The 72089-nt window shown below is 46.1% G+C and overlaps 1 pseudogene; it reads right to left on the reverse strand.

Annotated features, from left to right (window-relative positions):
• Positions 1-8283: 8283 nt before the first annotated feature.
• On the reverse strand, positions 8284-53667 carry LOC142427461 (ribosome biogenesis protein NSA2 homolog pseudogene; annotated as a pseudogene).
• Between the last annotated feature and the right edge of the window lie 18422 nt (positions 53668-72089).

Here is a 72089-nt window from a genome sequence, read left to right on the forward strand (position 1 = left end):
CTTAAGCCTCCTGCTAGCATTCCTAATGATATCAAGGATTTGGGTTGGCGTTCAAGTGACATTGCCTTTTCCCTAAACCTTCTTCTCTCAACATAAAACCCATATTGCTCCAGTAGTGGAGACACCCCCCAGACACCCCAGCAGCATTTTCTTCCTGTATCTGCTCCTTCCACCATAAATCTCCTCTTGGCTACTTCACATCCCAATCAGGCAGTCCCATCCCTCCCTTGCTTCCAGCTGCAAGTCACCATGCAGACTGGGTTGGCAGAGCCTCCTGGCTTCATCCCCAGTGGTCACTGAGTGACTGACGACCACAGCTGCCAGATCTCATGCATAGAAGGAACCCACAAAGCCTGGAGATCCCAAAGGCCCCAACTCAGCAAGATTTATTCCAGCCCACTGCTTCCAATTTTTTCCCCCAGGAAATCCAGAAAAGAAAGGAGCTAATAGAAAATCAAAGCATTAAAGTTCAACATAATTGGTTATTTCAGGGAATATTACAAAATGGGTGCAGGTGATGGAAACCCCCATCAAGTTCCACACAAACTAGGGGTCTGTGTGACAAAACTCTGCTTTGCATTTATATGTGTATGCATATAATCCGAAGGGCTTTTATGAAAAATGGATTTTAAAAATGGATTCCCTCCCCCCCATGAACATTTTGAAGCCCCCTGGCAAATGGTTACTCTTTGGGATGTTAACCGCAAGATCAGCAGTTCAAAACTACCAGCCACTCTGTGGGGAAAAGACGGGCTTTCTACTCTGGTTGACAGTTACTATCCTGGAAAGTCACAGGGCAGTTCTACCCTGCCCTATAGGGTTGCTATGAGTCCACATCGCCACAATAGTTTGGTTTTTGGATTTGTATGTACGTAGAGATGAGCATATATTTCTAATGATACGAAAGATGTTTACTTGTCTACCTCATTTCAATAGCATGAAAGCTCACTGAAGACAAGAGAAAGCCTACACAACAGTTGTCAGTGTGGGTAAGAATGTACGGGGGGAGCCTGCTGCTTTCACTATGAGCACACTCCCTGGACTTCTTCCCGGGAGTATTTCCTTGGGAGCCCACACTCTACTTATACTACTGATTAAACTGGTCGACTCTGACACTTTTGCTTCCCTCTAGCAATCAGTCCTGCTGAGAATCTCACTCCATTTCATAATTAATTTCAGCTATGAACGTAAGAGTGAATAATAGAGATTGTTGATGGTGAGCCACGGCTGTCTCACGAGTAGGAGCTGAGTGTTGTCAATTCAGCAGAAAAGGGAGTCGAGCCTTTGCTCCTCCCCTCCAAGAAAGAAAAACCTCTGGAGTAACATGCTAGTCCGCTGCTGGCTGCCTTTTAGGGGACGTCGTTTCTAGTGGGCTATGTGCATGGCAGGGTAGAGTGAGAAAAACAGAGAAAACACAAGTAAAAAGCAGAAAATACATGGAAATAATCCATATGTCTATCAGCAGATGACTTGAGAGACAAAATATGGAATACCCATGGTGGTGCGAAGGTTAAGCACTCATTACTAACCAGAAGTCCTGTACAGTAGGTCTAGCCTGTCCTGCAGGATCACTACGAGTCAACAGCAACTCAATGGCAGTGAGTTTGGTTTGGATTTTATATGATTTTATATATGCGAGGGAGAACTACCCCCCCCCCAAAAAAAACCAGACAAACAGAAAAACGCTCCACTGGGCAGAACTTTTGTAGTATGCATTTTTCCCAGCAAGGTAAGCATAGAGCAATTCGCGCTGAGTTAGTGCACCCAGTGGCGTCGCCTGGGAAAGTTCTCTCTGGTCACAGTGGATTTTTTCATGAAAGCACTTTCACTTGAACCACATTCTTTGTGACGGCTGGTTTTAAGAGAACGGCAATGGGCTCTGAAATTTTGTTTCCTGCTTGGGAAAAAATGCTGCAGAAACTGCTGTGGTGTTGAACACCGCTTACAAGGATAGTGCTATGGGAAAAACTCAAGTGTATGAATGGTTTTCTTATTTCAAAACTGGTGAAATGTCAGTTGGTGACAAACGTTGTTCTGAACGTCCATCAACTTCTCAAACAAATGACAATGTCGACTCTTCATGCATTTGGAGTTTGTTCCACCAGGTCAGACTGTTAATCAAGCTTTCTATTTAGAGGTTCTGAAAAGATTGCATAACAGAGTGTGACCAAAAGGCCTGATTTGTTGCTGACAGGGGACTGGCTTTGCCAACACGACAGTTCACCTGCTCACACAGCCATCTCAGAGGGACCAGTTTTTTGCAAAAAAAAAAAAATGCCTCTCTTGCCCCATGCACCTGACCTTGCTCTGTGATACTTCTTTTTGGTTCTGCGAATGAGGAGCAACATGAAAGGACAGTGACGGATGATGTAGAAGAGGTGAAGAAAAAACCGAGGGAAGTGCTGTCAGCCATCCAAACAGGTGAGTTTGAAAATGTTTCCAAGAATGGAATCACAGATTTGACAAATGTATTAAGTGTAATGGAGAATACTTTGAAGGTAATAAGGTTGTTTTGTTGCCCGCTGCATACAGCAGAGAAATTCAGTTGGACTCGCCGACGGGGCTTTGCAAGTCAGGCCAAAGAGTGTGGCCCTTACACAATAGGGAACAAAAGTCGCTAGGTGGCCTGTCTGTCCTGGAAGCAGGGCGGGATGTTCCTTAGAATCGAGCGAGGATGGTGAGATTTCGACTCACCACCATTTTGGACATGTTATCAGGAGAGAAGAGAAGCCCAGGGGGACAGTCATACCTTGTCCTATTGGGTGGCTATGGGTCAGAATTGACTCAACACAATGAGTTTCAGGGGCCAACTTCATAGAGGTGGCAGGTAGGAGTAGTAAGTAGTAAAGGGGGAGTCTGCAGTCAAAATCGGCACTGCTTCCTGGCTTCCCCCTTACAAATGGCAGTTTCAAATCATGGGGACCCCGTGTGCTTCACAGTGAAATGATGCTCTGTGGAAATTCCAATGGCTGAATTTTGGGGAGTGGATGAGCAGGCCTTTGTGAGGCACCTCTGGGTAGACGCAACCCTCCAACCTTTTGGTTAGCAGCCACACACATTGACCATTTACACCACACAGGGTCAGTGGTCTCACTACTTATTCGGTAAAAATCGGGAATACTCACAGCCAGGTCAGCCTTAGTCGCTTTTATCTGCAAGTTGGGCACAATAAATTATTTCTCCTAGTATGTTTTACTATAAGTTATAGCCCAAAATAATCGCAATAATAACCCAGACAACTTGAAACAAAGGCTAATGGCTCACGGAGAGTGGAGCCGGCTCTGACATGCAGATGATCAACCACTTCAGGGCTGACATCCTAGTCCCACAGCTGTCAGGGGAACCTGGCTGGCAGCAGCCCTCTGTCCAGCACCCCTCCAGAGGAGAGGGAATAGTCCAGAGCTTTAATGCACTTCCCAGTGACAAATACACTTGTCTCGGGGCTTTTCTGGGGTCCTGCCTGGTGTTGGCGGACAAAGCGCCATGCTGAGGACAGAGCGGTGTGGCAAGGACACTTGGTCCTGCTCCCTGACCAAGGACTTCCAGAGAGGCCCTACAGGCACAAGGTTGGACAGAAGACCCAGCCACCACCAGCAGGGCACTTCTTTGTGGGCCATGAGCCAGGGGTTCAAATGAAGGATATTCGGTTTGCCTTTTTGCTAAGAGATTAGATGAACAAATAGTACAAGACTTCTCAGAACAATAGGCCCTCAAAGGGCTGGGCCAGGGAAACACATGCAGCCCACGTTCCTGCCTCCCGAGCCCGCCCAGGTGGAAAGGTCTATGGCTGGGCTGGGAGGGACCTGCTGAGGTTGGGGCTGCCCACGCCTTCCGGGGTAGATTGGAAGGCTGTGCCTGGCATGTGGGCTCACAGGACTATGTGGCCTCAGTGATTAATTACTCAGTGAGAATTCAGATTCTATTTGGAAAATAAACATTTCCTGCATATCCATCCAAGTGGGGCACTTTTGCATAATTATATAATTTATCATTCACAGCAATCCTGTCATGTAGGTATTCTTGAATGCCCATTTTACAAATGAAGGCATTAAGGACTTCTAATTCTAGAACTGGTCAATCACATCCCTCAATCCTCCTGCCCACCCCATACCGTCCCATCCTATCTCCCAAGAGATCCCAATAGTTCCCATGCACAAGCCTGGCCTGGGATTTCACCATTTGTAAATCCAAGCTTTTTGGTTTCCACTTTCCATTAAACTAAGGCTATTTGGGGACATCCAACTACCAAATTTCCTCTGCTCTTGTTGGTCCTTTAGTGCACACTTCTGTCCAGAGCGGTCTCCAGGGAGAAACATTAATGGTCAAGAAGGGTACGGTGGCAGTTTTCAGGGAGACCAAATGAGAACGCATTTACCCAGCGAGCCTCCTCTTCAGTCTCCAGAGCTGCTCTCCCAGAGATACCACAAGTGGAGAGTTTTAACGTACACGTTTACTTCTCATGAACGTTGAGGCTAGAAGTCCAAACTCAGGGTGCCAGTCCTAGGGGAAGCCGCCTTCTCTCTGTGGGCTCTGGAGGAAAGTCTCTTCCGCTTCTGTTTCCAGGTCCTGGGAGATCCCCGGGTGGCTTGGCATCAGTGGCCTCCATCTCTGCTTCTCTCGTTCATTGATTCATCTTTTTTTATGTCTCAAAAGAGATGGACTCCAGATACATCCTATGCTAATCCTGTCTCATGAACATAGCAAACACAGCTAAACTGCAGTCCCTTATTTAATTTGGCCCTTCTCACAGTAATCCTTTTTGTGCTGTGTTGTCAATTCCTGCCTCTGTGCCTCTGGTTGTAATCCCATTTTGGAGGGAGCTCTCTGTTACAGGATTAAGGTGGGGGTGTATCCCTTTAGTCTCTATTTACACCCTAGTAGAGGATGTAATTGAAGCTTTCTTTGGGGGAGGCTGCCGAAAGATCAAGACCACACCTTCATCAAAGCCTTCCTCTTGGTCACCTCCTGTTTTCCTGACAGAGCCTGCTTTGGCTTTCAGATAGACCTGGCTTCTGCCTCTGGACTCTGTGGTTAGCTTGCCTCTGCTTGACCTTCAGCTCTTGGGACTTGTCTGATGGAGTGTCACCTGGCCTGGTTTCACCAGCTTCCACAGCTTTATGGGTGGGAGGATCCTCCCCACAGATGTCTGAGCTTCAGATTCAGGACTTAACAGGCCCCACAACCCCATGTACCATTTCCTTGAAGTTCCCTGTGAATTACAGAACTCATGGGCATGAGAGAATATACAAAGGGGTGAAGTGGGGAGATTACGGAATGGTACAAAATCTTGGAAAAGTTAATCATCTGGGATATCCTTAAACTCCAACTAGTCCTTGGGACTAGTCTGATATTGTTCTGAAAGAAATGGTCACAACACCCCTTCCTGAATGTGACCATCACCGCAGGCATGCAGGCTAGGGCTGATAACACAGATCTTGGGAGGGGGATACACTTCCATCCATAATCCGTAGACTTGAGATTGGACAATGAGGTTGACATGAGTCCGAGCTGACAGTGTCAACTAACAACACTAATAAAAGTGGCTTTTGTTCATTGAGCACCTACTGTGTGCTCAGCACATGAGTTTCCATACAAAGGGGCTGCAAAAAAGTTTATGCAAAAGTTGAATGGAAAAACTATGGGTTTCCCCCTAACGTTCTGAAGCGGCCTCTCGTACGATCTTTCCTATAGCAATGCCTATTTTATGTCCTCAGACACAGAAACAAGGAGAACCCTACTCACCCAAGACCACACAGAGTAAGTGGTGACACTGGCATTTGAACCCCAACATTTGCTTCCAGAGCACGTAGTTCTGAGTCCAACCTGACGCTGTCTTTGGGAAAGATTAACACAGAAACTAAACTTGGGACAAATAGACTTGTTCTTGGGTCGTTCTGGGGGAAAGAGCCTTAGCACCTACCCTGCTGCTCTACCCAGATATCTAAGAGCCATCTGGACTCTCAAAGCAGGTCAGTCGTCTTAGAACTAACACATGCAACAGAATTCAATTTTAAAACAATGGTGATTATTCTTTCTAAACTGTAGACATTCATCTTTAGTCAGTCTTCAACTGTGACGTGGGCTGTCCACATGAAGGGACATCTAGCTCCACCGCCAAACTCTGCACCTCATCAGACGAACGAACTCTCCAGCCTAAAATACATAGAAGCCTTTAAGACAAGCCCCATTGTTTTGAACTTCTAGACCAGCGTTCTCAACCTTCCTTGTGCAGCGATCCTTTAATACAGCTCCTCACGTTGTGGTGACCCCCCCAACCATAACATTTTCATTGTTACTTAATCACTGTCATTTTACTACTATTATGAATCGGGTGACCCCTGTGAAAGGGTCGTTTGACCCCCAAAGAGGTGGCGACCCACAGGTTGAGAACCACTGCTCTAAGCAAACCTGCAGGAAACACCGATGACCAACACACTTGCCTATTGCCAATCGCCATCATGCAAACCAAGTTTAAACCTTTCCGTGTTTGGAGTCTGGGTAGGGGCTTGGGGAGGAAGTAGTACTCTTGAATAAGGTATGAAAGGAACCTACATTTAATCTGACTTTTGACAACTTGAGTGTATCTTAGAACACCACGATGCAAAAAGTTATTCCAGAATGCATCAGTATAACATTTTCATGGGGTGGGAACGAAATAGTAACTCTGGGCTCAGCCAGCAGGCTCTCACAACCCCACCCTGTGTGGCCCATGGGGGCCTCCGCTGGTGATCTCTGGGTACAGATGGTGGCCAGCAGCGCTGCAGGTCACAGCTCCTCTGGGCCCCCAGAAACACACACCCCCCACCCCCACCCCCCACCCCCAGGAAGGGCACGGACTGATACAAAGACAGGGTCTGTGTCTGGCTGCCCAGGCCCTTGCCAGCCGCCATCCCCTGTTTGCTTTTACACACACTGCAAATATTCCCTCTACTTCAGTGAAACGGGTCCTTTTCAAGTGCGTGGAGACAGGCGGCCTTCCGGTGTCAGAAGAGCCAGAGTGCTAGCAGAAGCTCCTGGCTGCCGTGAAATACGTGTGTCATGGTCTGCTCTTGAAACGCGCTTTGACTCCTGCCTTCCAAGCCTCCGAGCCCAGGGCAAGGGCGCTGCCAGGAGGCAGACACCGCGTGGCTCTGGTTCATGGCCACCAAAAAGCGGGCTTTCTGGAAGCACACCAAGGTCCTTCCAGAGCCGCCGTGGTGCTAGCAAGCAGTGGCATGGACCTAGGGGTGTGCAAACCTTCCCTCGGTGTTTGAAGAGATGCTCCTGTTCGCCATGAAGGAGACGGGCTCCCTGTGAGTTCCACTAGCCCAGGGCAGAATGTTTGACCAGAAACAATTTATTTTAACTGAGAAGAAGGGGAAATCTCGAAGAAATGTAATCCGCTTTTAAAATGAGGACGGCGAGCACTCTGTCCACAAATCACGCAGAATCACCGGCACCAATGACTAAGCACTGGGCCATGAGCAGAAAGGAGGGCAGTCGGAAACCACCCAGAGGCACCTCAGAAGCAAGGCCCGGTGATCTGCTTCCAAAGATGACAGCCAGGACAGCCCTGTGGAGCACTGTTCGTTCTACTCAAAAGGGGGCTGAGTTACATCCTGCGCTGCTAACCACAAGGTCAGTAGTTCAAACTCACCAGCCTCTGTGAGGGAGGAAGAGGAGGCTTCCTGCTCCCTGAAAGAGTTATAGCCTCTGAAACCCACAGGGGTCACGATGCATGGGGAGGGACTCAGGTGGTGAGTCCTCTGGGACCACTTGGCTCTGCACACTTGTGGTTGCTAAGAGTCAGCTTGGAGGTAGCTATCACAGCAACAGACCCAGTGAGAAAGCCAGTGAGCGTGCAGTGTTCTCTCAGCTTCTCTGCCCTTCCTTCCAGGAGCACTGGGGGCACGACAGGTGAGTGCTCGCTGCTAGCCGAAAGGCAGGCAGTTCAAACCCACTGGAGGCGCCTCAGAAGAAATACCTGGGGATGCGCTCCCAGAAGGAGGCCCCCCTCCGAAGCCTAAGGGGCTGTTCTACTTGATCCCATGGTGCTCTCAGAGTGCGGGCCGCTCTGCGGCACACAGCCCTCGCGTCCTTCCCAGGCCCAATTACTTATTTAGCTGAGGACCTAGATGTGATGTGTCATTAGCAAATCCAAAAAAGATGCTTGCTTGGTTGGTTTAAACCTGCATGGGGATGACCTTTACATTTTTATTCTTTTTGGAGGTTAGTTTTCCTATAGTGCAAAGAAAGGGTTTCTGAAATCAAAAGGCTCTTAATTCAAATTCAGATTCAACCGGTTTACCCTTTGTGGTCTGACCCAGTGCTCGAACTCTCTGAGACACAGGCTTGGCCTGCGGGGAACTCCTGTACCTTGTGTTCGCTCATCTTCTCCAGCAGCATGTTGTCTGTGGGACGCATCCTTCGGCAGATGACCACTCTGGGGGGTATCTCCTTGCTCCCGGGGTGTCCTGATGACCAGGGGCCAGCGCACTTGGGTCAGGCCCAGCATGACGGGGCTTCCTTCAATTAGTCCCAAATTCTTCTAATTTTTTTTAACTCTCTCTGTCCTTTTCTCTGAGTTTATAACAAAAAACAAAGGTTCCCCCCCCCCCCCCCCGCCCTCTAGGCTGTGGAACACACCCTCATGGAAACGCTGTCTCCGGAGAAGTGACGGAACCACTTGGACAGAGTTCTCCACTCTGCATGCTTACCTCTTTAACCGAAGCCTGGACAGGTCATTACAATGATTGGTGTGGCTTTTTTTTTTCTTTTTTAAGTAAGATCTGGAAAGCAAGTGTCGAGATGTTTGTGTTGTTCGTAATTGCTATCATTTAAACATAGAGGATTGGTTTTCAGTTAGATATTCTCACCAACCCCTGAAGTTTTAGCTTTACGGTTTTGTAGCCTACATGGTCCGACCCAAGCTGGGAAGGACCATCCTTCCCACTGGCTTCGCCACAGTCAGGATGCTGACAACCCCCCAGCCAGCCACCCATCAAAGTCCCTGGTGGGGACTCCGACCCGCCCCCCCCAACCCAGCAAGTCGCCTCCCTTCCCCCACTTTCCCAAACATCTCAGGCAACCTAAACAATCCCAATTACACTCAGGCTGTTTAAACAAACAGCAACACAATTCCCTCGCCCAAAGCCCCAGCTGAGGGATTCCCACAGGCTGGCTCCCGCCCACCCTCTACCTTGTATCACAAGACCCTTTCAGGGTTGAGCAGGCCTGAAAGAGACAATGGGCTGTGGGTTAGCGGTGGGCAGTTCACCACATCGCAGTGTTTGCAGACACTTGGTAAAGTGTCCCAAGCCAGGTTTCCCAAGACAATAGCTCCACACGGCTGCGTTTGTTTAAGTCCGCAATCCCAGCTAAGAGAGGGGTTTGCCTCTCCTCTTCAAAAGCCAAGAATGCAAGACAGGGGCAGGAGGCAATGCCTAGGGAAGTTGGGGCAAATTCCACTAGCACAGAAAAGACTCACATGTCTACCTAACCCACCTTAAAAGAAGAGAGTTAACCCCAAAGCAGAGTCCCTGGGTGGTGACAACGATTAATGAGCCCAGTTGCTAACTAAAAGGTTGGAGGTCTGAGTCTAGTCAAAGGTACCTCGGAAGAAAAGCCTGGCAAATCTTCTGAAAGGTGACAGTCATGGAACACTCTGTGGCCCACAGTTCCACCCTGACCCACTCGGGGTCACCCTCAACAGCATGGGTTTGGTGTTGCTGTTTTACTGGGTTTGTTTTTTATCACCGTGAAGAGAATAGAAAATCAAGGTATTGTAGGATTTTTAAAGTTATTTCCTGGGTGAAGCAACTGGGAAAAGCAAGGGTGAAATTTTCAATTCCATGACTCAGCTGGGTCTAGGAGAGCTAAGGGCCATTCACTGTGTCTTATGCATGGGTGTTCAGAAGGAATGCCCGTGTCTTCTCCACTGGGCAGCTTGTATCACGTGAAAGCCTATTCAATGCCCAACAGCTTCCACTTTCTCTCAGCATATTGAATAGATACATTAAAAAACCAAACTCACTGCCATTGAGTCCATTCCAACCCCTAGTGACCCTGTAGGACAAGGTAGAACTGCCCCTATGGATTTCCAAGACTGAGAGAAAGCCCCTTCTTTCTCTCTCAGGGTCACTGGTGGTTTCCAACTGCTGACCTTGCCATTTATAGCATAGCTTCTAGCCCACGGCAACCCACTGCGCTTCCGGGACTCCTTACTGAAAAGGTAAGTCACCTAGAATTCCCATTGCCAAGTGCGCCGGGTCATTTTTGCAACAGCAGCCACCAAATCTTTAAGGACCTACTGACAATTTGAATGGTAAGGTGTATAATTCATTCACTCACCCAGCAAATATTCAAACATGGTCTACTTCGACCAAATCCATGAGAGTTTGGAGCTGGGGGAACGAAGGTGCAGCCTAGATTCTAAGACACTGTAAAGGGTGAGAAGTGTCTTCTAAGAGACGCAAATAAAGATGTTGGGGTTTCTGAGAAAGATGGTTTTGAAGTTGGGGCTGGGGCTGGGGCTGAGCAGAGAAAGCCTGGCTGAGTGGGAGGTATTTGAGGCAGACTTTGAAAGGCTGGGAGCACACTCCCTAACACAATTATGTATATGCTCTTCCCCACCTCGTTCTAGTTCTTTCTACTTCTTGATCTATGGGATTCATTAAAATAGGGCTTCTTATACTTTCTGGAATTTGGAAAATCCCTCGAAAGCTACAGGGTCTCTCTCCAAAAAAGCTTTACATATATACCAAAATATGGCATACAATTTCCAAGGGTATCTAGATCTACCCATGTACTCAAGAAGAAGAATCCTGGAGTTTGTTTGCAGACTCATTTTTTATAGAGGAATTGAGGAAAAACCAAAATCATCTATCCATCCACTTTCATTGGCAGCAAGCTGAAGATGATTCACAGTGACCCCATAGGACAGCATAGAACTGCCTCTATAGGTTTCTGAGACTAGGTTTTATAGAAGCAGAAAACTTTCTCTCAGCAGCTGGTGGTTTCAAACTATTGACCTTGTGGTTAGAAGCCCAATACATAACCTGTTAGACCATGAGAGCTCCTGAATTGATGCATTTGAAGAAGACTGAAAGTATCATGGGCTGCTAAAAGGACAAACCCATCTTGGAAGAAGTAAGTCCAGAGTGCTCCTTAGAGGCAAGGATGGCGAGTCCTTGTGGTATGTACTTTGGACATGTAGAGGACATCGTGCTTGGTAAGGTAGAGGGGCAGGGAAAAGAGGAAGGGCCTTGACAGGATGGACTGACCTAACGGCTGCAACAACAGCTCGAGCATAAGAGCCCTGGTGGGGATGGCACAGGACCGAGCATGTGTTCGGGTATAAGAGGGTCCCTGTGGGCCAGAAACCGACTTGATGGCACCTAAAAGATTCATCCCTTACATTTGTTTTGTTTTAAAGTTAAGTAAAATCTCTAATCTCTCAAAATACAAACTAAACTCACTGTCACCTAGTCTAACGCATAGCAACCCCATAGGACAGAGCAGAACTGTCCCTGTGAGCTGCTGAGACTGGAAATCTTTACAGGAGTTGAAAGCCTGTTTTGTTATTGTTTAATCATTTTATTGGGGGCTCATACAACTCTTATCACCATCCATCCATCGATCCATCGATCCATCGATCCATCGTGTCAAGCCCATTTGTACATTTGTTGCCATCATAGTTCTCAAAACACGTTCTTTCTACTTGAGCCCTTGGAAAGCCTTGTTTTACTGCCTTTGAGTGGCTGTTGGTTTTGAACTGCTGGTCTTGTGGTTAGCAGCCCACCACACAATCTATGCCACCAGGGCACCCACATGGGGCTACAAAACCCCAAATGAGAAAATAAAGGGCATTTTGCATGTGTCATGCTGTGGAAAATCCCATTGATTTGAAAAGCAAGTTGGGAGCAACCTGAGAACCCTCAGGGATATGGCTGTCATATTTCACCCATGGAAACGCATCAGACGTTCTGTATCTACCTTCATTGGGTTGCGAATAGTCAAACTATTTTAAATAGGATCTTTCACAACCAGACAGTCTTGCATTTTCTTTCATGAATAAATCCCAATCAGAAGTCAGCATTTCTTTTCTCTACAATGAGAAGGCTTCCATTAAAAAGTTCCAGGCAAAAAAAATAGATGATGGAATTTATTGGGAACTTTTTGAAGCCCCCTAGTGTCTAAGAAAAGGAGCCTTGGTCTTGTGGTGGGTTATCCTTTGGGTTGCTACTTGCAAGGTCATCGGTTCAAAACCCTCAGCCCCTCTGTGAGAGAAAGACGAGGCTTTCTACTCAGGAAGAGGCATAGCCTCACAAACTCACGGGGGTCGTTCTACCCTCTCCTATATGGTTGCTATTAATTGGCATACATTCGATGGCAGTGATATTTTACTCTCTGAGAAGGAGCCCTAGTGGAATGGTGGTGACACATTGGGCTGCGAACTGTGAGCTCACATGTTCAGAACCAACAGCCACACCCCAAGAGAAAGATGAGGTTTTCCATTCTCATAAAGAGTTACATTCTCTGATGAAGGCAACGTATGTACAAATGCGCTTGACACAGTGGATGTATATATGGATTGTGATAAGAGCTGCACAAGTCCCCAATAAAATGAATTTTTTAAAAATCATCTGCACAAAGTATATGAAATAAATTTGTATTTGCTTTTGGGTTTAAAAATAAATAGAAAAAGTTACATTCTCAGAAATCCACAGAGGCAGTTCTGGCCTGCCCTACCCTACAGGGTAAAATCATATGAATTAAAATCAACTCCATGACAGGGATTGGTTTCATTTTTGTTTTGAGGATTTGAGAACTGAATCCAGAAAAGATGCAAATAAAAGGTGGGGTAGAAAGGAGGACCGGATCACAAGGATCTACATATAACCTCCTCTCTGGGGGATGGACAACAGAAAAGTGGATGAAGGGAGACATCGGACAGTGTAAGTAGGATATGACAAAATAATGAATTATGACGGGTTCATGAGGGAGGGAAGAGCGGGGAGGGAGGGGGAAAGAAGCTGATATTAAGGGCTCAAGTAGAAAGCAAATGTTTTGAGAATGATGATGGCAACAAATGTACAAACGTGCTTGACACAATGGATATATGTATGGATTGTGATAAAAGTTGTACGAGCCCCCAATAAAATGATTAAATAAAAACTACAAAATGATGAGAAATTAAAAAGTTTTAAATAGAAAAAAACCCCACCAAAATTGACAAAGAGATTCCCTCCCACCCCAACAGCACTGATGACTGAAGAACAAAGTTCGTGAGGATGTGGAGAGTGTGGCACATTGGCTCATTACTGGCGGGACTGTACCACGGCAACTACTGGGGGAAATGTGCTTCTTCAAAAAACTAGAGATTTTAGGAATATCTTATGACTCAGCCCAAGGGCCCTGTTGGTGTAGTGGGTTACACTTTGGGCTGCTAGTTACAAGGTTAGTAGTTCAAACCCACCATCTACTCAAAATGAAAAAGAGAAGACTTTCTACTGTAAAGATTCACAATCTCTGAAATCTCCGTTCTATACTTTTTGGGCATTAGGAATCAGAATCGATCTGTAACAGTGAGTTGGGTTTTGGGCATATGATCCAGTAACTGCCACACCTAGGTACATATCCTAGCCAGACTCACTGCTGTTGAGTCAATTCCCACCATAGTGATCCTATTTAAGTTATGCCTACAAAAACTTCTAATTAGAGACAATAAATGAACCTTGCTAGAATGGGGGGCGGGAGAGACATAGATTATCATTCAAAGTCTTTTAAAAAAATCAAGCTGCCCGAAACTGTCACCCTAATATATTCTTGAGCTGAAAATATCCCCGAGTTCACCTTTTAGAAAAATAACAGACTGGCACACAAAATAAGGAACATTACCCCTTAGGACTCACTTCTAAGGAGCATTCTGGCTGTACTACTCCCAACACAAATGTGTTCTTTCTCTGGCAGTTCATGGTATTATTTAATATTCATTATAAACACTAATTCAAAGGCATGAATTCTTCTTTAGTCTTTCTTAATCATTGTTCAGTTAATCATGAATCTGAGTTGACTGAAAATACCATAGCTTGAGTCGGACAACCTTAGTCTTCAAAGTTACTTCTTTGATATTAAGGATCTTCCTAGGACTTTTATAGGAATTGCATTAAAATTATATCAATTCTGGGAGAATTAGCATCTTTACTATGTTGAGTCTTCCAATTCATGAACAAATCTTACAGAATTTCTTTCTTGCATATTTTTCAGTTATCAGTATATCAGTTCCATATATGTGTGTCAGATATGAATTGAGCTGCTAACTGTGAGGTTAGCAGTTAGAAACCAACTCCTCCATGGGAGCAAAAATAAAGCAATCCTACTTTCACAAACATTTACAGCCCCAGAAACTACCATGACTCAGAGTTGACTCGATGCCAGTGAGTTTGATGGAGTGTTTTGGTTTTATATGTTTTTCTAGATATACACGTAAGAATTTCTCTTTGGGGAGGAAGACAAGACTTTCTACTCTTTTAAAGTGTTAGAGTTTCAGAAACCACACGGCAGTTCTACCAATCCTGCAGAACCACTCTGAGTCACTATCAACTCTTTTATCTCTCTTTTTTAAAATGAGCGTAAATAATATTGTATTTTTTATGTTTGTTGCATGTATTCATTGTTAGGACATAGAAATATGCATGATTTTTGTCTGCTTATCTTGTGATGTCATATGCATGCACAAGCAAACAGCTACTACTAACAACTGGAGCAGAAGTGATGCGTTTGAAGGACAGTATCAGGGAAGAATATTGAAAGTATCATGGATTTCCAGAAGAACAAACAAATCTTTTTGGAAGGACAGTCAGAAAGGAGACTGGAGAGACTTTGCTGAGGAACTGTGGCCATATTATCAGGAGGGACCTCGTCCCTGAAAAGGACATCATGCTTGGCAAAGCTGAGGGTCAGTGAAACAAGAAGAGCCCGCCAAGGACAGTGGCAGCAGCAAGGCTCCCAGCATAACAATCGTAAGGCTGGCACAGAACCAGACCGTGTTTCAATCCTTTGTACACAGGGTCACTACGAATTGGCACTCAACAACTAACAACATCGTGTGACATTCCTGAACTCCTTTACTCTTATAGGAGGATTTTGTTGTTGTTGTTTTGATTCCTTGGGATTTCTTATGTAGTTAATCATGTCATCTGCAAATAGGAATCACGTTATTTCTTCAAGGTCAGCCGTTCGAGACCATCACCCTGCTCTGACGGAGGGAAATTGGGCTTTCTATTCCCGTAAAGAGTTACAGGCTCGGAACCCCCCAGGAGCAGTTCTTCCTCAGTCCTATGGGGTCGTTATGGGTCAGCATCGACACAATGGCGGTGAGAGTTTTTAGTTTAATGTTAGCTAGATGTTCTCTACATGTTACTAGGGGTTAGATAGTGTTTCGTGGATGTTCGGTGTCAAATTAAGGAAGTTCTCTTCTATTCTTTTAAGTCTTTATCAAGAATGGTACAGAGTGTTGTCAGATGTCTGTTTTGTATTGATGGATAGGAACATATAATTGATCCGTGGGTTACCTTGATTGATCTTCAAATGCTGAAACAGTCTTGTATTCCCAGAAAGCAAACCCCACTCCATCATGGTGGATCATGCTCTTCATATGTAGCATTTTGCAGCTCAGGTGAGCTGACCCATGTAACCTTCAGTCTGTATTTCCACAGCCACTCCAGTAAACCCAGCACCCTTTCTGCTGGTGCAGAACAGGATGGGCATTGGCTCCCTCGCAGAGACACTGATGAGCCAGCCAGAGATGTTTTCCCAGCAGAGAGACCCAGCCCTCGGCTCTGGCCCCTCCTGCTTCTCTGCCCAGGATAAACACAAAGCAGAACTGAGCTCCCAGCAGGATGACCTAGAAGTGACCCTCGGACTGACCTAACACTCTGGTCACTCTCACCGACAGATTTGTTTATCTTGGAACCTCGGAGCGTCTGCCCCCAAAAGCTCCGGCTCGAGACGCTAAGTCTTCCCAGGCGAGCTGTCAGTCACAGGTTAAGTGCATGTAGAACAGTTGCATGATAGCCTGAGTTTATTTACCAAAACCCGGTGTTTATGCGCTCCAGCACCACGGAGGGGCCACAGGCTGCTGAATGTAGCAAGCGGGAAGCCAATTAAATGTCTCCATCAAGTATTTGCCCTTACACTACACAATTATCAGGGGGCCTTGATAGCGAGGCTCTCTGCCTGGGCTCCAGCAGATGAAAGATCCCCTGGTGATCCAAATGTGACATCTCCAAAGGAGGGGTGTCTGGTCAGGCCATTTCCCTGAGAGTTTATTTTAATGGAACGTGAGATGCATGGCTCCATGTGTGGTAAGGGGGCACCTTGGGTATTCTTCCCCAGGTGCATTTTATTGGAAGGCATCCCGTACTATGGGCTGGGGGACCAGCTCTTAGTAACTCCTGTGTTAGCCTGGATACGTTATAGAAACAAATCCACAGAAACTCATGTACAAGGGAGAGTTTTATATAAAGGTTAAGTGTGCATCGAGAAAACATCCCAATCCAATGCTGCCCAAGCCCACAAGTCCAACATTAACCCATATGTCCAGCACCAATCCACAAAGTCCTCCTCCAACTCACAAAACATACACTGTGATGCCGACTACAGGAGGAAAGCCAAATCAGTGAGCATGGAAGTATCTCAGTGCTGACAGGGGTCTCCACACGGCTGCTCCAGCATCCAGGGCTGCATCGAGGTACATCCATGTGGCTGCTCCTCCAGGATGTCTTACAGGAAGTGAGCCTTGCCAGCTGAAGCAGGGAACTGGCTAAGGCAGCTGCACCCTGGTCTGACCATCAGAAAGCAAGAGACCCGAGAACTAGAAAGGCGAGGCTTACTGAGCCATTTCTCTCTCCACCCTTCAATTAACTTCACATGTGTTTATCATCCAGGTTGGCACAATAAACTAACTTACTCCCATCCCAGAAAACCTCTTCAAGCGAAAGAAAAAGTTTTATTACTGAGTAAGCATTACCAGCGGGTGATACATGATAGACAGTCCACTAAAGAGATGGCAAAAGCAGGAGAAAACCTGAACCATTATATGGATAACCCATGGTTGTGGGGTTGAGTCTGAGAGGCCCTGGAGAGCAGGGCAGAACTGCTCCACTGGGCTTCCAAGGTTGTAATCTCTACAGAAGAGACCCTAGTGGTGCTGTGGGCTAAGTCCTCAAAGTTGGTGGTTCAAACCCACCCACCCTCTGTGGGGAGCAGGATGAGGCGTTCTGCTCCCATAAAGCTTTACTGGCCTGAAACCCTGTATAGGGTCTGCAGCAGTGGTTTGGGGAATCCTCACACCGAAGCAGGCAGCCAGATCTTTGTCTAGGAGCTGCTAGTACATTCAAACTTCAGATATTTCAGTTAGCCGCCAAGCACTTAACTAATGGCGCTCCTTATTCTATAGGTAGGGGGCACAATTATTGCATCGTATTTTACAGATAATAGGTAATTTTCTCACCTTTCTGGCTCAGAGACAGGGCTGGGCTTCCTGAGTTTATGCTAATCTTTCAGAAGGCAGGAAAAGTCATCATGCATCCACTCAATGACTTAAAGTTATATTTACATACTGCTTAGAAAGACAAAGATTCTACAATGACAAGTTATCTCACATGAATTCGAAAGAGAGCAACGGAGGAGGGGCGCTCCTTCCACCCTTTTCACTAAGAGAATTGACTATTGCTTCTCTTGTTGGTCCTTAAGAAAACTTGGTGACTTGGTTGGTTACACACTGGGCTGGTAAGGGCAAGGTCAGCAGTTCAAAACCCCATGTGCTCCTCAGGAAGTTGAGGCTTTCCACCACTGTAAAGAGTTAGTCTTGGCAACCCACAGGGGCAGTTCTCCTCTGTCCGACAGTCACTAGGAGTCGACATCAACTCCATCGCAGTGAGTTTTGATTCACTTGTCCTTACTGGGCAGAGTTTACACCCAGAAGTGGTAATCTTGATATTTTCCTAAACACGTTATCTATTGTCCCAAATTTCTGCACTGGACAATGACCAACATATCAGATGCAAAGATAGGGTTTCAACTTCTTTTGAAATGATTGTTAAGGTCATCTTATCTTCCCAAATCCAGTCCCTTAGCCAGCCTCCACAGAGGTGGGGGAGTCTGCTGCGATTCTCGTTCCAGGGTTAACTCGCAGGGGCTCCGGAGATGATGGCTCGTATAGAGGCGGACTCACACCCCACTTTCCATGGAGGTTGTTTTCGCCTGTCTAAGGCAGGCAAACATGAGCCTCCAGGGAGAGGAAGCTAAAGGAACAAAGATGATAGGGTGGTTTTGGTTCCAGAAATAGGCTCCCCGCCCTTCCCTGGCAGGAGATGTAAAATCCATCTGAGTCTTCCAGGAATGCTCTTATTTGGTCGACAAGACAAGGAGGGTGAGCAGTAGCCCTTCTGAGGGCTCCGCAGACAGGGGAGCCCGTTCCTTCTCCTTATCCCATTACAGTCCTGCTGACCAGTGATGGAGGGGCCACTTGGAGCCGAGCAGGGCTATTATCAGCCCTGGCTTAAGTAAACCTCCTGCCCCTGCACGGACCCATCTCCCTCCACAGCGCTGCAAGCCCATCCATCACTGTCACCTTTCCAGGGGGCCTGCCATGACAGTTCATGATCATTAACCAGCTGGGGGTGTGCTCTGTGTTAAAGTGAAGACACATCAAACCCAGAAACGCCAGGTTCCTTGAAGTCACAGGCGACGTGGGTACCCCAAACTCGACACTTAAGCTCTGACAGAGAAAATGAGATTCTGGGTAAATTGCCTCAATATTGTCCAAACCCAGACCCCTGTTCTATTTGCAGGGGCAGAAGCCAGGAGGAAGGGGACTATATGAGAATGGCTACCAGGAAGGATGCAGCCGCCAGGGCTACAATTGCAGGTGAGAGGCCTCCTGGTCTGTCTTCCCCCCTCCCCTGGGCCCCCTCTCCATACACCTCGCATGCGGAGGGAACGCTGGTAGGCAGCTCTCTGGATACACTTAGGCACCCTAGTCTTCTGATCATTTTACAGGCCTTAAGCAGGGGCTCAAGCCCCTGAAAGAAATTCAGGCCGACCCATTTCTCTTCTGTGTCACGAAGGCTTACAGTGCAGAAGAAACCGCGTGCATTGGGGGTCTCGTGTGTGTTGGGGTGAGCTTGAGTTTTGTGGTTCCTCTCTGTGCCCACTGTTTAAACAAGACATTTCCTTTTCTTATTCATTTCCTGCCCAACCTGGAAGATGAGACAGAGCTTGAAAAGGAAGAGGGAGTTTCTTTGGGGCAGATCTTTAAAAAGTAACAAAAGAAGAGTGAGACACGGGAGCCAGCGGCCCTAACCAGCCCATCGGCACAGCAAAGAAGTTTGCAAACTTTCCCTCGATTGCTTTTTCATTCCGATACCCTTTATTCAGTCCCTCCCGTGTGCTAGGATAATGCCCCAGGATTCTAAAGGACAAAAAGAGGGTCTAATTATCCAACTGGGTCATCACGCTTTCTCCACAATCTCAAATTCACTGCCACCGAGTCAATGCCAACTCATAGTGACCCTATAGGTCAGGGAAGAACTGCCCCTGTGAGTTTCTGAGACTGTAACTCTGTATGAGAGAAGACAGCCCTGTCTCTCTCAGAGTAGCTGCTGACTTTTCAGATTGCAACCCAACATGAAACCATGATACCTCCAGGCTCCCTTTTCTAAGGCGGACAAAGAAAGTATCTATCCCAGAAACGGACTCTAGTAAACAAAGAATGGAGAGGGAACCTGGACAGGACATGCCAGTAAGACCCTGCAGGGGTGTGGCCTGTTGGTTGAGTATTGAATTCTGAGCAATAGTCCAACAAAGAAGGGGAAGTAGTAACAGCATGATATCGTTAAAGTTTATTGTGCCAACCTGACTGATAAACACATGTAGGATTAATTGAAGGGTGGAGAGTTAAATGGCTCAGTGAACCTCGCCTTTCTAGTTCTCGGGTCTCTTGCTTTGTGATACTCAGACCAGGGTGCAGCTGCCTTAGCCAGTTCCCTGCTTCCGCTGGCAAGGGTCACTTCCTGTAAGACATCCACAAGGAGAAACCACATGGATCTGCATCCCCGAATCATCCCTGGGTGCTTGAGCAGCCGTGTGGAGACCCCTGTCAGTGTGGAGATGCTTACATGCTCACTGACTTGGCTTGCCTCCTGCGGTCAGCATCATAGTGTGTGTTTTGTGAGATGGAGGAGGACTTTGTGGATTGGTGTCAGACATAGTGGTTAATGTTGGACTTGTGGGCTTGGGCAGTACTGGGTTGGGATGTTTTCTTGATGTGCACTCACCCTTTATGTAAAATTCTCTCTTATACATGGGTTTCTGTAGATTTGCTTCTCTAAAGTACCCAGACTAACACATAGTATATGCAAAATACAAGGTTAATAATATTCACGTCCATTCGGTTACTATTGTCACTGCCATCAAGTTGATTCCAACTCATGGTGGCCCATGGGACAGGGCAGAACTGCCCCCGTGGGTCTCTGAGACTGTCATCTTTAGGGGAGTAGAAAGGCTCATTTTCTCTCAAGGGACTGCTGGTGTTTTCAAACTGCTGACTTGTGGTTTGCAGTCCAGTGCAGAACCCACTACACTGGTTTCTATCAACTGAGCTCCAATTCATGGCAACATATTGTTCATGTTCAATAGAATAAAACATTGTCTGGCCCCATGCCGTCCTCACAAACATTAGCATGTTCCAGCTCACTGATAGGGCCGCTGTGCAATGTGAGCGCATTCCAACTGTCCTAAGGGAAGAAGGAGACCCTGAGTTTAAATATAAGTTATAGAGACACCTTTATTAAATCTTAAACAGGACAAAGACAAATCATCCAGATGATGGAGACGAAACACGAGGCCGTCGTGCTGTCCAAGAATTCACAGAAACACACTCATTTACACAGGACACCAAAAGCAGACGCAAGTATCACCCCACCATGACTGGCAGTAGATCCATTCATCACAGTTACAGACAGCACTACAGAACTGGAAGAGGAGCGATGATTGGAATAGGCACATTGTTTCAAATGCCGCCCGGCCTTTTAATATCGCCACTATGTAACTTGTTATCTAGATGTTAGCATCGTTATCTAGAACTCCAAGATGACAGTGTCGGTTTCTTAGGATCAGTCAGAAAACCCCACTGCCATCAACCCATAGAGACACTTTGTGAGGTTTCCTAGATTGTAAATCTGCACGAGAGCAGACAACTTCGTCTTTCTCTTCTGGAGGACCCTATGGGTTTGAACCTCTGACCTTGCAGTTAACCACCCAGCACCTAACCCAATAGGCCTCCTAGGATTAGGAGAAAGAAATTAAATAATATGTGTAAAACTACTTCACTCTCTGCATAGAAATAAACATTTTAAGTGTAATTTACTATAATAATATTAATGCTATTATATTTCTATTCATTAGTTTATATGACATAGAAAATAGGTACATTTTATCCCCTAGCTCATAGAATTGTTTTGTGGATTAAAGAAAATAGTGCATAGTAAGCCCTTACATTATTAGGAGCATAATAAACGTTCAGTGTTATGTAGCATCATTGTAATTTTTATCTTGTAACTTAACCTTTAAGTTATAACAGTATGGCTTTATACTTGTATACATAGGGTATAATATATAAGACACAATGATTTTATCTTAATGTTATTCTTAATTGTTGCTACTCTATGGGCTTATTCCAAGCTCATGTTTGGCTTTGACACTAACAAAGGCAATGTTTCATAGCAAAGACTATACACTGTTTTCCACACCACTCAACACCAGACCAAGTCTATGCTCAGAGTTTCAGCAAAAGACATGCAGGGCCTGGGGCACTGATGAGCATATGTGAGGCCTTCTTCTCCTGCCCTCCTATCCTACAGGCCTCTAAGCTTCAAAAAGTGGTTCTCAACCCCGACTTCTGGACTGCAGCTGACCTCTGAAGTAGCTTGCTCATGGTGTAACTGGTCAGAGCCCGAACTCATTCAGGAAATGAGCAGTGGCCAGAGAGAAGAGGAATGAATGGTCCAAGCAGCTTATGAAAAGAACTCCAGAGAGCCCAGTGGTCTGCATGGCTCCTCTGCCAGTTGCTGTGTGGTGCAAAGTAGTATTACTACATCCAGACTCTGGGTATTATTAAATTTTTATTCACCAACAGGGGGAAGAACTTTTTTTTTTTGCACTCTACTTTGAAAACAGGAGCTCCGGTGGTGTAATGGTGATGTGTCGGGCTGCTGACCGAAAAGTCAGCAGTTTGAAACCACCAGCAACACCGCAGGAGAAAGATGAGGCTCTCTACTCCCATAAAGAGGTAATGTTTCAGACACCCACTGGGGTAGTTCTACCTTGTCCCACAAGGTCGCTGTAAGTGGAATTGACTGTATGGCAGGGAGAGCTGCTTTGAAAGGACAAAACTAGACAGAAGAGTCAACTGCTATAAGTTGGAATCTCCTAAGCCAGAGGAATAGTAAGGTCAGCTCGCTGCCCTCCCTTTAAAACTTAGTAGTGGCCACCAAGTGATGGGAACTCGTGAGCCCATATGTGTCAGGATCGAAGGATACTCCATAACCCCATGGTTGATTCTTCTCAAGGTCTTTCTTTCACAGCGCATCTGGATCGACTCAAACCTCCAACATATGGTTAGCACTCAAGAACATTAACTATTTCCATCCTCCAGAGATTCACTTTTAAACTTGTAGGATCTTTTCCTGGGAGACCAGAACCCCAGTGAGTTAAGATCTCACGTAGGTAAATAGACATTTGTACATCAGTGCTCATTATAGCACTATTTATGAAAGCTGAAAACAACTGGGTCAAATGGGAACATCAGGAGAAAAGATTGAACTTACCAAGGATCTCATCTTGCCTGGATTCACAATGTTCATGGAAGCCACAGTCAAGCGCTCAAACCGTGCATTATATTGGGTGAGTCTGCTGCACAAGACCTCTTTAGAGTGTTGAAAAATGAGGATGTTCCTTTGAGGGCTAAGGCACACCTGACCCAAACCACGGTATTTTCAATCCTCTCATATGGATGTGAGAGTTGGACATTGAGTAGAAGACAGAAGAAGAATCGATGCATTTTAACTGTGGTCTTGGTGAAGAATTATGGAAGTATCAAGCTTTTGAAGAAGTACAGCCAGAACGCCCCTTAGAGACAAGGGTGGTGAGGCTTCATCTGAAGTACTTTGGATAGGAACGTGAACATCAGGCTAGACTAGTTCCTGGAGAAGGACATCACACTTGGTAACGTGGAGGAGCAGCAAAAAGGAGGCAGGCCCTTGACACGATGGACTGGCACAGTGGTCACAACAGTGGCCTCAATGGTGAGGATGGCACAGGACCAGGCTGTGTTTCAACAGAGAGGGTCACTATGAGTTGGAACCAACTCAGTGGTACCTAACGACAACCACAGGTAAGTGGATAAGCAAATATAGTCCATGCACAAATTAGCAGAGTGTTGTTGTTAGCTGTTGATGAGTCAGTTGTGACTCATCTGTACAGGAGAACAAGTCAGGAGCCCAGTCATGACCCATCCTCCCAGCCACTGTGCCAATCCAGCTGTTGACGGTCTTGCTCGATAATCTTCTTTTCCGAGCATGGTGTCTTTTTCCAGGGACTGGTCTCTCCCGATAACATGTCCATAAGACATGAAACAAAGTCTCACTATGAGGGAGAGGGAATCAGGGAGGGAGGGGGAGAATGAGGAGCTGATACCAAAGGCTCAAGTAGAAAGCAAATGTTTTGAGAATGATGATGGCAACAAATGTACTTGACACAATGGATGGGTGTATGGATTGTGATAAGAGTTGTACAAGCCCCCAATAAAATAATTAAATTTTAAAAAGTTTTTTTTTAAGTCTCACTATGTTCACTTCCAATGACCAAAACTTCTCCCAGGACAAATTGGCTTGTTCTTCTGGCAGTCTGTGCCACTGTCAATATGCTTCACCAGCACCATCATTCAAAGGCAGCAATTCTTCGACCGTCTTGTTTATCCATTGCAGATGAGCCCATTGCAAATGCCATGGTTTGAATCAGGTACACCAAGCATCTTTGCTCTTTAAGCCTTAAAGCGATCGTGTGCAGCAGATTTCCCCCATGCAATATGTCACTTGATTTCCTGACTGCTAGAATGTCCAGGAATCCGCAGGCAGATGGCTGAGGCTTTGGTAGGGATGACATTCACCACTAGGATGCAGACAGTATACTCTGGGGGGGGGGCGGCCCTGCTCTGCTCATTGCTCAGTGAGACGGCTTTAGATGTGGGGGGAGAGGGGGCTGGAGGCAAGGGGAAGCCTTGTCACTGATTATGAATGAATCACACTCATGGCTCGTGGCTCACGCTCTTCAATGGTTCAAGTGCCTGTTTCTGCTAGTTGTTTTCTTTCTGCCATCAAATCAATTCCGACTCATCGTGACTCCATAGAACCAACCATGTCACCTTCCCTCATGAGGTTCCAAGACTATAACTCTTCACAAGAGTAGAAAGCCCCATCCTTCTCCCAAGGAGCTATTGGTGGCTTTGAACCGCTTAACTTTATTTGTTTGCAGCTCAGCATGTAACCCACTACTCCACCAGAGCTCCTTTTGCTGATCTAAGCAAACACACAAAACCCAAACTCACTGCCCTCGAGTGGACACCCATTCACAGTGAGCCTATGGGACAGGGCAGAATGACCCCCTGTGAGTTTTCAAGACAGCAGCTCTTTACAGGAGTTTTCTCCCTCCAATCTGTTGGTGATTTCAAACTCCTGACCTTGAGAATCGCAGCCCAAGTGGGAACCACGACACCAGCGGGTGGATGTAAAATGCAGTGGACTTTGAGTTCTGCGGACCACGGGCCATATGGTGTTGATGATGACAACGATTGAGCAGACTCCAGTTTGCGGCAGCCCCACGTGTGTGGAGGAGAGCTGCTCCGGCGAGTGTTCAAGGCCATAGCCTTGCAGAAGCAGAGCCCCAGGCCTGTCTGTCTATCCGGGGACCTTTGAGTTGGTTCGAACTGTCAGCCTTACTTACTCTTGATAACCACTGAGCAGAGCACCCAGGGACTCCACATCTGTATGTTGACCTCATGTCGTTTTTCTTCTGCGAAGCGCCTGCTGAGGTCTCTGGCACCTTCTTCTCCTGTGTCGTTTGTGGTCTAAATGAGTTTGGCTGGTGCTTGAACTGGAAATGGCAGGAAAAGCATTTTTAAACATAACTCGTTTTCGGCAGCCGGCCAGGCCTGAGAAGTGTAAGAGGTTAGTTCTGTAAGAAAGAAACGTTTAGGGCCATGGGTGGCAGTAAAAGACCAAAATCCACTTGCAGAATCCCTGTGTGGATTAAGCGTCCATTGAATTCTCTCTAACCATTGACCAGGGATGTGAATTGTCTTGCCCTCAGACAAAGTGCGCTGGAACGTAGAGTCCTACAGACATAGTTAAAACGTAACGTATTATCGTTTGTTGTCCCTTTTGACCTGGTTTTAATTGGTTTTAGTTTCTATTATCTTCTGTTTTCTCTTGGATTGTGGCTTTGCTGTGTTTTGTGTTGTTGTAGTTGTTGGGCGGGGGTTTGCATGGGTTCCTTTATATGGGATCCAGGGGGGGTAAATCCAGAGAGACAATCGCTAGATTAATAGTCCCTTAGGGTTAGGGCAGCGGAGATTGGGTGAGCGTAATGGAGAGCTAATAGAAATGGGTCTAGGGATGAAGAAAACCTTCTAAAATTGAGGGGAAAGATAAGAGTTCAGGAAATGTTTGAGCATGAAATCCCAAGCAGCTGGGGACACCAAGCTGGTGGGGGACCCTGGATGGTTACAGCAGCTAGGCCAAATTGTCCCCCTCTCTTATTTACTATGGACAGCACCCACAAATCCCCAGTCCCTGCTCTCAGGTGCCCCCCAGCACATCCCACAGCGCCCTGCGGGGGCCCTCTGTAGCAACCCAAATGCTCCACTCTATTCCTAATGAGAGCAGAGCAGCAAACTCAGATTCCCAGCCAAGCCATCCGGCCACTGTCCCTCTGCCTTTCTGCCACTAGGAAAGGTTGCATTTCCAGAGGTTTCGGAGTAGGGAAGGAAGAGCATTAAACACGGAGTTTCCAGCTCACACCTAACACGAGCTCAGGCCCAGTTATGTGAAGGAAGTATACTGAAATTCAGCCGGAGGAAGCAGGGAGCTGGGCTGCTCTGGGAGTGGGGGCTTTCCACCCAGACCCAGCGCAGTTTGCAGCCTCACAAATCACCTGCTCACCACTTTCCGCTCCCCCAGAGCAAGGCCCGGCCTGCATCTGACGGGCTCTTCCTTCCCAATGCCTCCTCTCTCAGGCTGGTCTACCGGCAAAACTCAAAGCTTTGATGTTTATTTTTTCGTCATCAATGAATTTCTTCCTTTTAATCCTCTCAAGTCCTTGGGCAGCATAAATAGTTCGCATTTGACTTCTAGCCCGGAGTCAGTGGTTCAAACGCACTGGTCAGCACCGCAGAAGAAAGGCCTGGTGATCCGTGGGCATCAAGATGACAGCCATGAAAAGCCCATGGCCCAGCTCAACTCTGCAAGCCATGGCCTCACTGTGTGTCAGAAAGGACTTGACAGCAACAGGTTGTTTCTGTCTGGTTGGTGAGAATTGGTATGGGCATGACCTTGCAGGTCTTCATCTCTACCCCAACCCCATAGACCGACATTCTTGCTCTTACTCTGCAAGATGGTTCTGACCCCAAGAGAGTCAAGGTCATGGTGACCTGCCCTTGGCTTAACTCCTTCTCACACTGGGGCCAGACTGCCACTGCCAGCACTACAGCTTGAGCCACTGTGGGGTGGGGGGTGGGGGTGGAGTCAAAGGGAAGTTGAGCCTCAAATTGATGACGAATCTTCCCATATTCCTAACTCTAACCACTTAGGAAATGCTCTGAGAAGTGGGTTTTCGATGTTGCTGCTTTGGGGATTTAAAAAACTTTTTATTGTACTTTGGGTGAAACTTTATAGAGAAAGTCCTTTTCCATTTAATAACCCATACGCACCTTGCTTCATGGTGTTGATGACCACTCCCTTGACGGCAGAGAACTCTGCCCACTTCCTACTTGGGTCCCCTGTTTCCAGTCACCCATCTTTCCCAGCACCCCCTCTACCTCTGAGATTTGTTTGGGGGCAAATGCTGCCTCTTTTGGTGTCATACAATGAACCATACTGTGAGAAGGGGTTCTAAACATTTTAAAATATTCCTTTGCCTACTAAGTCACAAACTGGCTCGTGCTTATTTGAAAAACTGTTAAAAATGAACCGACAGGCCGGGTCATCCCAACACACTGAGGTTTGTTTTCCGGTGGGAGCCCGAGGTGAGGCACTCCCCGGCTTCTGCCAATTCCCCTGGCTTCCCAAAGTGCTCCGGGTGCGTCCAGTCAGCAGGCACAGCTGCTCACAGGGCTGCTGGACTCATGTGGCATCTGCCAAGCTAAACCTCCCACAGGGCTCGGGGGCCAGCGGAGGCCCGGCTATCAAGCTGACTTATCAACAGGTTATTGAGCCTTCATTTTGATTAGCCAAGTGCTTTATAATAATTTACTGGTAGATCTTTTCCATCATCAACAGCCATCACCCAATATGTGGAAATGGAGTATTTGCATAGGGAGTGAGCCAATGTTATGTAGGGTTTGTGTGTGCAAATACGGGTGTAGCCATAGAAACCAAACTCACTCTGCTCTTGACAAATTGTGTTCCCGTTCAGCCAGGCTACCAGAGGTGTCGCTGCATGACCGTGCGGAGGCTGCCGGGCTGCACACAGCACCAGGCAACGATGTCAAGGAGCCACCGACCAAAAGGGCGGCAGTGAGAGCGGCCGCTGAGCGGACTCCTCCATGCATCCTCCGCCCAATCTCCTTTGACCGCTACAGCTGCAGTAACAGGGGCGGACTTGAGGATCCACAATAGCTGGACCCCAAGGAGAGACCAAGGACAAGGACAGAACCACGAAGCAGCTTGCCACAGTGACCTCATGACAGTACCCCTCAGAGGAAGGCCTGCAGCTGGGCCGTCAATCAAATCCCTCTCCAAACCTCATCCCCCATGTCCATAGACACCCCATGCTCTGTGGCTTGGGGAACCATGTAGAGCTGACCTGCTATTTTCTCAAATAAAGATGCGTTCTATTTAACAGGAAGCAAGTGGAATACATTTCTAATCAAACTACTTCTACTCCTGGACAAACCCTTTGCACCAGCAGCCATGACGTCCACTTTCATATCACATGTATGCTATGATGAAATGGTATAAAATAGCTCACATTTCAAAACTGGTTGGCACGCACTAGCTAGCTCAACTTGTGCTGTTAACTTTCCATTTTTCTAGCCACAATATTTACATTCCATATTTCCATGTCACTCATGGAATGAGCACATTTTCTTATGAATCCTATCTACACATCTCTAGACTCAGGAATAGCCCGCTGGAAGGCCGCAGGCAGGTGCCAGAAAGATCATTTATACAAAAATTATGACACATTCTTATTTCACTATCTGAAACGGAAACCGAAAAGACAATAAAAGATAGTTACTTGGTAACGGAGAATCTGTCCTTTGCTGATTATGAGAAGCCAAATCATAATGAGCTCATTCGAGATATTCATTTATTCATTATGCATCCACGAAATGGCTTTTATGCACCAGCTCCTGACTCTGCCAACATGAGCAAAACCTCGTCCCCGGGAATTTCACTGTCAGGCAATTCTGTAGACAAGTGCCTGGGAAAGTACAGCCAGTACAGCCTAACCCAGCCTACTGACGGGCTGTCTCATTAACAGGGCTCGCCAGCAATAGTTTTCCTATTGTCTGTGACTGCTTTCATGCTACCGTGGCTGAACTGAGTTTCTCAAAAAAATTTCTCAAAGACTACAAGATTAGCTATCTGGCCCTTTACAGAAAAACGCTGGTGCCTCTGCACAGAAAGAAATGATGCTGACTGCAGGACGAAAGCCGAGTCAGTGAGCGTGTAAGCATCTCACCACTGGCAGGGGTCTCCACGCGGCTGCTCCAGCACCCAGGGCTGCATCAGGGTAGGTCCATGGGGCTTCTCCTTGGGGATGTCTTGCAGGAAGTGAGCCTTGCCAGCTAAAGCAGGGAACTGTGAAGGCAGCTGCACCCTGGTGCGAGCACCACAAAGCAAGAGACCCGAGAACTCGAAAGGCGAGGCTCACTGAGCCATTTATCCCTCCACCCTTCAATTAACCCCACATGTGCTTATCGGCCAGGTTGGCACAATAACTAACTAACTCAAGTAACAAATGACAACTCCTTTTTAAAAGTTTAGCGAATCCAAAAAAAAAAAGTTTAGCGAAGTCTTGTCTCCCTTCCTTTCAGGAGGCCCAAATATACTGATAACTCTGAAAAGATTCTCTTGCTACTCAGAGTGTGGCCCACAGACCTGCCACACCATTATTAACCTGGGATTATCACAACTCACAGGGCGCACGCCCCAGATCCACTGAATGGGACAAAACGCCCAGGCGAGTCATTTGTATGTTACAGCTTGAAAAGCGCCGTTCAGATGGAAGACTTTGTTACGGAATTTGTCAGGGACCAGATGCAATAGCTGAGAAAGCCACTATCACAGCGTCGTCGCAGTTACTAGCTGCGGAGAGCGGCAGGCAGTTGACTTTCTGCGTTGGCCAGAGGCTTGTATGCTGCTTATAGTTTTGTCATTCCAACCCAGCCCTTCTTTTCTTAAAATTATGAAACATTTCCTCGTGTCCTGTCTGGAGGTGCAACTCCTTCCCCTGTTTGTGCTGCTCGTTGCTTTGTATGTGTGATGAAATGCATAGTTTACCCCTGGATGTGTGAGGACCTATGTATTTAAACTGTTGGTCGCCTCCAATATCTTCATACACAGGTGGCATTCATTATGTCTGCCCTGTTGGGCAATTACCCTCATTATCGCTTTCCAATTTTTTTCTTCATCACCCTTATCAGAAACACAGTACCGCTCACACGGCATCACCCCGTTTCTCCCAGTCACCCTCCCCTGATTGCCGCTAATAAGCTTCTGTCTCTATGCATCGTACATTCTGGTTATTTACAGACTAGTGGACTGACTGTGTTTGTCCCTTTGCATCTGATTAGGTACCAGGCTGCTAACCATAAGGTCACTGGTTCTAGCCCTCAAATGGCTCCTCCCGAGCAAAAGGAGACAATCTCTCTCTTCCTGTAAATGTGTACAGTCTCAGAAACCTTATACAGGGCTGTGAGTAGAAATGAACTTAGTGAGTCTGTGGGTCGGCTTTATCTTACTGCTCTGATCCTTCCTGATTGTCCAAGCGTCCCCGCTGACTGTGGACTCCCGACAAGGCCAGGGAGACCACTAGCCGGCCTTTGCACCTGAGGACACTGCTTGAGCCCTTTCCCCGGAAATGGTGGAAGGTCTGGGAGCCTAGAGCCATGGACATCAGCTCTCCTTCCACCTATAATCTCCGCCTTTCATTGACCCCTTCTGGCCAATGAGGGTGACTCAGACAGTATTGCCACAAAGCATAGAACATTTATTAAACAAAAGTATCAAAATGTGAAGTTATTGTCTGTACACTACTGAGAGCAAGGCTTCTACCTCTCTACTGTTCCTTGAACGAGTCCTGGTGGCCTAGTGGATTCTGTGTTGAATTGCCAATGGCAGGTCAGCAGTTCAAACCCACCAGCTGCTCTGTGGGACAAAAAGGAGGCTTCCTGCTCCTCTAATGAATTGCAGCCTTGGAAACCCACGGGGGCAGTTCTTCCCTGTCCTGTAGTGTCCCTATGAGTCAGACTCGACTCAATGACTGTGTTTGGTTTTCTTTGTTGCCAAACTTTCCCCTAAAGGAGTCAAATGGCAAATGGCAGTTCGGCCTCCTCCAGGGAGTTAGATCATTCTCCTTCTAAATGTCCTCTGACTTTTGTGTACAAAAACAAGTCTGCAGAGTGGATGGGGCAGGCTCTTCCAGTGAAATCATCCCAGGACGAGCCTGCTTACCTGTGAACCAGGAGGATTGGCAAGGCAGAGAACAAGACCTCAGCAACTTCCCAGCCCCCCCCCCCTTTTTTAATCAATGCAGCTTTCTGTTTTCTTAAAACTTCTTCATAATAAGCCTTCAGGGTCATCCTGTGTCCTTGGGGAAATTTATCCCGATGTTCTAATCCTTTGTGATCCCATAAAGCAGTCACTGTAAACTTGCAGGCTGACCTCTCTGGCCTGATTGAACTGGCCCAGCAGAGTCCCTCAGAAGCCACGGTTTTGGTTGGGTGGACGTTTTGGGAAGGCGCCTTCATGAGACACGGACCAGGGCACAACGGAGGTGATGGGTCTGCAGCCATCCACCGATTGCAGAGACACGTTTAAACACATTTTGTTTGAACTAGAGATTCTGTATCAATACTTTTTGACTCACCCTGGTCAATCAAAAACATTTATGGACTATTACTTGCCACCCCTGGTGGCAAGGTGGTGGTACATTGGGCTGCGATACTAAAGACTAACAGTTCAAAACCACCAGCTCCTCTGGAGACAGGCGGAGCTTTCTACTCCCTTTGGCAGTGAGAGTCTCAGAAACTCACTGTCCTACGGGGTCGGGGGAGCAGGGGACACACCTGAAGCGGAGCAGGTTCACACCTGGTGAGTCTGAGGAGCAGCCCGGAGGGTGAGAGAAGGGGACAGAGTGATCGGAGTTGAGGCCAGAAATACGGAGCAGATCAGACAGGCTCTTGTGAAGTGCGCCCAACGCTGGGGTGTTGGTTAAAGCCGGTATTTGCTAATCACCAATGAATCTTTCTTAGAACCTACCCCAGGCAATCTATGTCTCCTCCTGCGACCCACAGCAGGCACCACTTGAGACGGACAAAGACTAACCGGCGACCTCCACCAACCACACCTGGCCGCTGTGCCCTTGAAACGTGGCTCGTCCAGATGGTGACGTGCCGCGGGTGAGGGTGATGTGACATCCCAGTGCAAAGATCCCGACAGAGAGGAAGGTTGACTATCTGAATCACTTTTATATTGATTACATGTCGAAATGATCGTGTTTCAGGTATATTGGGTTAAATAGATTTTGAAATTAATTCCATTTGTTTGTTTTTACTTCTAAAAATGGAGCGACTGGTGTGGATGTGTCTGGTCACGCTACAGCACAGAGTGGAAATGCCCCATTGGGTGCCCTGGGCTGAAATCTTTATAGACACAGATGGCCAGGCCTTGTCTTGCAGGGAGTAACTGGTGGGCTCGAACCACCAACCTTTCAGTTAGCAGCCAAGTACTTAACCAGTTTGCCATTCACCAAAAGAAAAAGGGGAGGGGGAGTGACCATTGACAAACAAACAAGCCCTGCCCTGGAAGGTAATGGGTTATGTCTCGCACTGCTACCGGCTCTCTGCTTCTATAAAGCGAACCCCCCAGGGATACTTCTGCCCTGCCCTGTGGGGTTCATAGGAATGGACGTGATGGCAGTGTGTTTGGCTGGTTGACCGAAAAGAAAAGAAAACCCATCAAGTCCGTTCCGACTCATAGTGCTCCTATGAGAAGCAGCTGGGGGGCTTGATTTGCTACAGACCCGGAGGTTAGCAACCCTATGCCTCACTCACAGCACCACTACACACATAATGCACACCGCACTTCGACGAGGCAGCACTGCCTTAGGACCTCACTACTTGAAGGGGGACCCAGGGGCCAGCAGCTGCCCTTGGCCTCACCTGGGAACTTATAAGCAATACAGGCTCTCACTCCCTCATCCACTGCCCTCAAGCGGATTCCAACTCTCAGTGGATCTAGGTCTAGGGTGGGTCCCCCGGCTGTGTGACTCTTACAGACGCAGACAGCCTCATCTTTCTCCCGAAACCCCAGACCTTCTGAAACCTTCTAAACATCTGCGTTTTAACAAGAACCCCAGGCAAGGGCGGAGGACAGTGTCAGAGTTGTCTACGAAGGAGGAGAGGTGTGGGATACGGCGGGGTGGAGAAGCGAGTGTTTCTCCAGCAGCCCCTGTCCCTTCGGGGAGAGCCAAGCCCAGGAGCTGCAGTGGAGGTTGAAGCCTGGAATGCACATCCCAGCCCAGGGGGCTGTTCTTTCTGATCCCAAGGACTGACAGCCCTGGGCTTTCTGGCAAGAGATGATGAGCCCTCAGAAAGCCTCTGTGTCACATCCTGGGGGACCTTGATCTGGCCACTAAGTGTCGCCTCCTCACTCCCAATCCAAAGCACCTTGCTACTGTTTAATTTAGCATAAAAAAAAAGCCCAGCAAATAGTTACCATTCTACGAGCCTGTGGGTCCATTTGTTTGTCTGCTTCATGCAGAGGCCTGCCATGAACGGGCCCGACCCTTGTAAAGGGAGGGAATCCACTGGACACAGAAGGGAGACACATGATAATATTGGCCACGTGTTCTTTGTATGCCTGATATGGATCCCACACTTTGCAAGTTGTGTACTAAAGGTTACCAGATGCGAGAGGAATGCTTCACCACCACAGGCTGGCTGTACAAACGGCGAGCTTTAAATTACGGCATGGTCAGCCCAAGTTAATCTGTGTGTTGATTATCTGTGGGTCTGCCGAGCTAAAAATATCCCTGGCAAGGAGTCGCAGCTCGTGACTGACTTGCTAATTTGAGATAGATCTATGCCTCCCTGCAGATCCCCCTCCCCAAACACGCGCACACATTCACACATTCAGAAGGAAAGTGGAGTCTGCAAGGAGATCGCATCTATTGCCAAGTCTGTCTTTCATTAATCCCTATGCCTATATTGCTGCCTGGCGTTGGTGAGTTATTGTGCAGTCAGAAGACACAGAGGGGAAGCTTGTAGGAGGAAATAGGGGTGGAGACGATGTTTGAGACAGGGAAGGAAGCAGCATCTGAGAGTTAATAGTTATGTGCTGTGGTTGAGAGCGATTCCTGCCTGTGCACTGAATTCAATGCCGGTTCTTTCAAGTGGGCTGTTTCAAGAACAAGTCCCAGATTTGCCTCTTACTGGTTGAGAAAACCTGGATAATTCATTTGATCTCCATGAGTCTCCATTTACACACTTGTAAAATGGGATGAATAAGACTTTTCTGGCGGATTTTTTGTGTGTGTGGCCAGGATTGAAGGTAAAACATGGTCTCCGTGGGTGGTTCTCATGGGTCACATGCTTGGCTGTAACTGAAAGGTCAGAGTTTCATGTCCGCCCTGAAGGTGCCACAGAAGGAAGACCTGGTGATCTACCTCCCCAAACTCCCATGGAGCACAGTTCCACTCCGACACACATGGAGTCCTCATGAGTTGGCATCGACTTGAAAGCAACAACTAATGGCTCTCGTGGACTTGTTTAATTTCTTCATTGATTTGATTTGATTTCCTGTCCTTCTGTCCTTCCTTCTCCTGCTGCAGCTGAGATATTTTCCACATGCTATCCAGCAAGATCCGGTTGTTTTCCGTGCCCTACGTGTGCAGCGATTGTGGACAGACAGATGCAGTGAAGACATCCTCGTGGACTCTTCTTGCTTTGCTTCCATTGCTGCTCAGTAGCTGTAACAGAGAACAGGACTACAAGGAGTGAGCAGTGCAGACCTATTTGGAAACTGGATGAGCCGCAGGAGAGATATTGACCATCCACTTGCACTGAGAACTGGAAGAACAGGCGTGGAACTCTGTCAGATCCTGACAACCTCAGGAGTACCAGCAGAACACTGAGACGAAGATCGGCAGGTAGACACTCAAAATATGACCACGGCAGAGCTGCCTTCCCAAAGTGGAGTCAACCACAATGACGTGCATGGAGGAAGCCTTTTTAGAAAAGCAGGACTGCATGAGAAGAAACAGCTGCAAACATCTGTGCATTGATTGGACCTTGGAGTGTATGAAGTATGAATCTAGGGAAACTGGAGTCATCAAAAATTAAATGGCCTGCACAAAGATGGATATCCTAGGTGTTAGTGAACTGAAATGGACTGGTCTTGGCCACTGTGGATCAGCAGTCATATGGATTCCATGCGGGAATGACAGATTCAAGACCAATGGCATCACAGTCATCGTCACAAAGATGACATCTGTGGTAAGAGACGATGAAGAAGCTTAATAGAAGCAGCTAAAAGGAGGCCAGGGGCTGACTGTGGAACAGAGCACCAATTGCTCCTATGTAAGTTCAGGTTGAAGCAGAAGAAAATTAAAACAAGTCCACGAGAGTCAAAATATGACCTTGAGTACATCCCATCTGGGTTTGAGACCATCTCAAGAACAGATTTGACACCTTGAATACTAATTATAGAAGACCTGATGAGCTGTGGGATGACATCAAGAACATCATACATCAAGAGAGGCAGGAGTCTTCGTGGTAGTTAAAGATTTTATGCCAACTAGACACTCCAGCTACGGGTGGAGCCAGACCTGTCAATCAGGTCACAGCCCGATGGTGTTTCCTTGGGGGTGTGGCCTTCATATAAGGAGGACCTCAGGGAGAGAGGAGGGCCCCTTTCTTCTTTCTCTCCCTTTACCTGCCAGCTTGCTGGCCACTCAGAGCTGCTGGCACCCTGTCATTTTCCCACTGGCTTTGAATCTGCACTACTCTGCACCACCAGCCTATGATCTTTTTGCATTCTGCACTATTGCATGTGGCTGCAAGAGTCCGAAGAAGGACTTATGGACTCATGTTGGACTTATGAACTTAAGTCGGATTGGGTTGGGGGTTTTCCTGATATAAAACTATTTCTTGACATATAATTATTTCTAATACATATATGGGCATTTATCTAGTCAACTTAGCCTGCACAGTCATTCAAAAGTCAAGAAAGCATGAAAAGATCAAAGTGGAGGTCAAAAGAGATGCTGAAACTTGCTTTTAATCATAAAAAGCTAGGAAAAATGGAAAGCATGATAAATAAAAGACCAAAGACAAATTAAAATATTATAATGAAATGTGTAAAGATCTAGAGTTAGAAAGCCAAAAAGGAAGATCACATCAGCATATCTTATACTGAAAGAAATAAAGAAAAAATTCAGGCCTTGAACTGTAATATTGAAAGATTCTATGGACAAAATATTGAACAATACAGAAAGCAACCAAAGAAGATGTAAAGAATACACAGAGTCACTGTACCAGAAAGGATGAGTCAACAGTCCAGCATTTCAAGGGGTCGTATATGATCCAGAACCCGTGGTACTGAAGGAAGAAGCCCAAGCTTCACTGAAGGCATCAGCCAAAAACAAAATCCAAGAATTGATGGGGTCCCAATTGAAATGTTTCAACAAGTTGATGAAGTACTGGAAACACTCGCTTGTTTATGTTAAGAAAAGCCTGGTCAACTGACTGGAAAATGTCCATATTTGTACCCATTCCAAAGAAAGGTGACCCAATAGAATTTGCAAGTTATACAGCGATATCATTAATATTACATGCAAGCAAACTTTTGTTGAAGAGAATTCAAAACTGGTTGTAGCGAGAATATATATATATATATATATCGACAAGTGACTGCCAGAAATTCAAGGCAATTTCAGAAGAGGGTATGATATGAGTCCCATCAGATGGATTTTGGCTCAAAGCAGTGAACACCAGAAAGAAGTCTACTTGTGTTTCACTGACTATGAAAAGGTATTCAACTGTGTGAATCATAACAAACTATGAATGGCCTTGAAAAGACTGGGAATTCCAGAACACATTATCGTACTCATGCAGAACCTGTATATGAATCAAGAGGCAGTTATGAAAACAAGACAAAGGAATACTGCATGGTTTAAAAGCAAGAAAATGTGTGAATCGGAGCTGTGTCCTCTCACCATACTTGTTTAATCTGTATGCTGAGCAAATAATCAGAGAAGCAGAACTGTATAAAGAAGAATGCAGCATCAGGATTGGAAGGTTTATTAACAACCTGCGATCTTCAAGGCCGGCTCCAATCCTGGCTTCGTGGACCCCCTCCATCAGAACAATGCACTACAGAAGACAGCACGGAAGATACAGCTCGGGGAGAGGGGCGGGTCTGCTCAGAACACACAGGAGCAAACCAAGAGGGAAGGAGAGGGAGAGAGAGTGGACCACATTCTGGCCCACCAAACCCTGAAGATGATATTCTTGCTTGGGGAAACCAATTCACAGAGGATTATAGGGCCGACCCCACCATGAGACAGGGTGTCCCCTCACTGATCCATCATGCTACAGAAGAAAACACTGGAGACAGAGTGTGGGAATTGTGCCTAGTCTGACACCACCCCACTGGGGCAAAACAGGAAGGAATGCAACAGAGCTACAAGAGGAGCAAAGAAATGAAGGCCCCGAGGAATCCTCAAAATAGACTTCAGGGGCAGGGCTTGGTGCATCATCAGACTCAATCAGAAAACATTCATAAAGGTCAACGGACAGATAGGCCTAGAACTATTTTTAGGCACTTTTTTCTTTTTTTTTCATGTCTATCTATATAAGATAGGCAGGATGAACTATCCCAAGGAGAAATCAATGGGACCCATGGTTGCAGGGGGACATGGGGGAGGGGGTGGGGGGAGAAAGATGGGGGGAGGATCAAACAAACCAGGCACAAGGGAACAACAAGTGATCTAAAATCGATGGTATGGAGGGCATAGACTGCCTGGTGGGGTTTGATCAAGTACAATGTAGCTGAGAGGAATTACTGAAAACCAGATGAAGGTAAAATGTGGTAGTGTGACAAGAGGAAAGTGAAAGGAAATAGAGGAAAGAACTAGAAGGCAAAAGACATTTATAGAGGTCTAAATACAGGCACATACATATATAAATATCTTTATATATAATGATAAGGACCTAGATCTATGTACATATATTTATATGTTAAGTAGTAAGGTAGCAGACAGACCTTGGGCCTCTACTCAAGTACTCTCTCGACACAAGAACACTTTGTTCTAAGAACCTGGCATTCCATGATGCTCACCTTTCTGACACAATCGCTGAAGAAAGAATGGATGCATAAGCAAACATGGTAAAGAAACCTGATGGTGCCTAGCTATTACCAGATATAGCATCTGGGGTCTTAAACAAGTGGCCATCTAGCTGGGAAGCATCAAAGTCCACATAGAAGAAGCACAGCAGCCTGAGTGATTACAAGGGGTAGACAGGATCAGGTATCAGACATCAGAAGACCCCAAACAAACAATTGATGTGAACAAGGGAGGTCAGAGTGGACCCCCAAAGCCCATCTGTAGACAATTAGACATCCGCTCACACAAGGGTCACAAGGAAAGGACGAGCCAGTCAGGGTGCAATATAGCGCCAAAGAAACATACAAAATTCCTCTAGTTCAGTGGATCTCAAACTTTCTAATGCCTCGACCCTTTCATACAGTTCCTCATGTTGTGGTGACCCTCAACCATAAAATGATTTTCGTTGCTACTTCATAACTGTAATTTTGATACTGTTGTGAATCAAGTGACCCCTGTGACCCAAAGGGGTCATGACCCACAGATTGAGAACCACTGTTATAGTTCTTTAATCCCCCACCCCCCACACTATCATGCCCCCAGTTCTACCTTACAGATCCGGCTAGATCAGAGCATGTACACTGGTATAGAAAAGAGCTCTCAACACAGGGAATCCAGGACAGAGAAAACCCTCAGGAAAGGAACAATAATGGGAGTGGGGATATCGTGAGGGTAGGGGCAAGGTTGGAGGGAGAATGAGGTAACCGATCACAATGATTGATGTATAACCCCTCCCCACCCCCACGCCCAGGGTGACGAACAACAGAAACATGGGTGAAGGAAGACAGTGGTCGGTGTGAGATATGAAAATATAATCATTTATAATTTACCAAGAGTTCATGAGAGCAGGGGGGTGGGGAAGGGGGGAAAAGAATGAGGAGCTCAAGTAGAAAGAAAATGTTTTGAAAAGAATGATGACAACAGATATGCAAATGTGCTTGACACATGGATGTATGGATTGCTGTAAGAGTTGTAAGAGCCCCCAGTAAAATGATTAAAAAAAACAAAAGCAAACCATCCTGCAATGTGCAGATGATACAAATTGCTTGATGAAAGTGAGGAGGACTTGCTGATAAAACAAACAAGGATCACAGCCTTCAGTATAGATTACAACTCACTGTAAAGAAAACCACATGAAATAACAACGATAATATATATATAATTGATCAAGGATTCACAAGGGTGGGCGGGGGGAAAGGAGAGGAGCTGATACCAAGGGCTCAAGTAGAAAGAAAATGTTTTGGAAATGTTGATGGGAACTTTTGTACAAGCATGCTTAATACAATTGAATGACGGATTGTCATCAGATTTGTAAGAGCCCCTGTGGTAGTTACTTAATCTGGTATCAACTTGAGACCAGTAAGGGTGAGGGGGTGGAGTTTAGCCTGTCAATCAGGTCACAGCTTGATGACCTCATTTGGAGGTGTTATGGAGATAAATAGCTCACTGGAGGCCAGACAAACTCTCTTTGCTTCAACATTCCTGTTGACAAGCTACATGGAACTACACTGGTGGCACCAGAGCCCTGGAGCTGGAGAAGCCACATGGGGAGACACGCCAGGCCTGAGATGCTTCCACCGCCACTGGATCCACAAGACTTTCCACCCACTGGCTTGTCATCTTCCGTTGCATGTGTGAATTTATAGACTGGTATCAGACGTATGAGCTAGTATTGGACTTATAGACTTGATCTGGACTGAGGTGGAATGTTTTCTCAAATATGAAATTGCTCTTTTAAATAAAACTCTTTCTTATATAACATATGAGTCTCCTGGATTTGTTTCTCTAGTTAACCCAGACTAACCTAGCCCCACCCCAAAAATGATTGATTTAAAAAAAAATCCTCACAACTGGACCAATAGGTAACAGTAACATCATGATGTGTTACTCTGGATACTTTAGAGAAACAAATCCGCAGAAACTCATACATATAAGAGAGAGTTTTATATAAAGGGTAAGTGCACATCAAGAAAACATCCCAACCCAGCACTGCCCAAGCCCACAAATCCAGCATTAAGCCATTTGTCTGACACCAATCCCCAAAGTCCTCCTCCACCTCACAAAGCACACACTATGACACCGACTATAGGGGGAGAACCGAGTCGGTGAGTGTGTAAGCATCTCAGCACTGGCAGGGGTCTCCCACGGCTGCTCCAGCACCCAGGCAGGGCTGCATCGAGGTAGGTTCATGCGGACCTCAGGAATGTCTTGCAGGAAGTGAGCCTTGCCAGCTGAGGCAGGGAACTAGTTAAGGCAGCTGCACCCTGGTCCGATCATCAGAAAGCAACCCTGAGGCCCACTGAGCCATTTATCCCTCTGCCCTTCAATTAACCCCACATGTGTTTATCGGCCAGGTTGGCACAATAAACTAGCTACCTCACATGATAACGAAGAAAAGGTTGAAGTTGTCAGGATTTCACCTTGCTTGGATCCACAGTCAATGCTAATGAAAGCAGCAGTCAGGAGATCAAATGATGCCTTGCATTAGGTAAATCTGCTGCACAAGATCTCTTTAAAATGCTGAAAACCAAGGATGTTACTTTGAGGACTAAGGTGTGCCTGACTCAAGTCACGATATGTATGTGAAAGTAGGAAATTGAATAGGGAAGATCAAAGAAGAACCGATGCATTTGAATTATGGTGCTGGTAAAGAATACTGAAAGTGCCACGGACTGCCAAAAGAACCAACAGATCTCTCCTGGCCAAAATACACCAGAATCCTCCTTAGAATCCAGACAGATGAGACCTTGTCTCGCATACTTTGGACCTGTTATCAGGAGAGGTTAGTCTCTGGAGAAGGACATCATGCTTGGTAAAGCAGAGGGGCAGTGAGAAAGAGGATGACCTTCGCGGAGATGGACTGACACCGTGGCTGCAACCATGGTCTCAGACGTGAGGAACATTGCAAGGATGGGGCCGGGCTGGGCACAGGCTCATTCTGCTGTACAAAATTGGATCTGGCGCAACAGCACCAAACCACACAACAACCCTCAAGGGGGGCCCATTCCACTGCAGAAGGCGTTCGTGCAAGCGGATCACTACAGTGGAGTTTCATGGCTACTCGCATACAATTAGAAGTGCCTGGGTGACACAACGGTTAAGCGCTCCTTTATTAACTGAGCACCCTAAGGCTCCTCAGAAGAAAGAGCTGATGATCTTCCAAGGCCTGTTTTCAAAGGGCCACAGCCTTTAAAACTGGATGGAGTGTGGCCCTAGTCTGCAATCCATAGAGTCTCCATGAGTCGATACTGACTGGGTGGCCACTGGTTTCGTTGTGATGTAATATCAAGGACGGTGTGACATAGAGGATTCTGAGATGATATTAGCTTGGAAACACTGGCAAGTGGTGAACATTTGAGTTGGTTCTTAAAGGTTAAAAAGGAGCTGGCCGGGTATTCGTACGGGGAACACACTTCCCCAGAAGCCACTTTTAGAAGGCATGGCGTATGTCAAGGATACTTGGAGTATGTCAAGAATCACCGGTGTGACTTTGGGATGTAGAGGAGAGAGGTGAACAGATGAGAAGCGAGGGACCTGGAGAGGAAGTCCCAGCCAGTGACACGAGTCCAGCTCTGCCCATGAATATGCACTCCATATTGTGGGCAAGGGGGTGCTAGAGAGGGCTATCAGCAAGAACGTAATAAAATGAGATTTTTTTTTAAAGAAGAAAGTTAGTTGAGAGCTATTGAGAAGCAGAGAGAAACCAAATCAAAACCAAACTTAGTGCCACTGAGTCGATTCTGATTCACAATGACTCTATAGGGCAAGGTAGAACTGTCCCGGTGGGGTTCCAACACCAAAAATCTTTATGGGAAGAAAAAGTCTCCTCTTTCTCCCTGGGAGCAGCTAGTGGTTTCGAACTGCTGACCTTGTGGTTAACAATCCAGCACATAACCAACTACATCATCAAGGTTCCTTTAGAGAGAGACCAGTGAGATTGGAAATCAGTGAGATTGCTGAGCAGTAATCTAGATGCAAGATGTGACTTGATGCAATATGGCGGTCACATGGGAAGACATTTTTGAGTTAGCATTGACAGGACTGAAAATAGTCTGAGTGTGAGGGATGCTAGAACTGAGTTCAGGCCAACTCTGAGTGCCTTGTTCGGGAGCCTGATGGATGGTGACTACATTAAATGATTCAGGCACCCATAGGACAAGCGGATTGAGGGGTGGGGAAACGAATGTGATACTTTTTTGTCATTGATGGTTATTTGTTTGTATTACAAATATTGATGCCTCATAATTCTAGTCTTGCGTATTTTGGTTTTGTTTAAAATCCTATCACCAACAAGATGAATCTGTCTGGTGTATGACTTGGGCATTGGAATCTTAATTTTTTAAATCATTAAGTGATTCTAAGGAAAGGCCAAATTGAAAACCACTGTTTTAAAGGGAAAGAGGAAGTAAATTGAAAACGGAATTCTCAGAAGCCACGCAATTTAAAAGGCAGATAAAAAAAGCCCAACTGTCCATTAATTATGTATTCGAAACTTGACCCTAGGCTCTCGGTATGAGGGAGTGAGCACGCGCCCTGTCTCTCCCACTGAATACAGCTATAACCTGTGCAGACTGCACAAAGCAGTGATTACGGGCCTCTAGCAAGTAAACAGTAAGATAAATTGGAAGAGGAGATCCGAATTCAGAATGCCACTGAACCAGTGATGAGTTAGTTAGTCATGTTTAAACTTCAAGATTCTTCAGTCTTTACAAAATATAGCCTGACAGAAACATGGGTGAAGGGAGACAGTGGTCAGTGTAAGATATGAAAATAGTAATAGTTTATAACTTAGCAGAGGGTCACAAGAGTGGGAGAATGGGGAAAGGAGGGGGGAAAAGAGGAGCTGATACCAAGGGCTCAAGTAGAAAGAAAATGTTTTTAAAATGATGATGGCAACATAAGTACAAATTTGCTCCATACAATTGATATATGGATTGTTGTAAGAGCCAATAAATTGTGTAAAGCACAATTTTTAATAAATGATTTATTAAAAAGAGAGGAAAGAAGGTAAAAATTGTATATATAATATATTAAAATTTGTATATATATCCTGAAACATGAAAGTGGGTATTCACATGAACAGAGAGAGCTCTAGGAGACTCGTTCTACTTTCTGGTTCAAGCACCAGGAAGGGACGCCGACATGCTCCAAAACCATGGGGGACGCCCGTTTTATTTTTTATTTTCTTCAGGAAATGCTGTGGTGGCAATAACGGGAGCAGCGCAATAGCAGTAGAGGGAGAAGGAACCAAAGCACTGGTGGAGAAGATCTTGCTGCCCCCAACAGGTGGAGGAAACCCTTGGTGCTGTTTCTCTCTCTCTGCCTCTCACTACCTGTCCTGGGAGTGGGCATCACCAGGGACAGTGAGCCCCACGACGACGGGCCAATAAAGCCCCAGCTCTCTGGCTGAAGGGCTGGGAAAGGGGGCCCAGGAGCCAAGAAAGGGGATGCAGACAAGCGCCCTGAGGAAGCTGATGAAGCCCTGGGCTCATCCTCCAGCTGCCTGTGTGTGAATATAGCCCTAACTGATCTGCTGGGCGCTTCAAAAGGTTCATGGAAAACTTCCATTCTTTTTAAAATCCATCTCTCCCTTTGTGAGCTGCCCTTGGACAGCAGACCCTTTGAGACTGAACTGCAGCAATGGCGCAGTTGACGCCAGGCTGGGGCTTCCCACCGCTCACACAGCGAAGTTGGAGGGGGCGCTGTGTGAACGTGCTTGGTGCTCATAATTTTGCTGCACAGTCGAACCGGAAACCCAATAAAGCCTTCGCCAGTGTGCTTTTGCTGGTGCTTATTTACTTCAAATATCGTAGCCGTGGCTCCACAGTAGTCCAGCTAAGAGGAAAACTGTAAAGAAAGAAATCGTTGCGAAATTTAAATCAGGTCGCCGCTTGTCTGATTTGGCAGCTGAATACAACAGGGCTAAGTCGACATGATCAACATCAAAAAACAATGTGAGAATGATGAGGGCAACGAAATGTGCTTTACACAACTGATGTCTGTATGGATTGTGGTAAGAGTTGTATGAGCCCCAATAAAATGATTCTTAGAAAGTTGGGGGGGGGGGATGTGATGAGACTGGCTAATGTAGTGGAAGGTGTGAAATCATTAGGCACGAAACAAAGAACCCAGAGGTTGAAAGGGACTGTGAATGTGAATCGATCAGAAACAACTCCAAGGTGAGAACACCTGAGACTGACATGCGAGAAGGCTAGCAGCCCCCATAATGACTTAAAGTCTGGGGGAAATTAAATTTATAAGTAATTTGAGGGCTTCTGATCAAATTATTTGTTTTTTCCGTTATTTCTTCTAGGAAAACATATGCTCAGTTCTTGCACTTTTCAGTGTTCAAACAGGAATTTTGAACAAATGGAGCTCCACCTCGGATGTCTCGCAGGGTAAGCGGGCACGGACGGCCTGCAGGTCCCGCCCTGGCCACTGGGCGGCGCCGCGCCGGCAGCCCGAGGGCGCTGCGGCACAGGACCTGGGGACCCGCCGTGCAACCTCCAGGAGCTGGTGAAGGTGAAAATATCACCATTTTCCATCATATGTAAACACGATCCAAAAACTCATAGCGAAATATTTCAGAGGCCCAGGATACAATACAAAATTATTTCTCATAGGAAGGACCGGGAAAGTCTCCCCTTGTATGGGAAATTAATCAACAGAAGCCAATACCGAGAACTCACCGATTTAAAATAGCTATTCTAAAAAATCCTTCTAAAACATAAAGTCAAACTTTCTGTAAGTGACTGGAAAGAGAAAATCCCAGGAAAGATACAGAACGTATAAGAAAATTCAAATACATTTTAGAACTGGGAAACGCAATAACTGGGCGGGGGGTGGGGTGGCGGGGGGAAGATTAATCTCTTACCCTGGTGGTGCAGTGTTTACACGTTGGGCAGCTACCTGCAAGGTCGGCAGTTGGAAACCAGTTGGGACCAGCTGTGCTGAGGGAGAAAGATGGGGCTTTCCTCCTTCCATCGAGTTACAGTGCCGAAACCCACAGGGGCAGTTCTACCCTGTCCACTAGGGTGTCTACGAGCTGGCATCAAATTGATCGATGGTACTGTGGTGCGTGTTTGTCTGTTTCATGGGTCCAAGAGCTGAATGAAGATGACAGAGAATCCAGTCAGTGAATTGGATGATAGAAGGATAGAAATTTCCTAAACAACTGGAATAATAAAGATTAAGGAAGGGAGTGAACAAGTCCTCGGGGACCTTTGAGTTTGAACTGCAAGGTTATCGGTTCAAATCCACCAGTGGCTCCTCAGGAGAAAGATAAAGCTTTCGCTTCCCATAAAGAGTTGTAGCCTTGGCAACCCACAGGGGCCCTTCTACTCTGTCACTAGGAGTCAGAATTGACTTGCTGAAGTTAGGTTTGGTTTTTTGTTGCTTTTGGGGGGGAGGTGAAATATTTTGAAATGTGATGATTATTATTATTTTTAATCATTTTATTGAGGGCTCATACAACTCTTATCACAATCCATATACACATCAATTGTGGAAAGCACATTTGTACATTCATTGCCCACATCATTCTCAAAACATTTGCTCCCCACTTAAGCCTTTGGCATCGCTCCTCATTTCCCCCCTCTCCCCACCCCCTTCACAAACCCTTGATAATTTATAAATTATTATTTTGTCATATCTTACACTGTCCAACGTTTTTAATTAGATTATTAAAAAGCATAATAGATTAAATAAAATATTTTTAAAAGAAATAAAATACTAAAGAATGTTCAAGTAACCTAAATGAATACATAGATTAAAACTAGAAGAAAAAGAAACATAACAAAATGTAAGCTTTAGCCCAAAATATAAGTAATTATATTAAATATAAGTAGTCTAAATAAATCAAGAGACAAATTGAAAGAATGGATTTTTTTTAAGTAAAGTATGTGCTGTTCTATTTTAAAAAATCACTTCAGGGACCATAACATAGGAAATAGGATAACAATATCTCAAAAAAATTAAAACAATGTTCACCAAAAAATTAGTATATAAATGTTTAGAGAACATTGTTCATAATAGCTTCAAACTGGACACAACCCAAATATCCTTCGATTGGCGAATGGCTAAAGAAGCTGCAGCACAGTCAAGTTTCAAAGTGTGGGTCACCACTGAGCAAAATCGAGAAAAACTGATGAACACAACTTGATCAGTGATTATTAGTTGATTATCCTAAGGAGAATGTATCTCCCTTACAGACCTGCCTATTGTTAGGCTGAACATGAGCCACATGGGGTGAGTTCGTTTCCAGACCTGAAGAGTGATGACAGGCCAGAGTTTCAGGGGTGCCACTAGCTTCTTTGCATCCAACCAATCAACCTGGTCTTTGTTATGCTTCTAAGTTTTGTTCCAAACTTTTCTCCCCTTCTATGTAAGGACTGTTGTGATGCCTGTCATTTACTTAGGTAGTGATAGCCAGGCTCCATATAGTTCTTTTTTTCCTCCAGTGTGGTAGTTACATAATCTGGTGTCAATTTGAGGATTAAGAGTGTAGGGGTGGAGTCTACCCTGTCAGTCAGGGTATAGCCAATGAAGACTGTGTGGGCATTGCTTTCTCCTGAGGATTCTGGGAACTCATTGATTTCCTCCTTGGAGACAGGAGACTCGCGTTCTCTCTCTCTCTCTATTTCTCTCCTCACTCCCTGTGAGATATCCCTGTGGAGAAGACCTCTGGAGAGGCTGATGGAGCCACACCTCTGGAGCCAGAGAAGCCACGTGGAGCCCCCTGCCAGCACTGAGATGCTTATAACACCACTGGATCCACAAGACTTCCTGGATCATTGGCCTGTGATCTTCCTGCACTCGGTGTCATTGCATGTGTTTTGTGAATCTGAAGATAACTTTATAGACAGATATCAGACATATGGTCTAATGGCAGACTTATGGACTTGATCTGGACTGGGCTGAGAGGTTTTCTCAATATTCAACTGTTCTTATATATAAAACTCTTTCTTTTTTTTCTTCTTTTTTTACATTTATAAAACTCTTTCTTACACACATATGAATGTCTCCCTGAATTTGTTTCTCTAGTCTACCCAGACTAACACATGCAGATTGTAAATCTTTTCTTTTTTTTAAAATTGGGAGTTAATACATATATCATATCATTCCATAGTTCAATCACATCAAGCAGTATTGTACAATTGGTACCACAATCAGTTTCCAAACATTTTTTTCCTTCCTGCTCTCCTTGATATCATCTCTCTTTTACGGCCCACCCCCCACTCCCATGCCCCTGCATCGAGTTCTTCTGATTGCCGAGTGGTGGATACTAAGGTTCAAGTGGTCCTTGGGACTGTTTCCATCCAGCTTTAATTTTTATCTTTGCTTTCAGTGTGTGAGGGGGGAGGGATGGGGGGAAAGACCAGTAGCCCCTAAGACAACTGCTCAGCACCTTTCCTAAGACAACTGCTCAGCACCTTTAAGACCCTGTTCTAAACTCACAAAGTAAAGTGTAGAACGTTGTCTTTGAGAACTGTGTTTTGCCAATTGATAATAATTAGTTATATGTACAAAAGTAAAAAGGATTGGTATAAAATTGTAGACATCTTTTTAAAAGTAAAATACAAAAGTGTGAAACTATTCTTTCTTGGTATGTAGGTCTACTTTTGTCTGAAGGTCTACATACGTCCACTTCTCCAGTCCTTCCCCAAAGAGGTCTATACTTTCGTACTTGTTTTGGAAACAAAAATAAATCTGAAGGCCAAGATCAAAGCCGTAGAACAGATGGGGTTAGATTTCCCAACAAAACCATGGCGGGACAGCCCATACTGGCATTGACACATGAACAGATGTGTCGTTGTGATGGGGAAAAAATTTCCTCGGTGTCACTCTCCGGCCTTTTTCTCGCCAACACAGTTTTCAATTTCCTGAAAACTGCTTCATCACAAGCCCTAGTGATCACCCCCTGTCCTTCGAGAAGAACCCGTGGATTTTACCCCTTTGGAATCAAAAACAAAGCAATCACCATAACATGCTCAATTTACCCCTCAGCCCGCAACTAAACTGGCCCAAGTGCTCCCCCAAAAGCCCCTACTGGGCCTTGTTTCAAAGGCGCCCTGCTGAGGCGGAGACAAGTCCTTTACTGAGAGAACGTGTCTGAAGCCATCCGCTGATCTCAGAGGCATGTTTAGGGACATTTCGTTTGGAATCAGCCTGTGCGCCCATGAGCTGGAGCCCTAATAGCAATACTGCTTCCCTTGCCCTTACGTCTGTATAACACATTATGCTTCTTGATTCGCTTACTGACGAGAGGAACCGTGCCACGATGAATATCTGCACACGTGTTTGTCCCAGTACTTGTTCTCAGTCCATCGGGTCTCTGCCGAGAAGTGGAATTGCTGGACTTCGGTGTTAACCTGTGTAGGACCTGCCAACATGTTTTCCAAAGGAGTGAACCACTGTAAATGGCCGGAGTTCCAATTTCTCTGGATCCTCACCCACGCTGGTTATTATATGCATCCTTTACAGTAGCCGTCCTTGTGGATGTGACGCGGTATCTCACTGTGGTCTTGATTCGAACGTTCCTAATAGTAAAGGTAGCAGTCCTGGTTAAACATGAGATGAATAAAAGAAAAGTCGGCCGCTCCGCCAGGGAATGATGAGATGACTTGCTTTCATGAAGGACTTACGGCTGTGGAAACCTATGGAGCAGTTACACTCTGCCCTTCTAGGTTTGCGATGAATCACAACCCACTCAAAGTCAGTGGGTTTGTTTGTTTGTTTGTTTGTTTGTTTGTTTAATGTAGGAGACCTACTGGTGCAGTGGTTCAGCACTTAAGTGCTAGGCCAAAAGTCTGTGGTTTAAACCCCCTAGGCACCCTATGGTTGAAATGAAGCAGTCTGCACCCTTACAGAGTGCAGCCTGATAAACTGGCTGGGGCAGTTCTTCTGTCACATGGGGTCTCCCTGAGTCAGCAATGATTAAATGGATTAAACGACAATGGGCAATAACTATTGACATTGGGCATCCTGCCATGGGTCTATTGCTCTCTTGCATATATATTTTTTTGGATTTTCTTCTTGGATCCTATTAATGGAATTGGACCCTAAATACATTATTGAGTTGAAATCGAAGGTAAATAAAATTTAAAAGGGAAAATAAAGCACAAGCAAAAAGAAGGCATTAGACCACTGTGACAGACAAAGTAACGACCCCCTGCAAGGATGTCCATGCCCTAGTCCCTATGCATATGTGGTCTTGTCTGGCAAAAGGAGCTTGACGGATACATTTAAGAATCTTGACATATGGAAATAATCCTGGATTATCCAAGTGCCCTTCTAAGAGCAAGGCAGGAGGGTCAGAGATGGGGACACAAAGATGGATTAAGAGGAAAGGGAGAGAGGAGCCTGAAGAAGGAAGAGAGTATGAGCCAAAGAATGCAAGTGGCCTCTTTACCCCACACTGCCGCTGCGTCAATGGCCACTCAGAGGACGGAGTGGGCTTCTGAGGTTATAACTGTCTACAGGAGTAGAAAGTCCTTCTTTCTCCCGGGGAGCGGCTGGAGGCTTCGAACTGCCAAACTTGCAGATCACAGCCCAACGCATAACCACTAGGCCACTAGCGGCCTCTAGAAGGTGGGAAAGGCCAAAACAGATTCTCCCCTAGACACCCCAGAAGGAAGCCAGCCTTGCTGACACCTTGATGTTAGGACTTCATAGGTCCAGAATTGTAAGGTAACAGATTTGTGTTCTTTCAAGCCAATGAGTTTGTGGTTACTTGTGACAGCATCGCTAGGACCCAAACACCACCACCAACTCTGCTCCCTGCAGAGCACGGGATTGCCTAATAACCTCATCGCCACTGCTTCACTCTCACAAGTCCAGCGGAGACTTATGTGTCTCCTAACTTCCTGAGGTGTGTGGGGGGAAGGGGGGAAACAACAGAGAACAAAGTTGTATTGTCCTGTGGGGTGAGGGTGTTTGTGCAAACAACTCAAGATCTGTCTCATCCACACCCCCAGAGAAAATGCTGGTCTCTAAATCCCATCACACAAATGGACATTACAGGTGGGACTCTAAAGGAATGCAGCAAACTGTAGCAGCTGATTCTCCCTCGCACAGATTGAGCAAGAGCTGCAGAAAGCCAAAGACAATGGGGTTATGCTGATTGTCCACGGTGGCAGTGTGCAGTACCTTTGGGCAGGGGGGTGGGGAGGGTGAGTTGCGAGCCTAAGAAATTCAAAAACCATCCTCCTTGTTTTCCCTCTTCCATCCTTGGCCCCAGAGCTCCGCTGTAAATGGCACCACCTTCCCGTCACATCATTCGTCAGCCGAAATGTCTGCATGTGGTTTTGCTTCAGGCCCATCTTCTTTTAAAGCCACAACAAATAACCTTCTCATCTCGTGCGCGTGATGCGTGCACTTCACGGCGTGGGTTCGCAGCGTGAGACTCCACACGATGAAAGCCCCACCAGCCAGCGGGGCGGCGGGTCCAAAGAGCTGATGGCCTGAATGTTCTTCCCAGCGCTTTCTCACTTCAGACGCACGGGGACACCGCCGTTCTCAAAGAGCAAAAAGCTTTGGATACAGGCCAGCTATGACCTAAGAATCCTTTTAAAAGTCCCCGAAGAAACACAAGAAGAATGTGGATCTCTGACTCGGGGGTGGACCTGACTAACAGTAGAATGTTTCTCAGCACCCCAAAGACAAGTCTCTAGTTCCAACGGAGGACTCTCAACATCAGCCCGGAGGACATGAACTCTTCCCAATGTGGAATCTTGTTCCTCAGAGACCAGAAAAACACGAGTATTCAATAGCTGCTGCAGCAGGCCTGGTGGCAGGGGGCCCCCACCCCACCCCACCCCCCAGGCCGATTCCCCCTCCTTGTCGCAGGAAGTGTTGGGGAGGTGTGAGCTCCGATGGGTCTGCACCCTTCACGGTTATTTCATCCTCCTTGCCCCAGGGAAGGGAGCCTGGGGGTGGCTTAGTGGATTGAGTTGCGCTGCTAACCCCAAAGCCAGCGGTTTGACCCCACCAGCTACTCCTTGGGAGAGAGACAAGGCTTTCTGATCTCCTGAAGATTTGCAGTCTCACAGTCCCAAAGGGGGCACTTCTGCTTTGTCTCATGTTGGTTTGGTCCTAGGCACAACGGGAACGAAACCCACCATCTTCATGGGTCTTCTGACGTTTGAGCACATCTCTGCAGCCCCTGTACCAGTCCATCTCCTGGAGGGCCATCCTCTTTGTCGCTGCCCTTCTACTTCGCCAGGCAAGGTGTCTGACGGCACCTTGATAGGTGTAGCTACTGTGAGTCGGGCTCGGTGTTAGGAGCCTTCAAACATTCTGTTTCAATTGCCCTTCACTACAGCCCATGAATAGGGTGTTTGGAGAAGGGTGGGGGGTTGTTTTATTTTCATTTTAAATTCGTGTTATTGTTCGAACATGGACTACTTTGTACGTGTCCAGTTCAATGGCATTGACTGCCTTCTTTAAGGGGGCAATCACTCTCATGATCCCTTCCCCAATCCGTTCCTCAACTCCTGGCCCTGCGTTTCCTGTCTAATCTTTTAAGCAGCTCTTGTCAGATCCCGTCTAGATAGACCGCAAAGGAACACAATGCTCAAACCAGGCACTCTTTACTAATTAAGCTAAACTATTGTTTCATTTAAAGAACCGGTGATACAAGGTTTACCATCTCGTTTGTTGTGGTGGTGGTTATCAAGTGTCTTTCTATTCATTCTTCAAAGTAAGTGGCTACAGAATCATTATTAATGGGAGAAAGTTATTGTAGCAGTTAGGAAAAATATGGAGTCAGAAGCAGACTTGAGTCTAACTTTTAAAGATATGTGGCCTTGGTCAAAGTCTTTAGTAACTCAAGTGCTTTAGTTTTTCCATTTGCACAATGAGAAAACTACGATCTCACAGGGTTGTGGTGAGGACACAAATGAGATAATACACCTAAAACCAGGGTTTCCAAACCCAAAACTCAGTGACCCCATAGGGACGAGCAGAACTGCCTATGACCATCCCATGTTTTACAGACAAAGAAACTGAGGTTTAGAAAGATTGGGGCCTGCCTATGGTCTCTAGTCTGTCCTCTGTCACCATCCCTGGGAGGGGGGAGACCCCACTCACCTGCCTCTGCAAGAATCCTACAGGTAACTCCACAAGAGATCAAGTCTTATTCTGACATAAACCAAAAGCCACACGCAAACTTCCAGCCATCAAGGCAAGGCTGACGCATAGCGACCCCCTGTGGGTTCCCAAGACTATAGCTGTTCATGGGAGTAGAGCACCCAGTCTTTCTCCCTCGGAGCTGCCGTGGTTCTGACAGCGGACCAAGTGGATCGAAGCTCAATGTATAGCAGCTATCCAATCAGGGCTTCTGTGTTCTCACATAAGTGGCTCTATTTCCTATCTGGTAGCCTATTTCAGTAGTTGTGTATTTGTTCAAGTGTTGGTAAATTACTAGAAAAAGCAGACAAGAACAACAATGACTACATCCCTCAAGTCTGAAGGTTTAAGATTTAATCGTACAGAAACGATTTAACTAACTCCTGTTTGCATTTTTTTCCATTTTCATGTTTCGTTTTTCTTAGGAATAGTTCTCTTGCTGATGTCCCACATGTAAGCTGTTGGGTGGCACTCAGACACACAGGGTCATAATGGCTTTGCTGATTCATTTGTCGTCCTCACAAATAAACGGGGCGGGGGACGGGGGTCCTTGTGCAAAACTGACATGGGACCAGTGAGACTGCATTTATACACCCATCGTTGTCAGAGCTTGCCCCCCCCTATCACCGGGCCTCCTAGTGTCGGTCCCCAGGGCCAGCTGGCTCACATTCACTTCGATGACGGTCCCTTTGGTCATAACATCCAACAATGTGTGCCATGGGGACGAGGTGTTCTTCACGCCACGCGAAAAGTGGCTTTAAGGTCAGGGCGCATAACATGCGCCTTCCTGAATCGTCAGCCCATTGCTCTGGGGAATCATTCAGGGTGGGGTGGTTTCCCTGTACGACATGACATCTCCAACGAAGCACACTTTAGTAACCGTCCTTTTCCACACCTTCGTGTGTCTCTTTCTTCGTCAAATAACTATTCCCTCTGCCCCCCTTTTGGGTTCTGGCATTTTTGGTTTGAGGTTGTTTGTTTGGTTTATTTTCGTATGTAATTCTTTTGGCTGTTGCTGTGCGGGCTCACGCTGGCTATGCTTCTGGTGGTTGGGGTGGGGAGGGGATGCGAGGGCGGGCAGTGTGTCCCCTCTGCTGCCCTCGTCTGCCAGGTCCTGGGACAGTGGCTCAGCTCGGTGTCCACAGCCATGGGAAGAGAGGAGCTCTCACGGGTCTCTGAGTGGGATCTGCAGCCCGCTCTGGACCTCTGTAACTTCTACACTTCAGTTTCCCCCGGGCATGGGCTTGGGCAGAGGGGCTTCCATTTTCCCTCTTTCTCTTTCGGTGTTGTGTAAGCACAGTGGAAAGCGCTTCCGCTCGGGACTGCCCCTCTCTGGCCGCAGATGGGCAGCCGCTGCACCTGCGGAGTCTTCTCCGCACTCTTTCGGTTGCCGTCCCTCTGCTCGTGCATCCTGAGAGGCTTTCCCACTTGTATTTTCTCAGCATGACGCTGCTTATGGTGTCGCTTGGCCTTCACATCAATCATCTTTTTTGTATTCTTTGAACGTTCATGAGCCTCTGGACTTTCCTTCTTTCTCTTTTTCTCCTGGTAATGCTGGCGATACACATAGCATTCACGGTTTAACTCAATATGTTCACTTGGTGGCATGGTGACGGCAGCAAAGCCACCGGACGCAGTCTCTGGGGCATGATGAACCACTCAATTTGGAGGTCTCTGAGGCCCACCAGCTGGCTCCAAGCAGCTCGTGATAGGACCTGTTACCATTCAGATAGCAGAACTTAATCCCAAGCTCCCCAAAGTAGCCCTTTCATTAGTGTAGCCTATGGAAATGAGATATAAATCCGATATGTAAGAAGTCACTTACAACTTGCTTTGCTACGTGAACATCAGCTGTTACACATGAACGCACTTCAAAGTCAGTCAGGTTTATGGAAAAAATGACCAGGACCTGTCAGCTCAGACATGACTAGTGGAACCCCAGAGACTGCGGACAGCCCTTAGTCACCCTTCTGATCTGGAAGTGAACTCACCGGAAGGGCACAATTTCCAGCCAAGCAACAGACAAGTCTATGGGGGAACAGTCACACTGAAAAAGTACCCACACCTTAGAATAATCAATCATTTGAGATGTAAGGGGCAGCATTTACCCAAGGACAAAGTCCTCAAGGGTTAGAAAAAGAGGACCAGAAACTGAAAAGATGGATAAAAAGTGGGGTTCCTGGTGTTACTTTGTGGGAATTGCAATCAATGAGATGAGACAAATGTGTAGGGATTAGCTGAATGGAAAATCGATCCTCTCTATAAGCCTTCACTCAACTCACAACAGAGAGTTGGGTAGTTTTGCTGTTGTCTTTAAAGAATGGTCTATAAGTAAGATCAGATTTGAACTCAGAAGGAAGGACTCCATTCTTTGCCACCCCAACTCTGAAATTTAAAAATCCCAATGAATGGTGTCGGCACTGGTTCTTCCAGGAGGGCCAACCCTGTCCCTGGATTGCTTAGCTGGAGTTCCCGTCGGAAAAGCAATTTCCACTGCAGAATACACACCTGTGTGTATAACTCAGGAGTTTTTCACCCTGCACGAAAGGAAAGGGTTTCAGAGAGCATTCCTCCTAATCTTATGAACCTTTATAACACCCGCCCTGCCCCCCAGCCTCTGCTTGGATCCCCGCGAGATGGAAGACTCTGCATTTCACTGGCCTCTATTTGAGACATTTTTATCTGGTCAAATAAATGTTCCTGCATGTTGAACCCAAATCTGCCTCTTCATGAATGGAGTTTGGAGCTAGACTGGGTCCTAAGGATAGCTCAACCGGTTCCTATTAGATGACCTTGGGCAAGTTGCTTATCCCCTGTATGGCCCAAGCTTCTGAGTGATAACAATGGAGAAGGCAGTACAGACTCCTTTGCTCTGCACATCATAAAGTTTAAAAGACATACTGCACAGCAGCTGTGCCTGACTCCAAGTGAGACGCAGCTTTACTATCTGTCAGGGAAAGTACCCCAGAGGCTATGGAGCAGGGTTGCTGGATTTAGCCCATAAAAATAAGGACATTCCATGAAATTCAGATAAATTAACAACAAATAAAATGTTTACCAGTAAGTATGTTCAGTGCACGCTTTGGATAAAATTATAGTTAACAGTATTTATCTGGAACTGGAATTGCATTAGGCACCCTGTATTTTATCTGGCCATCCTGCTCCTGAGGCAGTGGGTCATGGAGGTTGAAGTAGGGATGGGTTGATAGGGAAAGCAGGCTGAATTAAGGAAAGGAAACATGAAGTCAAAGTAGAGGATATAGAGCAGTGGTTCTCAACCTGTGGGTCACGACCCCTTTGGGGGTCAAACAACCCTTTCACGCGGGTCGCCCGATTCATAAGAGCAGCAAAATGACAGCTATGAAGTAGCAATGAAAGTAATTTCATGGTTGGGGAGTCACTATAACATGAGGAACTATATTAAAGGGTCAAGGCATTAGGAAGGTTGGGAACCACCGCTGTAGAGGAACCAGGGATGCAGTGGCAAACTCATCAGCCCTAAGCAGAGACCCTGACATGGATGTGACTGTTAAAGAACCAGCCCCATTGCCTAATGTGTGATACGGAAGAGCCCATCATTTACAGTGCTTCATTTCCTCGCCCCTGAGGAGCCCTGGTGCCTTGGGGCTTATCTGTTGGGCTGTTAACCTCAGAGTCAGAAATTCAAATCCACCATCAGCCCAAACAAGCAACACTATTTAGTTACAGTCTTAGAAAACCCAGGTGATAGTTCTAATTTATCTTATAGAGTAGCTAGAAATCAGCGTTGGCGCCAAGGCAGTGAATAAGGGACTCTTATTCTTTTTTTTAATCAACCTAAGAACCATCACTTGAGTTAGCTCACTCAATAATTTATCACTTATCAACTTTATATCACCGAACCTGCATCATAAAAACTTATCAATGATCTGTGTTTTCCAGACCCTTTTATTTGACCTCTCAACTACTACTTCTCGGGTCCCTATTTTGTGTCCCTTACAGTAATGGTGATGGCGGATATAAAATGAGACTAAGGCAAGACCTCACCTTCAAGGATCTCTGTGTCCAGTGCAGTGGTCTCCAACAACGGTTTATTATTTGCCCTATCAGGTTAAAAAAATTGAACAGGTACTTTTTGTATATGTGAATTGATATGTATTAATCATTTTATGCCCTATCATATACAATACGGTTCCATTATAAAAGGGAACCATTGGGTCAGGGATAAGTAAGATTTGTAAGTCCTTAATTTGCATATAATTTGGATATTAAATAATCACAGAAGAAGAAATAATGCGCTCTGCTTGCAAGTGGGGAGAGTGCTAGGAGTTAGAGTGGGGAAGAGGCTGCATGAAGGTGGTGGCCTCTGGTTGAGACTAAACGGATGAGTAAGATTTTCTAGGGAGACTTGGGGATAGGGGACAATTTTCAGGCAAAGAAAACAGAGTTTTCCAAAGCACATTAGTACAAAAGAGAATCACCTTCTCAGAGAGCCAGGAATAACTTGATATGGTTTGAGCAGAGCATAGTTGGTAAAAGACGAGTAAATGCAGTTTGGGGGGTACATTCCAGATTAGAGCAGATAACTGGACTCCAGGAATCAATGCAAATATGAAGTATGAGATCATTTGTTTGCTTTTACATATTAGAAAGATCACTGTAACAGAGGAAGAAATTCTCAATAAAGTCAGATAATCCAGTTAAAGAAGTATATTACATAATACATGTCAAATCTCAGCACTAGTAAGGTCTTGAACCCATGCCTGATAGTCCACCAGAAGCAGGCTCTGGGTCATCTCCCCTCACCTTGCCTCCTGCAAAAGGAAAGCAGGGACTAGATGGCCAAGGCTACTCAGAGACAATCTCTCTGCTTGGCACAAAACACCTAGGGCAGGAGAGAGCCCAAGGCCATGTCAGGGACAACTCTCACACAGCATCGGGTGTTTGCAGAGCTACAAGGCGGTGCCAGAGCTGGTCCGTGAAGAAGAGGCTTAGATCATCTCTGGGTGAGAAAACTGAGCGTTGCAAAAACAGGCACATGGGGCATGTTCACAAAATTCTGCTGATGGCCACAGGAAAATTTGTCACATGCTCTCTGCTCTCGTGGTATTGTCCCAGCTAAGGCATTCAAAAGACCAGTACTATTTGTAGAAATCACTCTTTCTTAGAGTCCCTACAAAACAAAACAAAACTCCCTGCCATGGCCCTATAGGACTGGGTAGAATTGGGCCCGAGGGTTTCCAAGATCATAATTCTTTATGGGAGTAGAAAGCCCTGTCTTTCTCTTGCAGAGTGGCTGGGAGTTTCGAACTGCTGGCTTTGCAGTTACCAGTCCAACTTGTAATCACTATGCCACCAGGGCTCCCGCACATAGTCCCTACAGGTTCCTTAAAAGTCATAGAAAGAAAAAAATGTGAAGGTTGGCCTCCCACACAGGAGAACTGACCACCTGAGTGTGTCACTCGATATTTCCTCCCACACTAACTCTCAGCTCCAGTTAAGACCCAGCTCCTGTTTCAGAGAAAGTTCCTGAGAAGTGACCCGCCACTCCCATCTACATGCGGACATAAATCTGGAACTGCCTAGAAGACATGTGAAAAGTCACCTTAACTTCATTCGTATTCTCAATGCACTTCAAGTTAAGATTCCTTGTAAAGGGCCTCAAAGAAAGCCAGCTGTGATGACAAGCGTAAGCCAAAGGCACCATCCTCAAAGGGGCTGGGGTTGCTGTGTGAATGTTTCCTCAGCTTCCCCTACAGACAAGGGGGTGCAGAGAACAGACGGCCACGAATAACAGGTCTGGGGTGAGAGCGACACAGCATAATGAGTGTAATTGCGATCGGTGAATTTTACACTTGAAAGCAAACAGTGTGTTCTCTACATTTATTTGCAGTTAAAAAAAAATATGTCTGTGGCCCTGGGCTTGTCTCTCTAAATCGACCAATGATTAGGATACCAAATCAATACCTGTTACCTGTTCCAGTGTGATCTACCAAACCAATACCTGTTACCTGTTCCAGTGTGATCTACCAAACCAATACCTGTTACCTGTTCCAGTGTGATCTACCAAACCACTACCTGTTACCTGTTCCAGTGTGATCTACCAAATCAATACCAGGATTCACTTGTTACCCTACGACCAGGGGGAAGTCATGAAATCACTGCCAAACCAATTCCGAATGTGGACCACGCCGTGGCTCCTGGTGTGGCAGAGCCGTTTTGTGGCCGTGGAAAAGTTACTATTATCAAAGTTGCAACAACCAAACTCCAAACCCACTGCCATCGAGTCAATTCAGACGCATAGTGACCCGCTGTGGGTTTCCGAGATGGGAACTGTTTACAGGGGGCTGCTGGTGTTTCAAACTGGCAGCCATGTGGCTCGCAGTCCAGCGCGTAAGCATAACCACCCTGCCACCAGGGCTCCTCTCCACAACAGTAACAAGGATTTCTTACGTATTTTCTGGGTGCAGACATGGAGCTAAAATCTCTCTGAGCACCATTTTTCTAACTCTCGTAGGCATTTTGTGAGCAAAATACTCGTATATTATTTCTATTTTACAGGTAAGGAAGCACGATTCGAAGGCAAAGTCACATGTTCAAGGTTACACAAGAGGAAGGATAGAGCTGGTCTTGAAATCCAAGTCTGTCAAACTCCAAACCACGCGGTCAAGCTTAGTGACCCCATAAGGACAGAGAAGCGCGGCCTCCTATAAAGGCTGTAATCGATAGAGGAGCAGACTGAGAGTGACGAAGGACTTTAGCCGTGGCTTAGCAACTGAGTGCTTAACTACTGTGCCACCAGGCCTCCCTTGTTTAATTCTGGAACCCAAATTTTCACCATATCCTTATTTGGTGTAGCGCTGCCTCAGAATCCTTCACCTGTTAAAGGGGAGCAAGGGGAACCACGGCCTCAGCGGTGCAGTGACAGCTGGTTTCTGTGCAGTTGTATTTGCCGTAAGACCCTTCATAATGAACTCCCTGGTATTGGGTCACACAGCATGGAGACTCAGGGAGTCAGGTGGCCAGAGTCCAAACGCTCCCAATATCAGTGACCGCATGGCCTTGGGCAAGTGCACATGACCGCTTTGTGCCTCGCTTTCCCTCACTGTGAAAATGAAATGAGTCCATAAAGTATTGAATGTGTGCTTTTCCATATTAATTTCCAGCTGTAGCAAGGTAACCATGACGAAGCATGGCATCATCCTCTGTGCCCAGGGTCGAAGAGCTAGAGGGTTTGAGAAGCCTCCTCCGTGACTACTTCCCATTACATTCTTAAGTTACACTCTTTTGCATATGATTAATGCATAATGTAGAGTTTTAGAAAGTGCGTCACGTTTAAATTAAAACCCCAAAGGGAAAGATTGCACCCATTTCACAGATGAGGGAACTGAGGCGGAGACTAAATTGTTTGCAGAGGATCACAGGTGTGAGGAAGCCAAGCTTGCGCCCAGCCTAGCGGACTCCGGAATCTGCAAACGCGCAAGAAAATAGAAGCTCTCCATACTTAAAGGGCCCTAAATGTATCTGATGTTTAAATTCGGTGTTAAAGAGTAACTAGACATCAGAGGCGAATGGATTTCTGGCCCTGAAGGTCCGACATAACATTTGGTATAAATACAATGGGGAATGAGGAGCCCCTGAGGGAGGTGTTGAGTCAGAAACTGATATGATAGAAACGACATTCACCGCTCCTGTCCCACCCACCGCAGTGTGTAAGAGCCGGAGATGAAAGAGTACGTAGAGTCTGGAGTCGAATGGATCCGAGTTCTAATCTCAACCCCGATAACAAGGGAGACCTTAAACAATTCCTTTCACTTCTCTAAAGCGCATCTTTCTCATCTGTAGAATGATGATACTTGCCTCCCAAGGTTCATGTGAGAAGGCGATGGGATGATGGCATCCTACTGGGTACACTGGAAGGATCCATGCGTGCCTTCAAGAGCTTTCCTGAGCGCCCATTCTGTGCCCATGCTGCGTGTACAATCTGAACAACGGTGGCACTGTCTCCACCGTGGCACTTAGTCTGGGGACCGAGTGAGAGCCAACAGTAAGGATACAGGAAAGGACATGCATGCAAACAAGAAAGTCTGATTACAAACTGAAGTAAAGAAGACGGTGCAAAATAGATAAATAAATAGATAGATGATAGATAGATAGATAGATAGATAGATAGATAGATAGATAGATAGATAGATAGATAGAAGGTGCTAAGAGAGAAAGAGGGAAACGTTTGGCTTCTCGACAGAGGCAGCGGTTGCAGGCAGCTCCTCTCTGAGGAAGCTCCACTAGAGCCTGGCCTCTCAGGAGGGCATTCTAGAGGAAGGAAGCAGTTGCCACGGGGATGAGCTGGCACCAGCAGAGGAGCCTGATCAGAGGGAGGACCAGACGAGCACAGTGTCAACGAAGCCATGGGAGAGTGTGTCAAGAGGCAAATGGTCCAGCTGCCAAATACTGACCCCAAGAAGGGGTCAGAAAAGTGACCCTGGGTGGGATAGCACAAAGGTCAGGCAGGGCCTGGCTGGAGCAGTGAGAGGGGCATTTTGAACACAGAGACCTATGTTCTACCATGCTCAGGAAAGATAGCGAAGAAGGCATTCACATGGCCGTGTATCAAACCAGCCGTCAGCCAATCAATTCTGACTCCTGGGGGCTCCAGGGGCGTCGGAATAGAACTGCTCTCCAGGAGATTTTCAGGGTCTGATCTTTCCAAATAAGATCATTAGCCCTTGTTCCGAAGCACCAGTGATTTGACTTGAACTTCCAAACTTTGGTTAGCCGTGGAGCACATCAACCATGAGCCAAGTGTCAGATCCCAAAGGAAGGTTCTCATCAGAGCTGTCGGGCCAGCTCTGACATCCCCCCTCTATAGTCCCAGTGGGTACCCTTTGGGTTAGGTCTTTGACTAAGACACCAGAATCCACACAGACAGTAATTCTCCGTGAGTTTTAACATGTCAATAGAGTGCTAGGGGGAAGCAAGAGTCTATGGCACACGTAGCCCATTGAATGAGGGCATGTCCTTGAAGGCATCTCATTGCTCAACCCTCTTTAATTCCCATGCTGCTTCTGGCTCTCAGTCTTATCCCATCAGCACTGAGCTTGATCCTGGTCCATTGTGAAGCCATCTTCAAAACCGCCCCTTCTTTGAGGTCGTGGGTTTAGGCTTCAGGATGGAAATATCCTCCTGGTCTTCAGCCTTCCAGGGTATGAAGACTCCGGAGCGCTCCCACATCAAGGACACACTGCCACGAGTAAGAGGCCTGTGTGGGAACAAGCAGCAGTGTTTCTTATGGGAGAGACAGGGACCTCAGAAAAATGCAATGTTGCCTTTGTGTAGTCACACCCTTGCACCCCAGTGCAAAGAACGCCCTGAGACTTGCCAAGCCAAAGAAGGCAAAGGGGGCCAGACGTGACTGGAGACAGAGCTTATCTGTGTTTCTCCCTGTGACTGTTTGGGCCAGTGCAATGTGTGTTGGTGTCAGATCTCAGCAGACTCACCTCCAAAGGTCAGGGCAGTGCTGAGTGAGCTGCCACCTGAACCTGAGTGACAGCCTTCCAGAGGGAAGGGAGAAACCTTAGAGAGCACGGGCCAAGCTGGCCAGGAGTCCTCCACATGCGCCCCGTAGCAAGAGGCCCCATTGCTAACAATGAGTAGCACCCATGGACACTGACCATCTCAATCCAATCCCCAGGGTTCCAACTCTGGAACTGAGAGGCTGGAGGGGGTTGGGGAGCCCAGGCCTTTGGAGAATCATGAGCTGAAAGACTCACCTATCCCCAGCCCTCTCCCCTGCAGACACTGGCCCTATTGTTGATGAGCAATTTGGCAGTTACTCTCACATGGCTAAAATGCGGTCCCTCCTCTGGGCCTTTGCTGGTCAGATCAGGTGACCGTTTCCCTGAGACGTTTACCGAAAGAAAGGATGACCTGCCATTTCCCTTCCCCCTCAGAGGCAGGTGAGAGTAAATCCATTTCACTGGCCAGCACTGTGAGTTTACAAATAAAACATAAGACATAAATGCTTCCTTTGTTAAACTAAGGCAGCCATCCTAGGTGCGAGCTTAGATTAGCAATTTGTCCTTTGTCAGAGGATTAGCGGAGCCTCATTGTCTTAATGTTTATTTATCAATTTGCATCTTCTAGGAGTTTCAGCCCACCCCCAGGCCCCAATTCCCCCACCCCACACCCCACCTCTTCTTTGTGATCTGGCTGCTCACTTTACCTTTTTTGCCAAGAACCGGGTACAGCACAGCCAACACGAAACTCCTTCTCAACCATCTTCCTCTTCCTGCAAATTACACCAGCAAGGGGGCGGGTAATAATAACCCCTCTGTATCGCTCATCCAGACAATGCGACCCTTCTCCTCACCTGCTAAAACGCTGTTTCTAACACAGAACGCTGCACGCAATCAACATGCATGGAAGAAATCATCCTGATTCTGATGTCCGGTTCTGTCTTTGGGTAGCTGGCTAGGTCTTGCCAATACTGGGGTTCTCCGTTACATTTTCACACGATTCTGGGTGGATCTAGGTCCCTGGGGGGTGCAACTGGTGTGCTCTCAGCTAGTGACCCAAACGGTTGGTGGTTCGAACCCACCCAGCTGCACCGTGGGTCTGCTTCGGTAAAAGATTAACCCTAACTTCGGACTCAGTGACCCTCTACTCACTCACTGCCATCATAGTGACTCATGTGCCGACTCGTAGTGACCCAACAGAACAGGGTAGAACCGCCCCAGGGAGTTTCCAAGGTGGCAAAGGTTAATAATGGGAGTAGAAAGCCCAGTCTTTCCCCTGGGCCTGCTGGTGATTTTGAACTGCTCACCATTCGAATCGCAGCCCATTGAGGAACCACTGCACCGCCAGGGTTCCCTGGTGATAGTTCCCATAGTATGAAAGTACTTCCTAGCAGGCTTGAGACTGCACATCTCTCCAAAAGCACAGCCTGGTGGATTTGAACCACTGACTTGAGGTTAACAGCCTAACACTTCACCCACTACTTCCCCAGGGTCCTAGGGACAGTTCTGCCCATGAAGACATGCCGTTGAGTAGGAACAGCAGCAAAGGCTTTATGAGTGGCTCGGAGAGGGGTGGAGATGACCTCCATAAAGCTGAAGGTCTGCTAGACAGTCTTATCAGGACAGGTTAACCCCAATTGTTATCTGACCCATTTGCTGTCTGGTCAATCCTACCTTAATGTGACAGGACGATGGCTCCAATGGGATTCCGTAATCTTCCTGGAAGATAAGTCACATCGTTCTCCTGCGCTGTGGCTGTGGGATTGAAACCACCCCCCTTACAGTTAGCAAACAAGGTGTTAGGCACTGGAAGACTAGCTGAAAGCCTGAACTCACTCAGCTTCTTCAGAGGCACCTGAGGAAAGGTTCCTGGAGGTCTGCTCCCCAGAGGTCCCAGCCCTGCTCCATACACGGGCTGGCCACCAGTCAGCACCCACTCAACAGCAACGTTGGGAAATAGCAGGTTTGCTATGAGTCCCTGGTGGAACACACTGTGCTCGCTCCCTAACTGAAAGAGGAGGCGTTTGAATTCACGCAGGGCAGCCTGGGAGGTCTGCTCCCCAGAAGCCGCAGCCTTGGAAAGCCTGTGGAGCAGAGTTCTACCCTGACTCCCATGGAGTTGCCATGAGTCGGACTCAACTTGACAGCAACCGGTTTGTTTCATATTGCTTAGAGACTGGTGTTTTCCTTCCCCTGTCTAATTTGCCACCTTGTTCCGTGTCTGCTAGTCACCAACCCGGGTCTCTGTTTCTAACTCTTTCCTTGCATTTTTATAGTGTCACCAGACACTCAGCATGCCACTTTTCCACCCTTTGATGAGACACTCAAAGTCCGTTGTTTCCTTCTAATTTTTAAGATGTCAGTCAAATCTCTCATCAACCCCAAATAAAATGTTCACTTCCTGCTTAGGCATTCTTATGCAGTCACAGTTCTTATGCTGTGACAGTAAAGGTTTTGTGTAAACTTGACTGGGCTAGGATCCTCAGTGGTTCGGTGGTTAAATCCTAGTGATCCTCCATGAGGAGATCTTGGGAATGTCATCTGCTTCTAATATAAGTGGATACCATGGTAGAGCCTGCTTGGTTTGGGAGTCTGAATCCTGTACCCGGCTCATCATCTAACCTTGGGCAGTTTCCTGTTGTACCACCTGCTGATGCTGTGAGTCACTAGGAGCCTGCCATCTTGCCTGCCAACCATGACTTCATCTGTCTCTGCAGCCTGCTGTCTGACCAGCCCATCTTGAGGTCATCAGTCCCTACAGCTACATGAGTCAGGAGAAGCCTCCAGTTTGACATCTGACCCACAGACGCAACTTACACACCTTTATAACTGTGGCAGTCCCATCATTTCCTGTCAACTTGTGAAGGGGTGGAGTCTAGCCTTTCAATCAGGTTGCAGCTTGATGATCTCATTTGGAGGCATGAAGGAGATAAATAGCTCCCTGGAGACCAGATACACTCTCTGCTTGTCTCCCTGTGAGACATTCCTGTTGACAAGCCACATGGAGCTACGCTGATGGAAGCCAGAGCCCTAGAGCTGGAGGAGCCAAGTGGAGAACCATGTCAGCACTGAGATGGCTCTACCACCACTGGATCCACAAGACTTCCCATCCACTGGCCTGTGATCTTCCTGCATTCTGCATTATTGTATATGTTGCGTGAGTCTGAAGAGGAATTTATAGACTAGTACCAGTCATATGGGCTAATATCGAACTTCCAGGCTTGATCTGGACTGGGCTGGGATGTTTTTTCAATATTCAATTGCTCTTTTGTATAAAGCTCTTTTTTATACACATATGAGTGTCTATGAATTTTTTCCTCTATCATACCCAAACTAATACAACAGCTGTATAAGCCATTTCTTGATATAAACCTTGCTACATATACATCTTTTTTTAAGACTTCTTTATAATTTTATTACCCAAACTCAATATCTTTACAGTACATATCTGGTTATAGGCAGTGAAAGTAAAATAATTACTGAGCATGGAAACAAAGTTAAGAGTTATAAAGAACATTATTATTTACTCAAAGATTTACAGATCTGTGAGCACACAATTTAAATGTTGTGTTCCAAAGAAATATGGTGCCATTGGCCATCCCAGGTATAATCGAGGAAGAATAGAGTCCCAACAAAATCCACGCAGTTTGGGCAGGACGCTCAGATATCCATTGAAATGTGCTAAGTATGAAACCCTGTCTGCTCTGAAATGTTAGTTTGGGTTTTTTGTTTGGTTTTGGTTTTGGTATTTAAAAATCATATTATTGGGGCTCGTACAACTCTCATCACAATCCATACATCAATTGAATCAGGCATGTTTGTAGATATGTTACCCTCATTCTTTTCCAGACATTTACTTTCTATTGAGCCTTTGGGATCAGCTCTTCCCCCCGACTCCACCCCCACCCTCACAACTCCTCAATAGATTGTACATTGTTATTATTTTCATCTCACACCAACCGCTGTCTCCCTTCCCCCATGGTTTCTGTTGTTCTTCCCCCTGTAGAGGGGTATATGCTTATGTGTTGATCATTGCGATCGGATCGGGCAGCTGTACCCTATCCTCTAGGGCCACCGTAAGAAGTGATCCGACGGCAGCGAGAGAGAGATTCATACAAATGCTGCGCACTCTGTTACGTCGCTCCAGAGCACTTCTGCTTTTGCTTCGACAAGTGCCTTAAAAGTCTAGCAGCAAAACCCTGCTTTTATTAACCAGGTGGCTTGGGGCCTCTTCCTGGGGAGTGTAAATTCAGACCTCAAACCCGCATGAAGGCAGATGTATTGTTATGAATTCTTATAGGACATACATTTTAAAAAGAAAAATTTAAATAATGGTAAAAATATATACAAGGAAACAGTCACTATTCCAACATTTTTTCATGTGTAATTGCCATCTATACTCATGTATAAGCTGAGTTTTTCAGCGTCTTTTTAATGCTTTTTGATGGTAAAATTAGGTGTCTCGACTGATATTTGGATCGACTTATACTCAAGTATATACGATAAGTGACATTCATCATGTTTATATCCCCATCACCATTTTCCAGTTCCAAAATTTTCAATCACCTTGAACAAACACCTAATGTTCCCAAAGTGGTACTGTTCCTTTTGCTCCCTCTGCCCTTGGTAGCCACTAATGGGCTTGGGCTTTCCTACATCTGTCAGATGTTACATATTTTACATGAGTAGGATCATGCAATACTTGTGCTCCTTGACCAACTTACTTCACTTATTCTACCCATGTTGCAGGTTCATCCATGTTGTAGCATGAAGTGGGACTTCCTCTAGGGCTGAGCAACACTAGAGAACGTAACCTATTCCACTGGGCTCCAGGCCAAGTTCACCTGTTGTCATCCTTTCTGATCGGTTATGTCTCCCCAGCCCCAGGTCCATCCTTCCATTGAATGTGGCCATCTGAGTGTCCCAGACTTGTGCAGGTCTCAGCCCCCCTATATTTCTTAGGCATTGGAAACCATGCTTCTAGGTCAAGGAGACCCTAGTCTACTACCTCTCAGACAGCCCAAGAACAGCTCAAGTGTGTACCACTTTGGTCAATTCTCTCTTCCTTTGTAGAGCCTTTTATACGTGTAAGAGCTCAGATATACAATTTAAAATAGTTTCATTCTATTTTAGCCAGAATTTTCAAGTTTTTTGTAGTGAGGAGTGAGCAGAGTGCAGAATATTAAGCTTACACTAGTTACATATAATTTTTCCTACATTTGAAATATTTCCCTACATATATTTTTGGAGGAGCCCCGGTGGCATCATGGTCATGAGCTGGCTGCTAAGAGCAGTTGGAAACCACCGCTACTCCATGGGAGCAAGGTGGAGTTTTCCACCCCAGAAGAATTACGGTCTCAGAAACTCAAGGGGGTGGCTTCTATCCTGTCCTACAGGGTCACTGTAAGGCGGCATCGACTCAATGGCAGGGACTTCAGCTAGCTTTGGGGGAAGTTTTTATTTGCTTTTTTTTTTAATAATGAGAAACAGGGTCCAAGCATTTGTTGAACAAGTGAATGGGCTACATATTACATTGAAGAACTGAACCTGGGCATTCCAACCTTGCAGAGAAAACAAACGCTATTCCATGAAGACTTCTTAGTGATGATGGGATTAAACTAGCGCTGGGAAGTCCAAAAGATATTGAATGGGTAAGAGGACTCAGGCGGGTCCCCGTAGATTCCCTTTGCGTGGCCCAACTGGATAATCGACCCACAAATTGCCTGGGAGTCACCTGGTCTGAAACAAACCAATTTTCTCACTCCCTTAAGAACATCACAGGGGATGAAAGGATGGACTTGGAGATAGCTAGGATTCTGGTAATGGATTTTTTTTGTTTTTTAAGATGAAATCAGGGAAAAGAAATGCATCTTTGTATCAGGGTCAGCTGTGGAATTGTTAGAGCACGCTGGCCTTGGCTGCAGGAAGGGAAAGCGCTCAGAAGCCGCTTCAGGAAGGCTTGGGCTGCAGGAAGCGCTGTCGGCCGGCCTTGGCTCCAGCCTGCCTCTCCTCCAGGTCATTTGGCCTTGGCCTGGGAGGGGGCGGGCGGAAAGCCCTCTGCTTTCTTTTCTGTACAGTTGTGAACAGGGCGTGATCGTGTCTACCCTCAGGGAGAAGTCTTGATTTAACTGTGCTGTAGGAAAATCAAGTTTGGACATAGGGGTGCTTGCGTAGAACTGTCCCCAGGTGCATCTTGGAATCTTCTAAGCTTCAGAGTCAATGGTACTTGATTGAAACCAAAAATTAATCACACCGCAAAATGGTAATCCAGAATCCGAGAACTAGAATTAGCCCCGTTCTCTCTCATTCTTCAGGAAGGAGCCAGGAAACTTGGGAAATATTAATGTTTAATTGATGTATTTCACTAAATGATAATTATATTTGAGTTCATTTCATGCAGGGTTGCGCACACCTGGCTTATTCAAACATGACACCAGAAAACAGGAAGCATGGTCCAGGTTAAAAGCAAATCGGCTGCTTGCTGGGGAATCACGATGCCTTTGGAAGCTTTTGCTAAGCCTGACAGAGTCGGCAGGTTGTGGGGATGATGACCAGGTTCCAGAAGCAAAGTCCAGGACAATAGATCTAAGAGAAAAGCAATAACACAAAACAAATTTTTTAATGAAGAACAAAGTGTCATAGAGATTTTATGTGGCCCACAGTAGAGAAAATATTCACTATAGGGCCTATTATTTTTAAAATGTGTATTCTTCTGCTCTAAATCAGCAACAACCTACTTGAAGAGATCATTTTTTTAAGATTAGGAATAAACAACTAAATGAAGAGTGTACAAATCCTAAATTGGAAAAAAGATTTTAATTCTAATAAAGGATTGTAAAATGATCTAAACTAGCCGAGAAATGATCAATACTCATGAATAGGTTGCCAGAAGTCTTCCCAAAATAATCTATAAATCAGTGCAATTCCAGCTAGATTTTTAATCATGCAATTAAATTATTCCAGATTTAATATAAAGAAAGTATTCACACAAAAATATATCTAATAAGTTTTAAAGGAGAATTGCCAAAACGGGGGTCAGGGACTTGCCTAGCATATATCATTGTTATTCGAGTCTGTCCAATTGGTTCCAACGCATAGTCACGTACAATGCAATGAAACACAGCCGGCCCACTGGAGACCCCCTCAGAGAGGGGTCTAGGGGAGGAGATGAGTCAGTCAGGGTGCGATGTAGCACCGATGAAGAATACAGCTTTCCCCCAGATCCTAGATGCTTCCTTGTCCCCAACTACCATGATCCAAATTCTACCTTGCAAGTCTGGATAGAGCAGAGGTTGTACACTGGTGAATATAGGAGCTGGAGGTACAGGGAATCCAGGGTGGATGATACCTTCAGGACCAGGGGTGTGAGGGGCGATACTGGGAGAGTGGAGGGTGAGTGGGTTGGAAAGGGGGAACTGATTACAAGGATCTACATGTGACCTCCTCCCTGGGGGACGGACAACAGAGAAGGGGGTGAAGGGAGACTCTGGATGGGGGCAAGATAGGACAAAATAACAATCTATAAATTATCAAGGGCTCATGAGGGAGGGAGGAGCGGGGAGTGGGGCGGGGGAAGGACCTGATGCAAAGGCCTTAAGTGGAGAGCAAATGCTTTGAAAATGATTAGGGAAAAGAAAGTACAGATGTGCTTTATACAATTGATGTATGTATATGTATGGATTGTGATAAGAGTTGTATGAGCCCCTAATAAAATGTTTTTTTTTTAATCTCAATCAAAAAGAAAACAGAAAATATTAAAACTGGAAACAATTCTAAAAGGGGTCAATAGGGAGATCCAATGAGAAGGGGTTACATTTTTCACCTGACGACAGCTGCCATGGTCAACCTCACAGTGCTGTCTGTCTGATAGCGAGGCTGCTCGCATCCCTCAGCTATGATCAGAGGAGATCCAGGGGTCCTTTTGTATTGTGAGTTAGATGGCGGTTTACAGAGCAGATAATTAGTTAAATATTCAATATTTTATGCACTTTTTCTTTCAACTCATCCATTTCAATTCCCTTAATGGACCAGCCCTTATCCCATTTCCTCCTAGTGTTTCCTGTTTCCTAACTCTCTATCTTTGGATAAATGCTGCCCTTTTGATCTTAAACGGTTGATCATTCTGACAGGACCCTGGCAGCATAGTGGTTACCAGTTGGGCCACAAGGTCAGCTGTTCAAAACCACCACTAATGCAGAGATAGCCCTATCTCCGAGGGAGGCTTTCTACTCCCGGGAAGAGTTACAGCCTCAGAAATGCACAGGGTGAATTCTACCCTGTCCTGGAGGGTCGCTGTGAGTCAGCATTGACTCGGTGGCAGGGAGGTTTTTTGGTTATTCTAACACTGGTATAACTTCAGTTCCAGAAAGAAAAGGTGACTAGTGACCACAGTCTTGGAAGTCATCCCAGTTTCCATCTGACCAATAAGCCTGTCTCCTTTCATGGTTTTGAGTTCTGTTCCACATTTCCTCCCACTCATTCCAGGCCTTTCCAATGTGATCTTGGTCAGAGAAGCTGGTAGTGGGGCACCATGTAGTTCTTCTGGTCTCAAGGCTATGGTAACTAATGTTTGTGGAGTTCACTAGACTAATTGTCTCCCTGTGCCTTTCAATTTTCATCATTTGTTTTCCCTCCAGACAGGAAGAGACCACTATTTCCATCTTAGATGGCTGTTTATATGGAGCTTTTAATACTCCAGGTACTGCTTAACAAATGAGGGGTGTAGACTAATATTTGTGTGCACTCTGTTATGCCAATTGACCTAGATGTCCCTTGAGAGAATGGTCCTGAGACCCCAGCCCCAGGGACCCATTCCCTCTGAGAAGTTTTCATAACTGTGCCTCCTGTATGCTCCACCATACTCCTGAATGCATTTGCAGCAAAGGTAAATGCTATGTACAAATATCCTCTGTCAAACATGTGCATACTTGTGAGTCCACTCACAGTCCTCCTGCCACATCTGGACTGCTTGCACGTCTATCCAAGCATCTACTTGTAGACCACCACTATTGCAGGACTGTGAATATAACACTATTTGCCTCAGTTGCCTTTAACTCTTGCAAAGCTCCCGGTGTCTCCCCCTCCTTCCGCCATTTTCCCCTAGCCTCCCTCCTATTGTGCATTGCCTAACTCTTGACCCAAATTAACACTTGTCTACCCTCGAGCTCAGTATTCCCCAAAGTAGGCAGGACCAGGAGGGGCTAAAAAGGCAGATACTTACATTTTCCCCTCAGCCATGGGCTATCGTACAAAAGGTTTTCATTAGTAGAGTAGCGCTGAGCAGTTTTTTTTTTTCCTGAAAAAGAAGGCGAAAGGTCAAATTGGCTTGGGAACCTCTGCATAACTTCCCCTCACTCTCTTCCTCCTCCACCCGACATAGCCATCAAAGCATTTTTCTTTTAATGTATAAATCTCTTGACTCTTTATCAGAGTAGTCTCATATAATATTTTCCCCTTTATGAATGGCTGATTTCACTCAGCATCATATCCTGCAGGTTTATCCCCGTGATGCGGTGTCCATCATTACTCATTAACCTTGCATAGTGTTCCATTGTATGTATGGACGGACATTTGTTTCCCATTCTTCCACTGACTGGCAGTTAGGTTGTTTCCGTCTTTTGCTGCGGTGAATAGTGGCGTGATGAGCATGGTGTGCAAATTGCTAGTCATGTGCAGGCCCTGTTTCTCTAGATATATACAAAGTAGAGAGCTTGGTGGGTCACATCATATTCCCACTCCACAGGCTTTGAGGAAGCCCCATGCAGTTTACAACATGGTTGAACTAGCAGTGCATCAAGGTACCAGCTTTTTCAGACCTTTGTCAACATTTGTTGCTTTCTGGTTTCTGCTTTCTGGTTGGTTGAGCATTGCTGTTCACACTGGGATGAGGTAGCATTTCATTGTTGGTTTGACTTGCGATTCTCAAAGGGCTAACGATCATGAGCATTTCTTCCGATGCTTGTTGACCACCTGAAGGTCTTCTTTGGGGAAGTGTCTGTTCATGTTCCCTGTCCATTTTCTAATTGGATTATTTTTTGTTTTTCTTATTATTAAAATATTGGTTTTCTATAAATCTTAGAGTTGTTCTATCCTTCATTAAAAGTGGTGTATTAAAGTCTTCAACATTATTGTAGAATTGTATATTTATTTCTTCCTTTACTTCTATAACAGTTTGCTTAATATATTGTGAGTGTTTTATTGGGTCCATAGATATGTATTACAGTTATATCATCTTGTTAAATTAACCCCCTAATCATTATATAATACCCTTCTTCATCTCTTGTGCTCTATTTTGCCTTAAAGTCTATTTTATCAGAAATCAGTATTGCCTCACATGCTCTTTTTAAATTGCCACTAGCTTGATACAAAATTTCTATTACTAGCATCATAGAAACTTTCATTTAAAACACACAAAAAATATCAAAATGGAAAGCTATTGCCTCTCAGTACATCCTCCACAGAAGTTGTCAGGAGTCTTCCTCCAATCCTGAGAACATGACCGTCACCTAGTCCAGTTTCCCAGGTGACAGACTGGAT

This window comes from Tenrec ecaudatus, chromosome 15 (genome assembly GCF_050624435.1).
Source record: "Tenrec ecaudatus isolate mTenEca1 chromosome 15, mTenEca1.hap1, whole genome shotgun sequence".
In the NCBI taxonomy this organism is placed as follows: Eukaryota; Metazoa; Chordata; class Mammalia; order Afrosoricida; family Tenrecidae; genus Tenrec; species Tenrec ecaudatus.